This window comes from Lissotriton vulgaris, chromosome 9 (genome assembly GCF_964263255.1).
Source record: "Lissotriton vulgaris chromosome 9, aLisVul1.2, whole genome shotgun sequence".
Taxonomy (NCBI): domain Eukaryota; kingdom Metazoa; phylum Chordata; class Amphibia; order Caudata; family Salamandridae; genus Lissotriton; species Lissotriton vulgaris.
Window position 1 is genome coordinate 977621905 of NC_141697.1, and position 72089 is coordinate 977693993.

The 72089-nt window shown below is 46.8% G+C and overlaps 1 protein-coding gene across 1 annotated transcript; it reads left to right on the forward strand.

Moving 5' to 3' along the window:
- The first annotated feature begins 25287 nt into the window (after nucleotides 1-25287).
- MANF (mesencephalic astrocyte derived neurotrophic factor) lies at nucleotides 25288-50106 on the forward strand. Its single transcript, XM_086938828.1, has 4 exons — nucleotides 25288-25479; nucleotides 33918-34045; nucleotides 41352-41493; nucleotides 46829-50106. The coding sequence occupies exons 1-4, from the start codon at nucleotides 25383-25385 to the stop codon at nucleotides 47011-47013; spliced, it is 552 nt and encodes a 183-aa protein (XP_086794954.1). The 5' UTR covers nucleotides 25288-25382; the 3' UTR covers nucleotides 47014-50106.
- Nucleotides 50107-72089: the final 21983 nt, after the last annotated feature.

The window sequence follows — 72089 nt, forward strand, 5'->3', positions numbered from 1 at the left end:
CAAAATCGATCCAATAAACTATTGTCTCAGCTTTTCTGGCTGTAAATGTAAAAATGTTTGCCCACTTGTTGTTGCAAAAATTGAAAGAAAAACATCCAAATAAATAATTTCTATTAATCCAGCTACACGCTGGTATGTTCTTAGCTTGTCTCCTTTCTGGTGAAGAATTGGCTTGGTAGTTTAGTCTGCCCTGTTCCCATGATGCACTGGGCCAGGGACAGACTGATTTGCATATAGCCAGGTTCTGAGCTGGGATGGGGCAGTGAGATAAATAACGGTGTTGGATCAAGCCCTGATCTTTGGACTGGGTAAGAGTGGTCTGTTTAACTCAGACACTCTGTTCATCACCACCCCCTTTTCTAAATCGTTTTTGGCCACTATAGGTGTGGCAGGGTATACTCAGACATGAGTCCCTTTCTCACTGCTCCATCAGGATTCAAGCAAGCCGGGCCGAAGAAGGCTGAAATGCCAGAAACCGGTCCCCGGTAGCTTGTCTCCTTTCTGGTGAAGAATTGGCTTGGTAGTTTAGTCTGCCCTGTTCCCATGATGCACTGGGCCAGGGACAGACTGATTTGCATATAGCCAGGTTCTGAGCTGGGATGGGGCAGTGAGATAAATAACGGTGATGGATCAAGCCCTGATCTTTGGACTGGGTAAGAGTGGTCTGTTTAACTCAGACACTCTGTTCATCACCACCCCCTTTTCTAAATCGTTTTTGGCCACTATAGGTGTGGCAGGGTATACTCAGACATGAGTCCCTTTCTCACTGCTCCATCAGGATTCAAGCAAGCCGGGCCGAAGAAGGCTGAAATGCCAGAAACCGGTCCCCGGTAGCTTGTCTCCTTTCTGGTGAAGAATTGGCTTGGTAGTTTAGTCTGCCCTGTTCCCATGATGCACTGGGCCAGGGACAGACTGATTTGCATATAGCCAGGTTCTGAGCTGGGATGGGGCAGTGAGATAAATAACGGTGATGGATCAAGCCCTGATCTTTGGACTGGGTAAGAGTGGTCTGTTTAACTCAGACACTCTGTTCATCACCACCCCCTTTTCTAAATCGTTTTTGGCCACTATAGGTGTGGCAGGGTATACTCAGACATGAGTCCCTTTCTCACTGCTCCATCAGGATTCAAGCAAGCCGGGCCGAAGAAGGCTGAAATGCCAGAAACCGGTCCCCGGTAGCTTGTCTCCTTTCTGGTGAAGAATTGGCTTGGTAGTTTAGTCTGCCCTGTTCCCATGATGCACTGGGCCAGGGACAGACTGATTTGCATATAGCCAGGTTCTGAGCTGGGATGGGGCAGTGAGATAAATAACGGTGATGGATCAAGCCCTGATCTTTGGACTGGGTAAGAGTGGTCTGTTTAACTCAGACACTCTGTTCATCACCACCCCCTTTTCTAAATCGGTTTTGGCCACTATAGGTGTGGCAGGGTATACTCAGACATGAGTCCCTTTCTCACTGCTCCATCAGGATTCAAGCAAGCCGGGCCGAAGAAGGCTGAAATGCCAGAAACCGGTCCCCGGTAGCTTGTCTCCTTTCTGGTGAAGAATTGGCTTGGTAGTTTAGTCTGCCCTGTTCCCATGATGCACTGGGCCAGGGACAGACTGATTTGCATATAGCCAGGTTCTGAGCTGGGATGGGGCAGTGAGATAAATAACGGTGATGGATCAAGCCCTGATCTTTGGACTGGGTAAGAGTGGTCTGTTTAACTCAGACACTCTGTTCATCACCACCCCCTTTTCTAAATCGTTTTTGGCCACTATAGGTGTGGCAGGGTATACTCAGACATGAGTCCCTTTCTCACTGCTCCATCAGGATTCAAGCAAGCCGGGCCGAAGAAGGCTGAAATGCCAGAAACCGGTCCCCGGTAGCTTGTCTCCTTTCTGGTGAAGAATTGGCTTGGTAGTTTAGTCTGCCCTGTTCCCATGATGCACTGGGCCAGGGACAGACTGATTTGCATATAGCCAGGTTCTGAGCTGGGATGGGGCAGTGAGATAAATAACGGTGATGGATCAAGCCCTGATCTTTGGACTGGGTAAGAGTGGTCTGTTTAACTCAGACACTCTGTTCATCACCACCCCCTTTTCTAAATCGTTTTTGGCCACTATAGGTGTGGCAGGGTATACTCAGACATGAGTCCCTTTCTCACTGCTCCATCAGGATTCAAGCAAGCCGGGCCGAAGAAGGCTGAAATGCCAGAAACCGGTCCCCGGTAGCTTGTCTCCTTTCTGGTGAAGAATTGGCTTGGTAGTTTAGTCTGCCCTGTTCCCATGATGCACTGGGCCAGGGACAGACTGATTTGCATATAGCCAGGTTCTGAGCTGGGATGGGGCAGTGAGATAAATAACGGTGATGGATCAAGCCCTGATCTTTGGACTGGGTAAGAGTGGTCTGTTTAACTCAGACACTCTGTTCATCACCACCCCCTTTTCTAAATCGTTTTTGGCCACTATAGGTGTGGCAGGGTATACTCAGACATGAGTCCCTTTCTCACTGCTCCATCAGGATTCAAGCAAGCCGGGCCGAAGAAGGCTGAAATGCCAGAAACCGGTCCCCGGTAGCTTGTCTCCTTTCTGGTGAAGAATTGGCTTGGTAGTTTAGTCTGCCCTGTTCCCATGATGCACTGGGCCAGGGACAGACTGATTTGCATATAGCCAGGTTCTGAGCTGGGATGGGGCAGTGAGATAAATAACGGTGATGGATCAAGCCCTGATCTTTGGACTGGGTAAGAGTGGTCTGTTTAACTCAGACACTCTGTTCATCACCACCCCCTTTTCTAAATCGTTTTTGGCCACTATAGGTGTGGCAGGGTATACTCAGACATGAGTCCCTTTCTCACTGCTCCATCAGGATTCAAGCAAGCCGGGCCGAAGAAGGCTGAAATGCCAGAAACCGGTCCCCGGTAGCTTGTCTCCTTTCTGGTGAAGAATTGGCTTGGTAGTTTAGTCTGCCCTGTTCCCATGATGCACTGGGCCAGGGACAGACTGATTTTCATATAGCCAGGTTCTGAGCTGGGATGGGGCAGTGAGATAAATAATGGTGATGGATCAAGCCCTGATCTTTGGACTGGGTAAGAGTGGTCTGTTTAACTCAGACACTCTGTTCATCACCACCCCCTTTTCTAAATCGTTTTTGGCCACTATAGGTGTGGCAGGGTATACTCAGACATGAGTCCCTTTCTCACTGCTCCATCAGGATTCAAGCAAGCCGGGCCGAAGAAGGCTGAAATGCCAGAAACCGGCCCCCGGTAGCTTGTCTCCTTTCTGGTGAAGAATTGGCTTGGTAGTTTAGTCTGCCCTGTTCCCATGATGCACTGGGCCAGGGACAGACTGATTTGCATATAGCCAGGTTCTGAGCTGGGATGGGGCAGTGAGATAAATAACGGTGATGGATCAAGCCCTGATCTTTGGACTGGGTAAGAGTGGTCTGTTTAACTCAGACACTCTGTTCATCACCACCCCCTTTTCTAAATCGTTTTTGGCCACTATAGGTGTGGCAGGGTATACTCAGACATGAGTCCCTTTCTCACTGCTCCATCAGGATTCAAGCAAGCCGGGCCGAAGAAGGCTGAAATGCCAGAAACCGGTCCCCGGTAGCTTGTCTCCTTTCTGGTGAAGAATTGGCTTGGTAGTTTAGTCTGCCCTGTTCCCATGATGCACTGGGCCAGGGACAGACTGATTTGCATATAGCCAGGTTCTGAGCTGGGATGGGGCAGTGAGATAAATAACGGTGATGGATCAAGCCCTGATCTTTGGACTGGGTAAGAGTGGTCTGTTTAACTCAGACACTCTGTTCATCACCACCCCCTTTTCTAAATCGTTTTTGGCCACTATAGGTGTGGCAGGGTATACTCAGACATGAGTCCCATTCTCACTGCTCCATCAGGATTCAAGCAAGCCGGGCCGAAGAAGGCTGAAATGCCAGAAACCGGTCCCCGGTAGCTTGTCTCCTTTCTGGTGAAGAATTGGCTTGGTAGTTTAGTCTGCCCTGTTCCCATGATGCACTGGGCCAGGGACAGACTGATTTGCATATAGCCAGGTTCTGAGCTGGGATGGGGCAGTGAGATAAATAACGGTGATGGATCAAGCCCTGATCTTTGGACTGGGTAAGAGTGGTCTGTTTAACTCAGACACTCTGTTCATCACCACCCCCTTTTCTAAATCGTTCTTGGCCACTATAGGTGTGGCAGGGTATACTCAGACATGAGTCCCTTTCTCACTGCTCCATCAGGATTCAAGCAAGCCGGGCCGAAGAAGGCTGAAATGCCAGAAACCGGTCCCCGGTAGCTTGTCTCCTTTCTGGTGAAGAATTGGCTTGGTAGTTTAGTCTGCCCTGTTCCCATGATGCACTGGGCCAGGGACAGACTGATTTGCATATAGCCAGGTTCTGAGCTGGGATGGGGCAGTGAGATAAATAACGGTGATGGATCAAGCCCTGATCTTTGGACTGGGTAAGAGTGGTCTGTTTAACTCAGACACTCTGTTCATCACCACCCCCTTTTCTAAATCGTTTTTGGCCACTATAGGTGTGGCAGGGTATACTCAGACATGAGTCCCTTTCTCACTGCTCCATCAGGATTCAAGCAAGCCGGGCCGAAGAAGGCTGAAATGCCAGAAACCGGTCCCCGGTAGCTTGTCTCCTTTCTGGTGAAGAATTGGCTTGGTAGTTTAGTCTGCCCTGTTCCCATGAAGCACTGGGCCAGGGACAGACTGATTTGCATATAGCCAGGTTCTGAGCTGGGATGGGGCAGTGAGATAAATAACGGTGATGGATCAAGCCCTGATCTTTGGACTGGGTAAGAGTGATCTGTTTAACTCAGACACTCTGTTCATCACCACCCCCTTTTCTAAATCGTTTTTGGCCACTATAGGTGTGGCAGGGTATACTCAGACATGAGTCCCTTTCTCACTGCTCCATCAGGATTCAAGCAAGCCGGGCCGAAGAAGGCTGAAATGCCAGAAACCGGTCCCCGGTAGCTTGTCTCCTTTCTGGTGAAGAATTGGCTTGGTAGTTTAGTCTGCCCTGTTCCCATGATGCACTGGGCCAGGGACAGACTGATTTGCATATAGCCAGGTTCTGAGCTGGGATGGGGCAGTGAGATAAATAACGGTGATGGATCAAGCCCTGATCTTTGGACTGGGTAAGAGTGGTCTGTTGAACTCAGACACTCTGTTCATCACCACCCCCTTTTCTAAATCGTTTTTGGCCACTATAGGTGTGGCAGGGTATACTCAGACATGAGTCCCTTTCTCACTGCTCCATCAGGATTCAAGCAAGCCGGGCCGAAGAAGGCTGAAATGCCAGAAACCGGTCCCCGGTAGCTTGTCTCCTTTCTGGTGAAGAATTGGCTTGGTAGTTTAGTCTGCCCTGTTCCCATGATGCACTGGGCCAGGGACAGACTGATTTGCATATAGCCAGGTTCTGAGCTGGGATGGGGCAGTGAGATAAATAACGGTGATGGATCAAGCCCTGATCTTTGGACTGGGTAAGAGTGGTCTGTTTAACTCAGACACTCTGTTCATCACCACCCCCTTTTCTAAATCGTTTTTGGCCACTATAGGTGTGGCAGGGTATACTCAGACATGAGTCCCTTTCTCACTGCTCCATCAGGATTCAAGCAAGCCGGGCCGAAGAAGGCTGAAATGCCAGAAACCGGTCCCCGGTAGCTTGTCTCCTTTCTGGTGAAGAATTGGCTTGGTAGGTTAGTCTGCCCTGTTCCCATGATGCACTGGGCCAGGGACAGACTGATTTGCATATAGCCAGGTTCTGAGCTGGGATGGGGCAGTGAGATAAATAACGGTGATGGATCAAGCCCTGATCTTTGGACTGGGTAAGAGTGGTCTGTTTAACTCAGACACTCTGTTCATCACCACCCCCTTTTCTAAATCGTTTTTGGCCACTATAGGTGTGGCAGGGTATACTCAGACATGAGTCCCTTTCTCACTGCTCCATCAGGATTCAAGCAAGCCGGGCCGAAGAAGGCTGAAATGCCAGAAACCGGTCCCCGGTAGCTTGTCTCCTTTCTGGTGAAGAATTGGCTTGGTAGTTTAGTCTGCCCTGTTCCCATGATGCACTGGGCCAGGGACAGACTGATTTGCATATAGCCAGGTTCTGAGCTGGGATGGGGCAGTGAGATAAATAACGGTGATGGATCAAGCCCTGATCTTTGGACTGGGTAAGAGTGGTCTGTTTAACTCAGACACTCTGTTCATCACCACCCCCTTTTCTAAATCGTACAAAACACTCAAGCCAGATGTACGACCCTTTCATTGCACCTCGTAATTTGCAACTCACTGTGAGTCGCACATTGCGAGGCGCTAAATGAAATGTACAACAGTGTTATTACACTGTTTGCGATTCCCAACTTTGCCAGGGCCGGTTGTGGTTTCCAGGACGGGCCTGATATGAGGTCCTCCGGGCTGGCCTAGAATGAAGGACCATGTAACCCAAATAGCACTAGATTAGGATGACTGCACGGGCCCCACAAATCTTAAATCTTAATTTTCATATCTTTTTGCATTAGGCACCAACTAACTTTTTTTTAATGAACTTTTAGTGTACTTAAGGATTTTACATGGCTGAGTTATTCAAAAAGAATGTTGTTAACGGTTTTAATTAACCATATACAATAAAAGCTGCTTAGTTAGTTACCTTTAAATGACTGGATACCTTGTTTTTAATCAAAGTTGAAAATCTTAAAATCACACTCAGTGTGGATTTTCTTGTACAATACGGGGTTGCAATTCAGGGACGGGAGATAAATAAAGGACAAATAGTGGTTTCGGAAGGAGATTGGTTAATCAAGCCTCTTACAACAAATTATCGCCAATATCCTTAACCAAGAATTAACTGTTGAATATAGACATAAAGATAGCTATCAAATCTGCTGGGATTGAAAGGCAACTTATTCTAAGTGGACCCAACTGAAAAAATCTTTTTAAACAAGTGTGACATCATTTGTTTCCAGGAGTCACGAAAGCGTCTACCTTTTCTTTCAACAACTATACCACTTTTAAACTACTTCCTAGAAAAAGCCTCAAGTGCTGCCCAAACGGAGATCTATTAATTCTTGTCAACAATACTTCTACTCTGGATATAAATGAAGTAAGAGTGAAATACTTCCTTGCAACCATATATATAAAAAACAATAACAACACTCAATCAATAATTATCAATGTATATTTCCTCTAAGATTCACAAATGATAACTGTGCAACTAATTCAACCTTTGATGAACTAGAAAATCTCATCGAAACATTCTCCCCAACTAAAATTATAATACCTAGAGATTTAAATGAAATATTTTTATTTAACACAAATACACTTTCTCTAAAAGATTTACTCTACGTTTTACAAAATCCTTGATGCTCAACTACCAAACAAAAGGATAAAATAATTGGGGAAAGAATATATTCATTTTTAAAGATTTACCTTCTGCGACATTAAATGGAAGACATATTCATGACTATCCAGGGCAAACAACCAAAATAACCTTAGTTCGCAATTTATCATACTGATCTTCATTAAGCAAATTCCAGCTTTTGTAAAGATTTTAAAATTATAGCAAGATAGAAAAGTGATCACAGCCCTCAACATATTAGCTTGCCACTACAACAAAAATTATATGTCGACTTTAAAACCTTGTGATCAGAACAAGATGTCATTATCAACAATGTTGAGATAAAGTGGAATAGTGGCTTGTTAGATAAACTGATTCTACCTTAGGAGCAAGATTTTATCATCAATTTAGTGATATTACTTATCAGCAATCTAAGAACATTTACTTTTCATATAGTCAACTGGGAAAACGTTGTTTCAAATGTTTATTTTTTTCTTTCATCACTTTGTGCACACCTATCCATCAATTAACTATGATGTTTTAATTAAAGATGAAAAAGATACTATACGAAAAAGTGAACACATCTGCTAAATCACTTTCACTCGCTAAATTAAGATCTCAAAATTAAATAACTAGAATCCAAATTCAAAAAGCTTGTTGTGGCTACACACAGAGCCAAACATAAAGAAGCATGGCAAACTTACAGAAGACAATCAAGACAAAGGATTCAAGAAATAGCTGGATGCCAGTTGCCCATGAATCCAAGAATCACAAGACAACTTATGACTACTACGTTTCCTATACAAAATGGGAATTATTTATCACCACAGTTTTATGTTGCAAGTCCTATTCCTGATTTCTTTATAAATGCATACATTGAACATATTTAGTCTGTCCCTAAATCGTGTCCTTGATCCTTGACAGTCAATCTTCTTGAGCCCCAGGTCCAAATAGAATTCCTATTGCTGTATTCAATAAAAATGTGACTTCGTGGAGCAAAAAGGGCTCAAAATCGATCCAATAAACTATTGTCTCAGCTTTTCTGGCTGCAAATGTAAAAATGTTTGCCCACTTGTTGTTGCAAAAATTGAAAGAAAAACATCCAAATAAATAATTTCTATCAATGCGGCTGGTATGTTCTTCACTTGATAACATGATGGCTTATTAACTAGGAAAGTAAGGAAGGAAAATAAAATGTTTGCCTGTGTTATCAATTATTCTATGGCATACAATAAAGTCAACAGAATCCTTCTTTGGTATAGTTTGAAATCGTTGGAGATGAATAACACCATTTCCATTTGCTTTTCCTGGTGAAATGACACAACTTGGGAGGAGTTTAAATGATCAAATGGGTATGGCCTTGCCCCACCAATACCAATTTATAATGGATTATAATAAGGTTGTTTTCTTGCCCTGTTATTATTCTCCTGATACATTGCAGACTTACCATTACACATTAACTCTTTGCAGGGACTTGCCTCAACAATGGCCCACTACATAATTAGCTGCCTAGCTTATGCAGATAACCTTTTTTATGTTCATTAGCCAAGCTGGGTGTCCGAGGTTAACTACATCGACTGAATAAGTATAAAAGAAATAATGGTTTATTGGTGAAACTTGCAAAGACGAAAATAATTACTTTTGCTGGGTCAGTTAAACCACTTAAATGGAAGCTGGGGGCCTCAACATTTGAGCAAGTTAAAATCAATCCTTATCTTAGTGTAATCATTGATGCTTAAATTGAAAGCACATGCCACAAAATGTAACAAAAAGTATGGTGTTTTCCAGTCACTACGCGAAGCGCTTCTGATCTCTCTGCCCGAACCTGACAGGGACCTAACCGCTTTGGGTTTTTATGGCCCCTTAGCCCTACTGAACATTGACTACGAGATACTTGCGAAAATTTTAGCTGACCGACTGGCACCACTGGTTCCATCCCTGATCCATGCTGACCAGAACGGTTTTGTGCCATCCCGGCGTAACACTTCCTTAAACCTAAGATGCTTTTTCCGGGTTGCTACTTACTCTGCGATTTGATGGCCCCACTCGGGAAGTCTAATACTTGGCCATGAAAAGACCTTTGGTTCTCTGGAATGAGATTGTATATTTGCCATCCTACCAGGGTATCAGGGGAGATGGACTGGTTGCTGTACAGGGAACCGTCAGTAAGGGTAAGGACCGAGTAGGCGGAGGCACCCGGCAAGGATGCCCCCTATCTCTACTGCTATTTTCTTTGGCCATAAAGACCGTTGTGGCAGCCTTTCGCTTGCAGGGCATGGAATGGGGCATCTCCTTGGGAGATGGCATGCACGTAATCTTATTATATGCAAATTATCTCTTATTATACATTAACAATATAAGATCGACCCCCCTCCCTATTGGCCTAAACTCTAGAAGATTTTGCTGCATTATCAGGCCTACCGGTGAATGGGAGGAAATCATTCCTCTTTGATCACAGGTGCACAAACCCAGCCTACACGCTTAACGGACCTCCCATAACCTGGCAAACAGATGCCGTTCGCTATCTGCGGATAGAAATATATCACCAACAAGCAGGCTTGCTCGATGGAAACCTCGGAAGGGTGATAACAGCGAACTGTTCTCAGATGCAGTTTTGAGGAACCCTTCTGCTGTTGGTTATGGCATCCGTGGCCTTAATTAAAATGGTGGTCACGCCGAGACTCCTTTATTGCTTCACCAACCTGCCCCTTTACATCCCACCTAATTTCGTTTGCATCGTTGAAGGCACCATTAGGGACTTTCTCTGGAGCAACTCTTGCCGCCATGTAGCCCTCATCATGTTCTACCTGCCAACAAACCAGGGAGGATTGGCAGTGCCCAAAATGGAACAACACTATCTCGCCACACAACTCCAGTGGGTGGCCAGATGGATGTCAGACCTTCAATTAACTGACCTGGCAGCAATCTCACCGCCTTGATCACTTTCCTCACTGCCCTCGTCAATCCACCCCTGCGCTAAGGGAAAGCCACCAGAACCTCTGCTGCCAAAGGTTGTATACATTGCTTTAAATGGGCCGGTACTCACCGGTACTGTGTACCGGCACTTCTTAAATTTATAGTTCATAGTACCAGCACTTCTCTAGTTTCGTGGAGAGTACCGTTACTCATGAAAAGTAAGGCTCGTTGTCTGTGCTGGTAAGCAGGAGTAGAACGTGTCTCTGGCAGCCAAGGTGCCGCTTCTGCAGCTGCCCCCCCCCCATGTGAGCCCCAGCTGAGCTATTCAGCAGGGCTCATTTGGATAATGTCTGGGTGTTTACCAGCACGCTGTGCTTGACAGAGCAGGGTCCATTCAGACAATCTGCTGTCAATCACATTCACAATATCCTGTGCGTACATGCAAGCACAGGAATCGTGTCAGTGGCCATCAGGCTACGGCCAGTCCGGCCCTGGTGACAATTGTTGAAGCCCGTTACAGTGAACTCTGATAAAGCATCAGCATTCACCAAGAATTTATCTATCTTTCTAGATTTTGTATTGTATTTTGTAACGTGCATCCGTCAGGGGAGACATGCATTCCACCATTCCACACTTGTAAGGAGCATTTTAAGGGTCCTCCAAACCAAATGTGGTTCGTAGCTGAAATGCGCCTTGTTCAATCAAAAAATCGTTAGAACAACAGATCAGTAACTCTATTCTAGCAATAGGAGCAGCCCCCTGGTTTTATAAGTGATACAAATATATTGTTAGATGTACTGTACTAGAAAGCCAAACAGCTTCACGTAAAACAATGGAACAGTGCCCTTCCATGCACCTTGTGGCATCATTCCCTGGATACCGCCAAAGGAGAGGATCCCCATGACACGCCTTTTATTTACATCTGAGAGTCTGGCTTGGTGCAGAATGGCAGACGTGCAAGTCCTCCAATGGTTGGCTGAACCACAAGCCCCATTAGAACTAAATAGATGCTTGATGTTAACAAGATCTACCCATCATAGCGAGGTACTCACAAGTGCTGCACCAGTGAGTGAAAGGGTATGGCCATGAATAAAAGTAAGAGACCGTTATCTCATGGACATGTTGCCACAATCTGTCAATATCCCAGCCTAGGAGCTTCTCTCATTACAGCAAGCCACTGCCTCGGACGTTGGATCGGACGAGCTAGCGCTACTAGATAGAGCATTCGGGAGAGGAGTTGGCCTAATGGTGGGGCGGCCAACCTTGGAACTGGTGGACCTGGGTTTGAGTCTCGGCCATAACGCTGCATCCTTTGATTGTGGGCAAATCACTTAATCTCCTCGTGCCTAACAAAAATGAATGTGCCCATCTGTAATAAACTGGTGCTATGTAAAGCGCTGCGGTACCCAATTCGGGTCAAGTTTGCGCTATATAAAACTCTGTAAAATAAAAAAAATAAAAAAGCCATGGTAGGTGAAGAGTATTACGTGGCTTTAATCATACCCTAGTATTTTGTATGTCTGCTTATTTTTGTGTGTATGCCTGTTTTTGTAAGAAAAAAGTGAGAGAAAGAGAAAGGGAATCCAGACACTCTCAGGAGGTATTTTAAAGAAAATGGGTGGCACTTTGTACATGTCTGCTCAGCGACAACGATTAATAAATAACGTAAAAGGGAGGGTGGGTGGATGAGTGAGTTAGAGAGTGGATGAGTGAGTGGATGGATGTGTGAGCAAGGGTGGATGTATAGCTGGATGGATGGATGAATAGATGGATGGATGAAAGCATGCATGGGTGAAAGAGGGTGGATGATTGGATAAAAGGGCGGATGATGAGTAGATAAGTGAAAGATTGGATGGATGAATGAAATGTAGGGAGGGTGGATGAAAGAGGGATGGATGAGTGAAAGGTGGGATTGAGTGAATGTGGGAATGGAATAAAGGAGTGAAAGGGTTGATGGATGGATGATCGAAAGGGTTGATGTATGAGGGAAAGGGTGGATAAAGAGATGAATGAGTGAAAGGACGAATGGATAGATTTGGAGATGGATAGGTTTGGATATGAAGGGTGGATAGACAGAATAATGAAAACTGAATGATTGACGAAAGACTGAATAAAGGATAGAATGTAAAGGTTAAATGGTGGACATCAGCAGGTAAATGGGAGGATGAAAGGATGAATGGATAGGTTTGGAGATGGATAGGTTTGGATATGAAGGGTGGATAGACAGAATAGGGAAAAACTGAATGATTGACGAAAGACTGAATAAAGGATAGAATGTAAAGGTTAAATGGTGGACATCAGCAGGTAAATGATAGGATGAAAGGATGAATGGATAGATCGATGGACAAGGGATATCTTCTGGGGAGGGTCATGATGAGTTGCTTCATTTGCTTGGGGCCATAAGAGCTTTGGTTCAATGTGGGGGTATATTCAGTTTCTTCCTACTCGCGTGCTCAAAAATATTTAGTATTGTGCTAAACAGCAATTAACAGTATTACATTAAGGAGGTGCAACTATTGCAAAAAAAGGAAATGTTAACATATCACATTTCTCTTTCATTTTGTGTAATGAGTTAACCTGCTTTGTTTATATAAACACATGTCTCATGTGTTTTGGTATGTGCTGCAACTAATATAGAAGTTGTTAAGTATCATCATGTCTTGCCCTTAGCTCCGCCCCTAGCCCCTCCCCCCATTACACCTCTAGCTCTTGTTAATGAGAACCTGCACTTATTTTTTTCCATTTAAAGCACTGGTTGTATACCAATGTTACCACAGGAGATTGTACATAACGCAGAGAGCAATACCATATTCACCTGTGCTGCCCCTACAAGGCACGCCTAGGGGGGAGGACAACCACCACATCTGCTGAGCTACACCGCTGGCAGAGAGCAGTGATCATACCGTAGGTGACTTATATCTAGAAGGCACTCTGGCATCATATGATGCACTGATTGAGTGGGATGGATTGCACCGGGCCAGTTATTACTACACCCCTCGCTTCTTGCAGCCCTGGGTAGCAAATGGGGAAACATGACAGACGAACCACAAACACACCTACACACCGTTCAATACTTACATGTCATGGGACGGACCAGACACTTCGCCAAATGGTTTGCACCTCGCTCTGACATCACACCGCAGGATCACTATCACCACTGAGACAACAGAAACGGACCTGCCCCATCCCTGCACAGACAAAGAGTAGGTCGCTATACTGGCAGGCCACAACCTTGTCCCCAGGAATGCGCGCTTCTGCCTAATACAATATTATATCATGCAGAGGGTGTATCTCACTCCAGCTAAAATTAATAGATACTTTAACCGCAAGGACGCCTTCTGCCCTAGCAGATGGGGATTTACTGCATATGCTGTAGTACTGCCCCTCCTCACCGCACACAGGCAGTCAGTTATAGACATGCTGTCCCACTGTATGGAGCGCCCAGTGCCCCACACATGGAAGGTAGGTATACTACACCTCTTTCGCAGGCATAAGCGGCAGAAAGTTACCTCTTGCTTCATCGACCTGGTAATGGTGGTAGGTAAAGGACTGAGTACCAAAAGGATGAATTCCCCTGAGCCCCTTCATGCACTTGCCTGGAAGCGCTCCCTGTTAATATGGACCGAGGCTGAGAGCATTGCATTGCACATAGGCAGATGAGGAACTGATCAACTGATGAGGAAGTATTATTGTGTTCGGAGCTGGGAGTGCATCTCTCACCACAGATTTAGCACTTGATAATAGCTGGATCTGGCTCACAATCTACACACACACCTTTTATGCTCGGGGTTGAGGGCCACATTAGTTAGGGTCATTTTTACCTATATGTATTTTTTACTTTGTCCTACTTATTTAGTCCCGCCTCCCAAATTTAACGCACTGGCTTGGAACCAATACAATGCTGGTAACACGTGGGGATGACCATAGATATGGCAACCATCGCTGATCGCGACATACTGTTGGCCAGGACACACGATAAGTCAACCCACAGAAAACACAGTTACGCTGCATATCTTTGTGAATGTGATGGAAACAGATATGTGAAATTGCCGCTGTTCATTATCTTTATATGTATAGTGTACCATTAATTGTTAAACCCATGATGTAACTGCCTAACCCTGTTAATGAAAAATAAAAACTGATTTTAAATAAAAAATAAATATGGGGTTGTCAAAAATGTCCCAAAATGATTTTCAGGACTTTATAGAGGAAGAGCCATTGGATCAACCATTGCAGCTGCCATCACTAAACTGATCCCTAGTCTCATCTCCGGTTCGCCAGGCTCGAGATTCAAAACTAGTCAAGGTTTTGATACAATGTTCATTAAGAAAAAAATTCAACCGCTTCATTTAAAATCATCAACTCTGCACTGCAGAATTAGGCTTGTGCTTGGACTAACATCTTCATGTTGTCAAGATAATATTGCTTTCATCAATTACGTTTATGATTGTGGACAAGGTCCTGGTGGTAGGTTGAGTCAACACTACTCAGGAATTCACAGAGACTTGCTAGATCAAGTTTTCATAGCAAAAGCACACAACACATTAGTAAAAGATCTTTAAAAGTGCGCAAGACTCCAAAGCTCAGACTAAAACTGGTGCTCACAAGGATTGAGTATGGGAATCTCTATACCTAAGCCCAGGCACATGAATCCAGCCAGATTACTGAAAGGGTAGGGATCATTGGTCCAGCAGAGTTTCATTTGTGAAGGTTTCGATAAGTTAGTACCAAACAGTGGAGGAACACCAACTGCATTACAGGACTACAGGGGAATAGAGTGAAATAGTAGGATTAGTAGTCCCCTGCCTAAAAAGAGCTAACTACTGAGAAAACTGTGGTATGGGAAAACACAAAATTACATGTGTGTGTATACAAAACTGGGTGAAAAGCAGATAAAGCCTAACAACGCTGTTGCCAAGAACAGTCCTTCATGGTTCCTAGCCTTTTCACTGCTACTGCCTCACTTAACCCGGAAGAAAAACCAATTGTTGACCCTTCAGGCCTGAGCTTCGCAGCCCCAGTCGTAGAGAGCTTTCCTAGTTTCCATCTCCCCATTCTCCAAAGCCGACAAACCTGTGTATATTTGAGCCAATGCCTTAACTTATAAGGACCCCTGGGAAACGATGTCCTAACTGATTGAGAATGTTTTTCTGTAGGGCTGATCCCTGGAGATCCTTATGTCTGAGAATGATTTCTGACAGTATTTGCCTCAAACCGCTCCCCTCTCATTTTCTGGGGCCCTCGTTTACTGAGGCCCCTTTAAGAAATTATTTCACTAGTTTTGGGGCTCTTTAAAATAAGGTGGGTGTCTAGCAAGTCCTCCACTTCATATTCAGGAAACCCATCAATCATTACTAGGTGTGATGTGGTAGCTGATGTGTGAGCCTTTTTCACCCAGGAAACATATAAAGAGAAGATGCTCCAATGGGATGGATTACTTATCTGATGGTTCTGGAACCAACCAACCCTGTGAACTTGAAGGGGCCCTCAAACTGAGGCCTGAACTTGGGATGGAACCCTGGGATAGACTGATTAATAGACTAGATGCTGGCCAAACGAGGTCCCCTACAATATATTGAGTGTGAGGTTGTCAGTGGTGATCTGCAAATCTTTTCTAGACAGCCTTTGCATTCCATAGCTCTTGTAGTGCACTCTTCTGAGTTCTGTGACTGTGATTCAACAGAGACTGCACTGTGGGATTGTTTGAGGGGGGCAAGGACTTTGGGCCAAATGCGTGGGTCAGTAAAATAGAGTAACCTAATGCTGATTGCAATGCTTTAATATGTGCAATCTTAGTTAACGGTAACCACTGTACCCACTTTGTTTGATGTTGCATGAGATAACACCTCAAGTATTGCTTTAATATTTGATTTCATCTATCGGTATGATTTCTGTGGGTGGTAACTAGTGGATGAAAATGAACAAACTTCCAACCCCTTCAATAATTCCTTCCAAAAATTAGCAATAAACTGGGCCACTCTATCTGAGATGTTGACCTCAGCTAATCCATGTAAATTCAAAATCCTTTTGAGGAAAATCAATGCCAGTACAGGGCTAAGCAGGAAGCTTGCTTAAAGGACTAAAATAAGTGGCTTTTGTAAACTAGTCCAGTTATTATAAACAGTTGGTTCATTCGGGTGAACTATATTTCTTTACTTATCTCATATTTGCACACAATATTATTCATTCATTGTTAACTGAAAAAATCAGAGTGAAATTATTAATGAAAAGGAGAGATGAGAATCCAAACCATCTGCGATTTGACAAGATATTTTATAAATTATGCTAATTTATAAATTCATTCATTTGTAAACGTACACGAAGTAAAAAGGCTGAAAATACTGTACAATGGTGGGCAAGTTGTGAAATTCGTGACAATTGGTGCTCAGTGTAATTGGTGCAAGTACAATATATAATATATACAATGATAGTTTCCAGTAATGGTGAGGAAAAGGAAGGGAGAAAGGGAGGGATGTGACCGATGTTTATATAATTAACTAGTTCAAAGTTCTTTATTCGGTTAATTTGATAATTGGACTGAGCACCAATTGTCACGAATTTCACAACTTGCCCACCATTGTACAGTATTTTCAGCCTTTTTACTTCGTGTACGTTTACAAATGAATGTATTTATAAATGAGCAAAATTTATCAAATATCTTGTAAAATCGCAGATGGTTTGGATCCTCATCTCTCCTTTTCATTAATAATTTCACTCTGATGTTTTCAGTTAACAATGAATGAATAATATTGTGTGCAAATATGAGATAAGTTAAGAAATATAGCTCACCCGAATGAACCAACTGTTTATAATAACTGTATTACTGCCCAGGTTCATAGGGATACTGGGTTACCCAATTTGTTACTTAACTTTGTAAACTAGTCAGCCACCACCAGAATGAATAGTCCTTCTTCAGATTCTGAGAGTTCCACAATAAAGTCCATAGATATTTGTGTCCAAAGTTGGGCAATGGTTGTAGCAGCCCCTGCTGTTTAACTCTATAAATTCTCGGACTGAATGCATGTCCACAAGGTTTTACATAAGTCTTAATGTGTTGATTCATATTGGGTCACCGAATTTATCTCTAGACCAGTTTTTGAGTCTTACAAAATCCGGGACGATCTGATACTGGAATGTTGTGACACCATTGTAAAATGTTCTGTTGGGAAGCAACATCAGGTTCAAAAAGTCTACTGTCATTGATTAAATATCTCCCTGAATATATATTTTCTTTCTGGTTTGTTCTTGAATACATTCTTCCCTGGGGGGCAGATCTCTGTTGATGTTGAATTTCTGATAACAGTGTACCACCTTCCCTCTGAGAGATTCCTATTAACAGAAGAATAGTAGGAGTTTCTGTTGCTTGGATGGCCTGGTCTGAAGTTCTAGGGAGCGTATCTCGTTTCCAGGGCAATTACCAGGGTGATATGAAATATTATACTGCAAATTTGAAAAGAAGAGAGACCAAGGTGCATGTAGAGTGTTCATACACCATTGATTTATAGCCCCCAAAAATCTTATAATCAATAAAGACCATGCCATGTGGGAAAGCTGTTCCTTCTATATAATATCTCCAGTGACAAAATGCTTCTCGAATAGACAACATGGTGCATTTTATTTCTGAGCATTTAATATGCGAATAAGATAAACCACGGGATGAATTTCTTGAGTACCAGGCACTCTCTGTGACAAAATTGCTCTGACCACATACGAGGAAGCATTTGTTTCTACGATAAAGGGTAAGGCGTAATCTGGTGTCTTAATATGCGAGCTGTTGTACAGGTCTCTTTGAGTTGCACAAAGGCTTTTGGAAAAGAAAATTTGTGAAGCCTAAGAACTTCTGCATTTCTTGTGGTAGGCCAGTCTCCGAAAGATTTAATCTTGTCATTATCCATGTAGATACCTTTGTCAGAAATATGAAATCCAAAAGAAGTAGCTTCCTTGCTTTCAAAATTTACACTGTTCAGATTTTTCATACAGAGAATTAGCCCTCAGACTACTGTTCTCACATGAACTTGATATTCCCTGAGAGTGCTAGAAAAGATGAGTATATCATTCAAAGGAGTGTATTAAATCCCGGAAGATATCATTAACAAAATGTTGGAAAGCCGTTGGGGCGTTACACAGGCCAAAGGGCATCGCTAAATATTGAAAATGCCCATAATGATTCTTTAAGGTGGTGTTCTATTAATCTCCCTCTCAGAAGATTATATGGTCATCTCAAAGCAAACTTCGTGAAAATCTTGACCCCCTTGCAGTTAGTCGAGCAAAACAGAAATCATGGACAACAGGTATCTATTTCTTATAGTGATCTGATTTAATTCATAATAGTCTACACAAGGGTGGTATGCTAGGCTATGTAAGGCTTCTCCACTTTTCAGAATGTAAAATATAAGAGATCTTGCAGAAGAGGTGCAATGACAGATAAAACCCCTTTTTAGATTTTCATCAGCATATTCTTTCAGAATCTGATATTCTATGGGATTTAATCAGTAAATCCGACCTGGAAGAATCTTTGACTCAGGATGTAAATTGATGGCACAATTGTAGGGTAGGTGTGGAGGGAATCTACCACTTCTTTCTTGTGGAAAACATCTTAATAATCCTTATAAAGCTTTGAAACTTCTAGAAGATTCCAATCTAGGGTGACTGTCAAGCATGACAAAGGTTTTTCTTTGAGTAGACACTTTCTCGGGCAACAGTGACTTTCAAAAAATAGATCTGTGAAATGAATGCTGACTGTAGGCTAGTTAATCTGAGGATTATGTTTTTTAATCCAGTTTGCACCCATTAATACAGGGAAAGCTCAACTGATTCCCTTGGGCATCTGTGGGGAGCAGACAATAAAAGATACATGTTCCTCTTCTGCAATGGGGTCCTGGCAGTAGCACTGGGGGAAGTTGTTCAGAAATGGGAGAGTCCCACTGCAAGCACACCGCAAGTGTGGCAATTAAGTTAATGTGGTTTGGTGCAGGAGGACAAAGAAGCTAGTGTAAAAAGCCTGGGGGGCTGAAAATAAAAAAAAAATATGGCACCCTTGAAAGATGGCCGAGGATGGGCGCAGATAGTGGTACACGTAGGGGTGGGTGAGCAGGGAGATGCTTGAGGGGTCTAAGTGTAGTGCAGGGGATGACATGGAGCAGCAGCAGGTTGGGTCTCTGGGGGAGGTTGGTGGGACGATACCCGAGGCAGTGCCCTGGGCACATGTGGGACTTAGATTTTGGCGGGGGGTTTGGTGTGTTAGTGAATGACAAGTGACAGTAGCTAGCTGTCTGCTCTTGGATTGGAGTTGGGAGGGAGCGGGGTTTCTGGTTAATTGGGGGCTTTGGGCATGTTGAGGGTTGCTTACAATGTTTGGTATACCATGGTTTTAAGGGGTACTAAACATTTGTGTGCTTTTGTTTGCTGAAACGGCCAATAAAAAGATATATTGGTTTTTAAAAAACTACAGCAAAAGCGGAGACCATAATCAGATCCAAATTATGGTTTTAAGGTGTCCACTTTCAGTGGGCATTGCTTAAGAAGCAGTTCCCCACTCCATCTTGCCTGATGGTAAAGAGGTGGCATCCATAACAACAACAATTTCAGGTACTATTTTCTTGTTACATGGAATCTTCTTAGCTTGTTGAAATGCAATATTCGTGAAGCACCTAGAGGCTCCATAATCAAGTAGGGCCCACATTTTTGAAGGGCCTGATACAGTTGTTAATTCTAGTGCTATATAATAATGAGTCTTCAAAGAAGGAAACCCCTCATCTATGCTAGGTCTCGACCAGGACATGCTATAAAAGGTCGAGCCCAAGAGTTTCCTAGCTTCTTTGGGCAGCCATATAAAAGGTATCCTGCTCCCCCATAACATAGACACAATCATGTGTGTCTTTTTTACTGTCTCTCATCAGAAATCAGAGGTTTCCTCATATTATAAGTTTGCATGGGTTCCTCCCCAGACGTCTCTTTTTTGGGGTGATTTTGGCATCGCGGCGAAGTGGGAGCACACCTTTGATGCCTTCTTTGGGATCGCTACATCCTTGCTGGACATTGGATTCGTTCTGGTTCCAGCAGGTATCCAGACTTGTTTTGGAGCTAATTGTGGAATCTGTACTACTTCGGGGACATTGAAAGCAGATGCTGTTGAGGGATCGCATCATTTAAATTCCCCTCAATGTTCCGAAGCTCATCGGCTTCCCTGTCTTCCATTATGGATTCCTGCCATCGCGATTAGCGTGTGACGTCCATCCGCCTTGACGACCTTAGTAACGTCATTAGCGGTGTAACGTCATCACGCGGGTCACGCTGCGTGACCTCATCGGCCTTTTTGGATTTCCTCGTAAGCATACAACCGCTGTCTAGCAACCAAGCTCGGTGCTGTTTTAGTGCCGATTCCTGCTGTTTGTCTCAAAATATTGCCAGCGGTTGAGAGATTATGCATTTCGCTATGCACTCTGCTCTGCATCACCTATTTTAGGTATGTGAAACTTATAGTTTGGGTTTAACACTGTACTAATGGAACTGTATCGCATTATTTAAATATTTTGCATTGACCATCATGACTTCAGAGGGCACAAGTACAACATCAACCAACACTCCGAATTTCAGTATTTCTTTTCCTCAACCTTTTTGGTCCACTGGTGTCGAGCCTCCTCTTAAGTGGTATGAATGGAAAGCTTATTTTTGGAACTATATTGAAGCAGTTGATGAGGCCAAGAAAATGGTTCCTGAACAAAAGAAAAGATTACTTCTGCATGCCCTTGGTCCAATTGGTCTCATAGCTTTTCATCAACTTACTAATACTATAACGTCTGGAGACTTTAATGTTTTTGAGGTCGCTTTGTTGCAATTGGATAACTATTTTAGGCCTAAAGTGTGCATTGGTGTCACTAGATATATATTTTTTCAGAGGAAACAAGCTAAATCTGAAACTATTGATAATTATGTTTCTGAATAGAAAATATTAGCTCTTGATTGTAAATGTAGGGTCTTACATGACGATCTTATCAGAGATCAGGTCGGTATGCATACCTCCAATCCTGCAATTCCAGACAGTTTGTGGGTAAATGGTGATGCCTCTTTGGATGACATACTTGCCATTGTAAGAAAAGCAGAAATTTCTGGTCGCTGTGCTACAGCTTTAAAAAAGGATAGTCAAGATACAGCATTGGTAGGTAAAATTAACATACACAATGACCACGGTAAAGGTTCTTTCAGATTTAAGGATAAAACCTCTGTTACTAAAGAACGTGCCAAATGTTATAGACGTGAAAGTTTGGATCATCTCGCTCATAGTAAGATATGACCTGCTATTAAGCAAAAATGCCCTAATTGCGGATTCATTGGTCATTTTTCAAAGGTTTGTAAGGGAAGAAATCCGAAAGTCAAGTATGTTACCGATATGAATGATCCTACGGATAGTATGGACAACTCTGTTTCTGATGCCACTGATATGATTTCTAATGAGGATTTATCCACAAATTTTAGAAGTAACATGATGTCGAATATTGATTGTGTAGACTGTACCAACAAACCTGTTTGTAACATGATTATTGGTGGTGTAAATGTGGGCATTATTGCCGAATCACGTTCCGCTAACAAAAAGACTCCTATTTGACTTAAAGATTATGTAATAAATAATAGATAATTTTCCTTTGTTTTTTTCCATCTCTTTTTAGTATGTTTACTTTTTTTATGAATTGTTATGTTATTTCCTTTTTGTTATTATACAGAGGGGGAAGTGTTGTGTTGTGTAGTAACTATGTTGCACGAGAATGTATGAGGCAACCTAGTAGAGAGAATGTTTCCACTCAATTGTACGTTCTTGTTCTAATGCATGTTGATGCAAGTTCGTTACTGGGTGGACAAGAATATAGTAGCGTCCACTTACGCTCCTCAGGAATAAATATACTATTGTATCAAGGCTGATTTCTGATCCTTTTCTTCACATTGTTTAACCAAACTCATATATGAAACCATATCTTGTGAGCCCTGTTTGATAATTAATAACCCCACATGGACATCCTGCATTGGTTGTTCCTTCTTGTTTCTTGCTCAAGATAACTTTGAAGTCTTTTAGGAGCAAGCTGTAGTTCGGTAAACAGGAATTTGATGGACCGTCAGAGGAGCAGCCCAGGCCAATGCGTCTCATTATAAATTCAATAGAATAAAGAAGACTTTGACTTCATCAGTTGTAAATGCTTGTGGAGGAGCTAGAATATGAAAGTTACACCTGGCCAAGAATGACGGAAAGATATGAAGATCATCCAAGTCGTATGTACCAATGCCACTGGGGAAACAGTGACAAGGTAAGAGAGAGGGAGGGAGGGTGGGAGAGAGAAAGAGAGACAGAGACAAAGACAGGAGAGGTCCTGAGGGTAATTCCTTTTGGGAATTCATAAAGTCGCTGCACGTTCTGGTTTCTATAGCGAAAGCACACAACACAAGAGAAAAAGATCTTAACAAGCATGCCATCAGCCCAGGCTCAGATTTGAGGCTACCTTATGTACCAATTCAGCAAATCGAGGGCACCTGGAGGAATTCAACAAACGTTTAGAGACTATGTGGCCTATGTAACAGGAAGGACGAGACTTTATTTGTCTATGTCCTACACTTTTAGATCATTATAAATCTATGCAACCCTCATTTAGACCTGCCAACATCAGAAAACTAAAACATTCAACTAATGTTTAAAAAAAAATCTTAACTTTTAATTTAACTATTTATCTATTGTGAAACATTAATATATATTGATTTTATTCTTGGTATATTTAATACTTTATTACTGTTCTCTCACCAGGAATGTAACTGTTATTTGAATTGTGATTGCTTTTATTAAAAATCTATACAATAAAGTACTGGTACTGCACTGCTTTCCATGTGCCCTCAGCACCACATCATGCCTTTTGAAAGACTTACAGTTGCTCTGATAGAATTTATAATTGGTTCCTGCAGCTTTTGGCTCTTCATGAAAATTATTAAATACACAAGTTTCATGTGAACCCTGTTGTAGCATCTAAGTCCATGTGGCCTAGATAGTACACAATTCTCTGCAGAGATGGTAACAAACGAGCACGTCAAAGTGAACATAACAAAGAAGGAAATAGAGCAAGGAGACCACTAACCTACCAGAATGACTATGTTATGAATTTTAATTTTGCACTGAAAGTTAGAGTGTAATTAATCACCAAACTTATATTTTCAGCACTGCTTCCTTGCATTTATATTTCCAACGTACATATGATTCATACAAAAAGGTCATAAACAGTGTCCCATTTCCCATAGACAGAATGGAAGCAAGGGACTCACGTCTGAGCATACCCTCCAACTTATGGCGAACAAAGTGGTACAAAAGGGGGTGGTGATGTCCCTTGCTCACTTTGCCACTGGATTCAAGCAAGCCTGGCTGAAGACGGCTGTAATGCCAGAAACCGGTCCTAGGAAGCTTGTTTCTGGTCCAGGGAAGGAATGGCTTGGCAGTTCGGGCTGGATTGTTCCCATGAGGCACAGGCTCAGACTGATTTGCATATGGCCATGTCTGAACTGGGGTGACAGAGTGGGCTAAAGAACGGTGATGGATTAAACCCAGATCTGTTGACTGGGTGTGAGTGTTTGATTGATTCAGATGCTCCGTCCATCACCACCCCCTTTTGTACCACTTTGTTTGCCATAAGTTGGCAGAGTATGCTCAGACGTGAGTCCCTTGCTCACTTTGCCACTGGATTCAAGCAAGCCTGGCTGAAGACGGCTGTAATCCCAGAAACCGGTCCTAGGAAGCTTGTTTCCGGTCCAGGGAAGGAATGGCTTGGCAGTTCGGGCTGGACTGTTCCCATGAGGCACAGGGTCAGACTGATTTGCATATGGCCATGTCTGAACTGGGGTGGCAGAGTGGGCTAAAGAACGGTGATGGATTAAACCCAGATCTGTTGACTGGGAGTGAGTGTTTAATTTGGTTCAGATGCTCCGTCCATCACCACCCTCTTTTGTACCGCTTTGTTCGCCATAAGTTGGCAGGGTATGCTCAGACGTGAGTCCCTTGCTCACTTTGCTACTGGATTCAAACAAGCTTGGCTGAAGACGGCTGTAATGCCAGAAACCGGTCCTAGGAAGCTTGTTTCCGGTCAAGGGAAGGCGTGGCTTGGCAGTTCGGGCTGGACTGTTCCAATGAGGCACAGGGTCAGACTGATTTGCATATGGCCATGTCTGAACTGGGGTGGCAGAGTGGGCTAAAGAACGGTGATGGATTAAACCCAGATCTGTTGACTGGGTGTGAGTGTTTGATTGGTTCAGATGCTCCGTCCATCACCACCCCCTTTTATACAGTAGGAGAGGTGGCTGGATACTTAATGCATATCTTACTCAGGGCCACTGGTATTATGAGGCAGAGGAGCACCAAATTAAGCAGCCGGGTTGACTAAAGTATGCGACAAGAAAAGGCAAGTCATGAAGGCATTATGCTGCACGTTTTTTGATAGTATCACTTCATTCTTTTATAAGTTTTACACATGACAATATTGCACACAGATTTCACCTGATTAGTACCAGTTTGACAACCATATGCAGAAATAAACAATTGAAACAAGACCAGATAACCTTTGAAAAGGGGCCTCTACTGCGCAGGAACACGACTAGCCATTTTTTAAGTAACTTTTGATCCATCTGAGCTAGAACTTTTTTTTAAATTTGCAGATTATGCAGAAGATGATGATTTATGTGGTAAAACAATAATTGTGTGAAAAAAGTCGCAACCCCAGAATCGCATAATTCAGTGGCCCTGGCCTCACTTTACTGTCTTACTATATGACGCTGAATAAACGACTGCCTTTTCGCCTGACCCGAAAACGTATGCTTCCTGGAACGTGTCGGTCTAGTCTTTCAATTGTCTTTAATCTCGTCCAATCACCGTGCGCCAACAAAGCCCGGAGACTGCACCCTGTATCCACAACTTTCCAATCGAAGAGCGTGTCGTGGAGCATCAGGCAAACCACGACCAATGGGCGAGTGCAGCGTTTTGACGTCTGTCTACCATAACCAATGAGAGAAAGCATTGTGGGCGGCCGGAGTTGGGTGAGTGGAGGTTTAGGATCCAGAAGCCGGTGCGGAGTTTCACTTCGAAACTAGAGCAACGACATTCAGCGGCGTGATGAGCGCGCTAAGGATCGGGGTCCTCCTGCCGGCTCTGGTATTGCTAGCTCATGTGCCAAGAGCAAGTCTGACGCTGCGTCAGGGAGACTGTGAAGGTGAGAAGGCTAAATTACTATGGGAAGTTTTATGTGGTTGATCTTCGCCACCTGAAGAGACTCCTCCTTCCTTGTAGTCCGTGTACAGGTCAGAACTCTCACCTCTCTTTGAGTTTAGCTTCCAACGTCACTTTCGAGAAAATTCTGTAAAATCCAGTCGTCCCGTACCTTGTTGGTACGCCAAGCATCCACCCGCAGTGATAACTAGGCCCACCCGGTGTACACTTCTGTAAGAGACCCCTTCCGCGCTGCTAGAGATCAATACGCATTCCAGAGCCCACCCGTTTACGCGACATCCTACCTACGTCCAGACACCCTCATTTGCATCTAGCGACCTCCACAACATGTACTTACTTCTGGCTAGCTCCACCATGTGCCTGCTGCTGGCTAGCTCCCCCACATATACCGACTTTGTCACCTCTTCCACAGCCTACCTGACTTTAAGAAACCCCACTCAGCCCAGCGTCTCCCAGGTATCCCATTTATTTGAATGCTGACAGAATCCTTGTATTTCTTAGGTTATTGGAGGATGACGTGGGCACTATCAGAAACTTCTAGCTTGTTTATTTGTGGGGTTGTGATTGAATGGGAAACCACTTGCTGAAACTGAACAATGATGTGATGGATAAGATGCAATACTTGAGGAGATTCCGAGTGTAAGCAAAGCTAATAGTCTGCACCATTGGAATAATTCGATTGTGCAGTTTAGGCGTTTTTCGCATATGTGTGGGTTTACCACATAATCCATCATATGCTATGTAAACTGCAGATTGTAACAACAACGTGTTTTGCTAGCTCAAACGGTTCAAAAGTTACTAAAAATACAGCAACACTTGTTGCAGCGCCGTGGAAGGCCCTTTGCAAAGGTTGACTGGTCACCTTTCTGTTGCTTATTGCTATATTAGGTGTTGAACAGGTGGTGCCAGTGAGGTGCAATTTATGCCAGACAGCTTTTAGTGTAAAAAGGACATTATAATGAAATAGTATTATCACAAAATGTGCTGCGCTACGCCTCATAACTTGCCTTTTCTTGCTGCATAATTTAGTCAACCCTGCTGTATAATAGGCCCAACCCCGCCACATAATTCTAGTGGCCCTACTAATAGTTGAGCTTGTGAAGGGGACCTGTAAACTAGTTGGAATGGGTGAACAATGAATGATCTAGCAGTTATTTTAGTTGTGAGATGGGGTGCTTGGAGTTAAAAGGCAAATACAACTTTGGGGAAGAACAATGAATGCACCTAAGATTAACCCTTTAAAACTGAGTTAAGAGCCCACATGGGAATGGTGATCAATATAAACTTTTAGAAGAGCATTGGTTGATTTGATTCGCTTTGAAATTTTATAAAGCGCCCAAATGTCCTGGGGCGTCTTGGCGCTATCATGATCCCAGATCTAGCCTAATACCATTAGCAGTAGGACAATAAGAGCTATAAGGAAAGTGAGAACAACCAGGTTTTTAACGTGCTTACGAAAACAGAGAAAGTTGACCTGACTTTAAAGTTAACAGGTGGAATAAACAAAACTGCAACTGCCCCATGAAGAATTCTTGGGCCTAGGAATGATCACTGAGCTTGACAGCCGATCGTAGTAATCTTTTTCGGTAATACCACTTGAATTTACTTTTGAGATGCTCTGGTCCGGTTCTATGCAGTACTTTATGTGCCAGACATATTGCCTTAAAGGCAATTTATTTCCTGACTGGGAGCCAATGAACCTACGTCAGTGCACCCGTTGCAGACTTAAACATGGGTATTTTCTTGAGTAAGCGTCATACTGTGTTCTGCAACTGAGACTGTGAGTGGTTGTGGTGACACTTGCTGAAGAGATCATTGGTTTAGCGTTCAGCAGGGGACTGATTAATTTGGTGCACCTGTATAGTGTGTTTTACATCTCTGCATTTATTTAATCGTCACCTACGCCTCAGGTAGCCCCTTCTGTCTGTACTCTAAGTAAAGACAGTAAAAGGCTGGGCCGGATTCCACTGGACTGAGCATAGTAACTTTGTCTTGGAACTAAGAACACTCTTTCAGAAATTGTTTCCAGTTGTATTTTGGCATCCCCAGTAGATGTCATCAGAGCATAGCACTGAAAGGATTGTAGAAAATGGCATTGCCCTTGAACAGGTAAACATTTGACATCTGAGGTACATTGATTGCATAGTCAGTTAACAAACTTGCCATCCCTTGTCAATTCAGAGAGCGAAAGTCATGCTGTTATATGTGCAAATAAGTTGCGTTTTTTTTTTTTTTTTTTTTTTAGTCGTCTGGAAGCCAGATCCTCTTTGATTTTACTAAAATTATACATGTAATGTACTTGCATATGGAGGCTTTTAGACAACCCCTTTCAGCTATTGGTCTGTTGTCAGTCACATTTCTCCTGCTCACTACAGCATATATTTTGTTATATAGCTACAATGGGTTTTGTGGGGGAATACAACAATAATTTCTTTAAGCAGCAAATACCTAGCCCTGTGAATCAGATCTGGAAGGCTATTTTGTCAATTGATAATGACACATCAGTAAATGATTAAATGCGCACACACAGGTTTCAATATTAACATCATATACTTAAAATAATATAGCAAAGTATACACACAGGTTACAATATTACACTTGTTACTACACAGCTGCCCAATTTGGTAACATTTAGGCGACTGTGAACAAGTGAAAGAAACATACAATGAACAAAATCAAACAAGCTCATAGACAAAAAATATATATAGTGTCTGTAGTAGTTGCTCTGTGTAGACTTCGCCTATAGTATTAGTCATATACTTTATTAGACGTGTTCAGAGCAGTTGAGGAGCACATATTGAAAATATTGTCGCTGTTTTAACCCGTCAAAGACGTTTCCTCCTTATCTCATTGAGGCGGCTTTCCTTAAGGACGTAAAACTATGACATTTTTGTGAGAAAAGGCCCGTGTGTGTGTGCAATGTACAATAACTCGGGGAGAGGTAAAGCAAGCATTTGCAATGCAATAGATCTCACATGTACAGAGTTAAAGCTATTGGCAATGCAATGCTATACTTGTACTGCACAAGACTTATACTTGTCTCAAAAAAACGACATGTAAAGCGCTCTGATACCAGCAAGGGTCTTGCTCGCGCTATATAAAACCTTCAAATAAGTAATAATAAATGGAGGAAAGAATGGAAACAACGCAATGCGGTCTAACGTAAAATTAAGTGCAGTCTGGTTTAATAATAGAGCGACATTGTTCACCAAGGTTCAGAGGGACGCAGGGTTACCCCATTGTATTTCATGGCACTACAGCATATAGGTTGGTGCAGTGGGTCAGGCCACTTCAGCCATTGGCTAAATTCAATGTGTTTCTCCATACATCCGTGTAGACTCCAACAATAGTTTTACAAAAAAGTGGAAAACAAGCATTGGCAAAGCCAAAAGATTGGAAGCCAATGCCAGACCCAGCATCTTTGCCAGTGCTTGTAGGTCTGGCAATAGCCATACATATACATACATTTAGCCAACCTTTTCATTCATTGAGCTGTTGTGCCATTCATATTTTGCTATTGGCCACTACAGCATACTTGTGGTATAATGGGTCCTTCCACTTTAGCCATTAGATAATTTAAGTGTGGCAGCATTCTGTTCTTTCACCACAAGGTCCACTCGCAGCATTGCACGTATCGTTCAGTGCCATGAAGTGATATGACCACATGAGCATTTTACGACAAAATATTTTTGTATCTAGCCAATTAAAAAAAATGTTTTAAATAAATATACGAACGCTTTTTAGGTCGAGCCTAATCCGCGCGCAAGCGCTGCTAAGGAGGACCTCTTGGAATCGCTCAGGACTTTTTGGGAAACTCGTACATGTACTGCACTGTTTCCTGTGAGCGCTGGTGCATGTGTGGAGTTTACCATGCGGGAGCGAGCAGCTGCGCCATATGTTTGGTTTCCTATTTCAAGGGCTTTTGTTCACGTTGTGGCCGCGCGTCAGGGCACTGTTTTCTGTACAGGAGAGGGTCTCTTGGGATTCCAGAGGCTAGCTGTGGCGCCATGCAGACATTAAGCAGTCAGCAGACTTTCTCCTGACCCCTAGATGGCAGCAGTACATTGCCTGTCACTATTTGTTTTTTTAAACCATTCTTTAACATGTGCCTTGCGTTCCCGCTAATCAGTCTGCAAACATTTTTATGCAAAGCCCCCATAAATAATAAAATGTGACCGAGTCCATTACGATGCCATAGCGTTCAATACTGTTAGCATATATTTTACAATTTAGGATTCGCCTGGCCTCCTCCCTGCTGACAGAAAGCGTCTACCGTTACCCACTAATTCACCCCGAACCACAGCAACAGGCACGGCTGTGAAAGGAGGAAACTTGCATAAAAAACTAAATCTGAATGTCACCTTTAAGTGCAAGTAAGTGGTGGAGTGTTGATGCTCAGCTGCATTCCAGTCGCCAGCTACATTACTTCCAGGCCTACCACAGAGAGTCTGTGAGAAATTCACCTCACTGAGACTCTTCCCGGAAGTAGCGCCATTAATAAGTGTTCTTTCAGAGAACTGTGGCAAGGCCGGAGCACCCCAATGCCTGAATAAGAGTGTCATGGGACTATAACAAGCAAGACCTCGCTAATATGGCAAGTGTTTTTATCATCATGATATCCTGCTGGTTCAATCGTTTAAATGTGACGTCCTCCAATATTCCCAGATAGATGACTGGTCTCTGTGCGCTCATTCCCGACTGATACAAGGCCGAGTTATTTCGCAGGCAGTACACTTAATTTTTTTATTCCTTAATAAAGATGAAGCTTATTATGCAGTGACGCACATTCACACTCGTATACAACAAGCTTCAGGGTATATTGTTTTCTGCCGCTGCCCATATTTTTTTTATGTGTGCATGTGGCTTAACGGCTAGATCGACCGATTTTTGAAGCTGGGGAACCAGGTTCGAGTCTGGTGGTGGGCCCAAACATCCTGTGATTCTGTCCAAATTACTTTATCTCCCCTTGCCGGAAAAAAATAATACGTGTATGTGTCAGGCTGTAATACAACTAGTGCTCGTGTAAAGCACTTTAATACCTTCTGGTCGAGTTCGTGCTATATAAAACTGCAAAAAAAATAGCTCAATGGCCATCTTTTCATCTTTCACAATTGGGGAATGATCGAAATTAGCACACATCCTCCACCAAAATGACATGCTACTATGGACCCGTATTCTTGTGCGTAAGAGGCAGCACTCCTCTTAGAAAAGGACACTAACGCAGAATGAAGATAGGAAAGGTTAGAACCTGCAGAAATTCACTGGGGATAATTTTACAGTTTTTGAGGTAGTATAAGCATTTTTGTCATGCACTCACTATCCACCAAGTAGTGTTATTTTCCACCTTTACATTTTTCTTTACGAGACCTAGTGTTTTAATAAGCACGTCATTATCTTTCATTTACATCTTATTGCTAAACGATATCCTAGTTCTCACCAGAAGAGCACACTGAAATGTGCAAAAAGCTAAAACCCAACTTCGAGTGCAAAACCCTATTCAGTCAGGCTATGCTGCAATTTAAATATGATGTGCAACATTGCTCATTTATTTGTGCTGCATATGCTTCTTACAGTTTCAGGCGCTAAAGTATATTTTAATATTCTCTCAGTAGGGGTGTTTGATGTTGGGTTACGAGAGGCCCAGGGATGCCAAATTTCTAGGATTTCCACTATGTGAATCATTCGGTTTTAGGATTCACTGTAAATGTATCTAATGTGAATAGCCTGAAACTCCAGCGTGGCTCCACCTTCTGCGGACCAACGGTGGCCAGTCCCTGGTGAGGGCGTGCACCTTCTCTTCAGCATGTTTTTATAACTTCCAAGAGTTAGGCTTTTTGATCATGAAAACCTTGGAAAAGTGACTGCAGATTTGTTTAGAACCCATCCTAGGCAGTTTAAATTGAAACTGTTGAAGCGGACGCTTCTTAATGTTTGTGAAGTATGTCCTACATTTGATTATACCTCCCCTGACTGCACACTCTGAGATTATGACTGCTCGCTGCGCTCAGCACAGAGGGGCACTTGGGAACACTGAAATTACAATCTTGGCATTATTCATCATGCTTAATCTATCTGAAATCAGGATTAGGAAAAATACATGAGACATCAGAATAATATAAATGCTTCAATCAGGAGAGCTGGCAGTCTCTATCACTATAAAGGTTAACAAGCATTGGCATAGCCAATAGGTCTTGCTTTTGTGACCTTTAAAGTATTTAGTTATGCAGCACAATTTCCTTGCTGCAACAACAACGGCTGCATGGAAAAATACTTATAGGTCCCAAAGGGTAGACCTATTGGCTATGCCAATGCTTGTTTTGGCATTAGCCTGGCAGCTTTGCCCTGCAAAAAATATATATTTGGTGTGTGTGTGTGTGTGTATATCTGTATATCTATATATCTATATACTAATATAATAAAGAGAGAGCCCCAACCTTTGAGGCGGGTAATCTCAGGAACCACAACACCAATCACAACACCCAATACAGCGTTGGAAAGGGCAGTTGCAGCAGAAGGACACAGGCTATGCAGACGACCACCGTATACATTTAAAAGGTAAAAGAACCGTGCCAGCAAAGTAGTCCCTTGTGGGCGTGTCTACGTTGTCCTGTGGGCGTGTGCTGGGGGCGTGACAAACGCTGGGGGTGTGTGGTACGTTCCGCCCTTCAAGCCATGTCTCAGATCATGTGCTAATCCCACCCTGCTCCCTTTAAATACCCATGCACCCCATAATCATAACCCACCCGTACTCCTTAAAATACCCCATCACCCTTAAACACTAACCCATCTTAACCCTATAAAACTATCCCTAAACACTAATATTACCCCTGTAACCCAAACCTAGCCCTGAACCCTATAAAGACCCCTGTACCTCAAAACCCAAACCTACCCCTGAACCCTAAAAGTAAACCTAACCCTGAACCCTAAAAATACCACTGTACCCCAAAACCCAAACCTACCCCTGAACCCTAAAAATACCCCAAAACCCAAACCTAACCCTGAACCCTAAAATACCCGGTACCCCAAAACCCAAACCTAGCCCTGAATCCTAAAAATACCCCTGTACCCCAAAACCCAAACCTAGCCCTGAACCCTAAAACTACCCCTGTACCCCATAACCTAAAACTATATCTGAACCCTTAAAATACCCAAACACCCCATAACCTATACCTCAGTACCCCAAAACATATACTCCTATACCCATACTTACCTTATCCAAACATTTAAAAAAACACATGCTTTTACCATACATGCATTTACAACGAATTTCATTGTAAATGTATGCATGTTAAAACCATATAAAATGTAAGGCCATGCGTTATAATGGTATTGAGGAGTCATGGTACTTTTGTAAAATATGCGGAGTGTTGGTATGCGGAAAGAAAGTTGTGGAATAATGGGTGTTTACCCTCCCCCGGTAAGTACATTGGTGGCACGGCGGCCCACATCTCCAGCAACATACTCATATTTTTTCACCACCGATTTGAAAAATGCACAGGTCTCTCTCATTGATGGCCAGCACCGACATACACTTTTCGACACACCTCCCGCCACAAGTTCTAGAATTGCAAACTTTAGAGCTGGGGAGCTACGCTCGAATGTCGGCATCAGCTCAACATCCTGTGATTCCAGGCAAATCGCTTTGTCTCCCCGTGCCTACCACAAATGAATGTGTTCTTCTGTAATGTAAATTGTGCTCCTGCCATGTTGTCGAGTTTGCGCTATATAATATTGCAAGGAAAAGTAGGGAAACTCGAGTTCACACACTACTGAACACGCACTCTTAAGTGCAACAGCAGTGCACTGTGGATTGGAGCGTTTCACAGGCCTGTCACAGATAAGAAATGCTATCAAAACGAAATCCTACAAAACAATATACTACTGGCCGGCAGCAATTCATACCCAGACAACGTCGGGACGGGCTGCTAGTGCGTGTGTGTGTGTATGTGTGTGTGTATGTATATGTATATGTATATGTATATGTATATATATATATATATATATATATATATATATATACACACACACACTCCAACACTTGGAAAGCCTCACGCAGCGTTACAACTTCCTGCCTCCCTGTTTCCACATCGCCCAGCCAGTGAACAAGGGACTGTTCGTCCATAAACGCGTATGGCAAGAGAGGCATAAATCGCGTTTGAACTGCAAAGTTTTCAATCTGCAGCTGCCTATAAAGAAGTTGTAACGCTGCGTGAGGCTTTCCAAGTGTTGGATTGTCGTTTTTTGGTGTGTGTGTGTTTTTAAAATGGCAAATAAGCATTGAAAAAGCCAAAATGCTGATAACCAACACAGACCTACTAACTCTGCCAATGCCTGTTTTAAATGTTTTTTATTTGTGCTTTAACGTGCACTTTGCTGCAGAGAGGAGATACATTTTGGATTTTCTGTTTCTTTTCTCGACAGTATGCATCTCCTTCCTATCGAGATTTTATCAGTCACTGCAAGACAAAAATGTAGAGTTCACTTCAGCCGCTGTCGAAAAAGAGCTGCTGAAAACCTGCAATGAAGCCAAGGGGAAAGAAAACAGATTTGTAAGTATGATTCAGCTGTGAACTCCTTTTGTTTCTTGTAAGATAGGCACTTTCCCCTTCACACTCCCTCAAAAGTGGGTGTGAAGTCGACTAGATACGTTTTCGTGGCCCATGCAAGAAAATCTCAGCATTACCTCCGTGCTGATTTCACGTGTTTTGGGAGCGTCCATGCATTTTTCCTTGGCTGTGCTAAAACCAAGCAGATTAGTAGGTGTGGAAGTGCAAGGTTGCATTGAATGCCCCGCATCAATAGAACTAGTCTACGTGGTACCAAAGTCTGGATTTCGAAGATGCAATCAGTCTGTAACTAACTCCTTCATTACATATAGTGATGGTTCTGAACACCTCTCTAAAGCACCAGCTCTTTTCAGTTGTTTTTCAACATTCAATGAACTGGCAGTGTTGTGGTTTTTTTTGGGTTTTTTTTGTTCGTCTCTCTCCTCTATCTGTCTATCTATCTATTGCACTCACTCCTATCTATCCTATCTATCTATCTATCTATCTCCAAAAAGAACGACTCGCACTCACAGGGGGGGGGGGGGTTCAAATCCAAGTCGGATTTATTCGCACAGAGATCAAAAGAACAGACGCATTTCGGCGGTACGTCTTCGTCAGAATCAGCAGGCGGCCGCCATGACGCGACAGTTTATAAACAATGACAGTTGCTGCAAAAGTCTCGTGGGATCTGTCCCAAACAAGCACCATTTTGAAATCCGGCAAAACACAAATAACAAAGTGATGATAGAAAGTTACACACTAAATAAAGTATGTACATTTTCAATAGATTGAGCCCTCGAATGGGCTTAAGTTAAAGTTAAAGTGGTGCTGCGGTGGAAAATTTCATTCAAAATCACATAAGCCGCACAGATGTTAAATTCACAAGTAAAACTGTCCTCAATCAATAGGAAAATACTAACCATGATTAATTGAAGCAAAAGCACCCTGCTGAAAATAGTACATATAACACTGATTCACGCCTGAAGTGTCATAGTGCAGCAAAAGAAATTGTGAATAAGGACAAATTATTTACAGTATTTACAGGTGTACTTTCAGTTCCTCCCCCCATATTGAGTCCCAAAGGTGTTTTAGTTGATAAATCATTAATATATCGGGACTCTGGTCTCCTTAAGCATTTAGCTCTATCTCCCCCTCTGGGATCTCGAGGCACATGGTCAAGGCAGAAGTAACTCAAGAATTTACGGTCACTGTTATGGTGAATGTGAAAATGTCTGGCTACTGGATAATTGCTGTCGTTGTTTTGAATTGCCCTCTGATGTTCTAAAATGCGGATTTTGGCAAGGTGTATAGTGCTCCCTATATATTTAAGTCCGCGCGGGCAAGTAAGTTAGTAGACCACAAAGGGTGTCAGACAATTCATACATTTCTTGATGGCAACTGGATCGTGTTCCCCTGGTATGGAATAGCTAACAACTTTCCTGCTACCCGCACAGGCCTTGCACTTATTGCAAGGATAGAACCCACCTATACCTTGTATGCCTCTGGCAGCAGGGGGCAAATGGCTCTGTACCAAGTGATCTTTAAGTGACTTGGTTTTACGAAATGTTATAGAAGGTTGGGCAGGGATGTCACGTCCAATGACCGGATCAGATTTCAAAATACTCCAATTGGAGTACATAATCTTTTTAAGGCTCTTGGCTGCGTTGGAAAAATTTGTAATGAGCCTCAGATTATTGGTACCTTTTTTGTTTTTATCTATTTTTGGAGTCTCTTTAACCCCTTCCGTGCGGCCGCGATTTTCCCCGTGTGCGGTTGCCGGACGAACACGGGCGGGCCATGACGAACCCCAGCCGTCATCAGCACACGAGCACCGTAGTGCATGACGGCTGGGGTTCGTCACCAGCATGGAAGGGGTTAATCAAGTCAGTTCTACTTTTGACCTCAGCTTTCTTCCAAGCTTCGCTCAGCACCCTATCTTTATAGCCTCGTGCCCTGAATCTATCTAGGCTGGCCAGCCCTGCTTCATTATAGTCTTCAGGATGGGAGCTGTTGCGTTTGATGCGCAAAAGGTCCCCATACGGGATACTGTTCTTAAGGCTTGTGGGGTGACTGCTGCGTATATGGAGCACAGAGTTGCCCGCTGTGGGTTTCCTGAAAAGAGCCGTCTGTAACTTGCCATCGGTTATGAATACCCTTACATCTAGGTAATTCACCTCATTGTTACTGATTTCACCTGAGCATTTCAAATTAAGGTGGTTGCTGTTGAGATATTTGATATAATCTTCAACTGACTGTCTAGTCACTTTCCAGACCAGAAAGAGGTCATCAATGTAACGCCTCCAAATTATGGTCTTGTTGACCCAATGGTCACAGGAGTCCGACCAGGCCGCCCGCTTCTCCCACCAGCCAACGAAAAGATTTGCGTAGCTGGGGGCGATTCAGGCTCCCATCGCCGTCCCCTGTTTTTGTCAGGCCAGGCAGGCCGTCTGCACCTGGACTGCTCCCAGCTCCTGAACCCCTGGCCCCCGCAGAAGCCAGGGCTCAAGACTGAGATACGACACCGCCACCCTCAACGCACTTGACACCAGACGCTCGCCTGCCTGCTACCGAGCCACCCCGAAACGAACTCACGGACCCTTCGCCTGCAAATTCACATGCCTCCGAACCTGCACCCCGTTCACCGAACAAAACAACATCTCAAGTGCATCCTCCTCCACGCCTGCTCCGTCCACAAACACGCCATCAAACTCTGGGACCTTCTCGATACTACAGCACCTGACTTCGCCTTCCTTGCGGAAACCTGGATGAACGCCTCCTCGGGCCCCGACATTGCCATAGCCGTCCCGGACTGCTACAAAATCACCCGGAAGGAGCACGTCAACCAAAACTGAGGAGGAATCGCCATCATCTACAGGAACACCATCAGCGTCACAACCAACGCCGAAGACGCAATCTCTGCCGCCGAACACCTACACTTCCAGATCCACACCAACCCCAAGATCACACTCTGAGGAACCCTCATCTTCAGACCCCCGGGCCCGCTCACACAATTCAGCGAAACCTTCTCCGACTTCATCAGCCCGCACACCCTAGCATCACCCGAATACATCCTCCTAGGAGACCTGAACTTCTAACTGGAGACCAACAACGACCGCAACACCACCACCCTGCTCGCCAACCTTGGACTCAAGCAACTGGTGAACACCCCCACCCACTACGCTGGCCATACGCTCGACCCCATTTTCTCCGCAAGCAACCACGTCTCCTTCAGCCACACCACCGGACTACACTGGACAGACCACAGCTGCATCCACTTCACTTTCAAGAAGACTACATCCCACCACCACACGTAACAGATCCCCCCGCAGATGCGGGAGCAAAGTCACCACAGACCAGCTAACCACATCGCTGAGACTTAACCCACCAGTCGACAACCCTGACACCAAAAACGCAGCCCAGAACCTCGCACAATTGATCACCAACTGCGCAGACGACCTCGCTCCTCTCAAGAACCCCCCCCCCCCCAGGCAAGACCAGCAACCGGAAATCCACATGGTTCACCGACTCACTCAAAGAAATCCTGCCGAACCCTCGAAAAAACCTGGCACCACGAACGGACTACAGAAAACATGACAGCCCTCAAGAATGCCACCAGCTGATCCGCACCACCAAAAAGGCCATTGTTCAAAGACCGGCTCTACAACAACATTCATAACAACAAGGAACTCTTCAACATCGTAAAAGAACTCTCCAACCCCAGGGCCAGCAATGACGACATCATACTGTCGCAAGACCTCTGCAACTCCCTCGCCACGTTCTTCTACCGCAAGATCGCAGACATACACGACCGCTTCAGCACCCAAACCCCGCCTCAGCCACCGAACCAACAATCACACCCACCACCCTCAGCGCCTGGACCCTCGTCGGCACTGAAGACACCACCCACGTCATGAACACCATCCACTCCGGCTCGCCCTCTGACCCATGCCCTCACATCTTCAACTAAGCCGACGCCATCATCGCACCCCACCTCCAGAACATCATAAACAACTCCTTCGCGTCATCCACCTTCCCAGAAAGCTGGAAGCACGCAGAGATCAACGCCCTACTGAAGAAACCCTCAGCCGACCCTAAAGACCTCAAGAACTTTCGCCCCATTTCTCTCCTTCCCCGCTAAAGTCATCGAAGACCGCCAACAAACAACTGACTGCATTCCTCGAAGCAAACAACTTGCTTGACCCATCCCAGTCCGGATTCCGAGCCAACCATAGCACCGAGACCGCCCTCATCGCAGCAACCAACTACATCCGGACCCTGATGGACAACAGGGATACAACTGCTCTCATCCTCCTAGACCTCTCGGCCGCCTTCGATGCCGTCTGCCACTGCACCCTAATAACCCGCCTCCACAACACTGGGATCCAAGGAAAAGCCCTGGACTGGATCATCTCGTTCCTCTCCGACAGAACCCAGAGAGTCCGCCTCCCCCCTTCCGCTCCAAGGCCACCAAGATCATCTGCGGCGTACCCCAAGGCTCCTCGCTCAGCCCAACCCTCTTCAATATCTACATGAGCCCCCTCACCGCCATGGCTTGCAATCATAACCTCCACATCATCTCCTACGCCGACGACACCCAGCTGATACTCTCCCTCACCAAAGACTCAGCCACCGCCAAAAACCAACCTCCAGGAAGGAATGAAAGACGTTGCGGAATGGATGAAGCTCAGCCGTCTGAAACTCAACTCAGACAAGACTGAGGTCCTCCTCCTCGGACAATCCCAATCCGCCTGGGATGACTCCTGGTGGCCCACAGCGCTGGACACCGCACCGACACCCACGGACCACGCTCGCAACCTGGGATTCATCCTGGACTCCTCCCTCACGATGACCAAACAAGTCAACGCCATCTCATCGTCATGCTTCAACACCCTGCGCATGCTCCGAAAGATCTTCCGGTGGATCCCCACCGAAACCAGAAAGACAGTCACACAGGCCCACGTCACCAGCCCACTGGACTAAGGGAATGCCCTGTTCGCAGGAACCACAGCCAAACTTCAGAAATGACTTCAGCACATACAGAACGCCTCCGCACGACTCCTCCTCGACATCCCTCGCCGCAGCCACATAACACCCCACCTGAGAAACCTGCACTGGCTCCCCGTCAGCAAGAGGATCACGTTCAGGCTCCTCACCCACGCACACAAAGCGCTCCACGACATGGGCCCCGAATACCTCAACAACCGCCTCTTGTTCTACACTCCCAGCCTCGCCCTCGCCATCGTCCCACGGATCCTCAGATCCACAAGTGGAGGAAGATCGTTCTCCTACCCGGCCGCCAAGACATGGAACTCCCTCCCCGCACTCCTACGATTGACCCAGGACCACCTCACCTTCAGGAAGCACCTCAAGGCCTGGCTATTCGAGCAGTAACAGCACCCCCTCCCTATAGCGGTTTGAGTAGCGCGCTCTGTAAATGTATGTATTGATGGATTGATTTAAAGAAGCAAAAACAAATCAATCAATGTGTTAAACCTTGATACGTTTCATATTGAAATACTAATCAACTTACAGCCATCTAGAAACATCAAACGGCAGACGGGCTAACTAAAATCAGTTAATCAAACAATATGCAAATACAACTTGACTAAAAGGATGGTGGAAAAAAATATCTTTAAAATGTATTTAGCCAGCTTAGGAAGCCAGTGTAAGGTGGGCTAAAAGTGCTCTTCACTAGTTGGTTTCCTGCCCCATTCTGAAATGATTGAAGGCTGGCTATCAGGATGACTGTAAATGGCTTGACTATGTCATCCCTGTATTGTAGGCATGACAATTCTTGCATTGCACCACTGAAATAAAAATAGGTGTTGTGAAACGATCATTATTTGTAGTATAAACGGAAGGGAGAAAAAAGGGTAATTTAATAGCGGCTCTCATATGATGGCTGTTAGCTCAGATCACGTGAGGATTTCACCGGGCTTCCATTGGGACCATGCTCGGTCAACCTAAACCTAATGTGCTCTCCGGAAGTCCTGGACCTTTATTTTGGTACAGAAAACCTAAATCAACTCCATCTTTTAAGAATTCCCTTCAAGTGTTATCCCTTTCAGACCCTAGTGTCACTGCGCAGGGCTGAGTTAATATTCTTCAGTCTACCCCCTCTATAGATGTTGTTGTGTTATATCAGCATACTGATTGAAGGAGCCCATGCTCATGTATAAGATTTCCCAGCTGCTCCATGTACAGCGTTACTAATATAGGAGAGATGATAAATGATTTTTATGTGTTGTAGTGATCAGGTTCATGACGGATATTAAAAAATTTAAACATGTGCCAAAAAACCTATACTCTGTCAAACACCCCTCAAAACAATATGCTAGTGCAAGATGTTAACAATGTTTTCCTTGGCCACCACACTCATTGAGCAATCCCCCAAAAATAAACACGATCAGCCCCCATTATTGGTAATACTGAAAAAGTGATAACATTGTATTATTGTAACAGTAATATAAAGGCTATGTTTAAATATGCAATGATGTGGCTTGTTTGATTGGAAGAGTGTTGCGCTGCAAAATGTTTTGGTGTCGGATGGGCCTGAGTGGTGCTCTTACCCCGACTTGGGTGGCCACTCCTACACATATGGCAGGTGAAAGACAAGTGCTTGAAAGTATGTGGGTTATGAGTTTGTCCTGTGGGTGACGTATTTGGTGCTTTGAGTTATCAGCAGTGGAAACTACCCCTCGAGCTGCTGCATTTAGATGTCTAGCGGAACTAAGAAGATGAGGGATGGCTGCGCATAAGTCTCTCGGGAGGTATTAGCCAGTACTTGGTGGAGGTGCTTGCTGTAAGCTGTGCCTGTACTGCATCCTTGTTTATTATCAAACGATGGTGTGCAGCGTTCAATTGTGGGTCTGCCATTTCATTGTGCTTTTGCATCTGCAGTTTGGTTACTACTTATTTCTAACAGTTCCTGGAAAGTGAAGCTCAGCAGATTTGTGAGTGAAGCAGTGATTTTTTTTTCCCTTAATATTTGTCTCACATGAATGTAGCAAATCTTGTTTATAATTTTGACTTTGTATAATGCTTTGCAATGTTCGTTTCACAAGGTAACCCCAATATAATATTCCAGCACTCTGTCTGTTGTTGCAGTTATTTTAGCAGCAGGCATGAGTTACTAATGCAGACTGAAGTAAAACTATGAGTATAACAAATTCACCAAGGGCTGCTTTCCTAATCATCCTTGAGTAGGAGGATGTCCACTATTACTTCAACTTAGCTTTGCAGGTCTGGAGTTCCTTATTTTTTCCCCCTCCTTTTTCTGCAGTAATCTGATTTAGATTATTTCTTCCAGTGCTATTATATTGGTGCCACCAGCGATGCAGCCACTAAAATCACCAACGAGGTGTCTAAGCCCCTGAGTCATCACATCCCAGCTGAAAAAATCTGTGAGAAGCTAAAGAAACAGGACGGCCAGATCTGTGAATTAAAATATGGTAAGTTCTGCATTGGAGAAAGAAAGCAATTGAGTTTGATGGTCCCAGGCGTCGTATGGAAATTGGTGTAGGAAGAGAGGCTACTGAGTTGGTAGGAGTTCATGGCTAGGTGTTGGCGTCTTTGTTGGCAACCTCTGGGGAGGGGGGGGTAGTTCTGTAGTGCCATTTACAAAGGCAGTGGCCATCACAAAATGTAATAGTTGTTAATCTCCTAAAGACAATGTTTACCTGATGGTTGATATCATCTTAAGAGAATTTTCTTGTATGTTGCTTAAGCAGATGCTCAAGGCCAAGAATTGGACTTTGAAAACTGCTCATTTATGTATCGAATGTTGCATTTTTTCGGTGGTGGTGTTCACTTAAAAAGAAAAAGAATGAAATAAAAAATTATATCAATCCAAGCATTCCAACATTCAACTCCAATTTTACTTCTTTGTTGCTCCGTCTGCAGTAATTAGTTTAATGTTTCCTACCACTTAATGTAGTCCTGCCCAGGAGACAGATACTCATTCTTGCTTCTTTAAATAAAGAACATATGAAATTCTCCTCTGCTTCAGACATCCAGTGCCTTCAACGCTTTTTGCACATCACCCAGGCCTGGATGTTCAGCCTCTACCTGAAGCTCAATCCAACCAATATAGAATTCCTGTTATTTACCAATCTTATCTTGACAATATCTTGTATCGGGTAGTCGAGGACAATGAATGCATGCTAAGCCAGAATACCTCCGGCTGATCAGGGGATTTGAGCGTCAAAGGATGCTTAACACATAGAATTCATTTGTAATCTCTTAGAAACTGGCCCTGTCTTCACCCAAGTTTTGAAAGGCCAGGCAAAGTAGTAGCCGTACTGTGCTACACAAGAAAATATTTATCAAAATGATCATGCTATTAAAGAAACTAGATTTACTCCATGATCTTCCTGGACCACACAATTTTACATGAATTATGGGCTAAATTCAAGGCTGCCAACAACTTTGTGGTACTCTACTAATTTGAAGTGGCTTCTTTCCTGCAAAGTCGCCTCCTAGCCATCCAAATGATTTTCAGAATGCTAATTTCCCTGCTCGTATTTAGTTAATACCAGCAGCTTCTTCAGTTTGAAATCTGAAACTAACATGATCCGTTTTTGTCCCTTACTTTTGGTTGTCTTCTCTGAGAGTGAAAATATGATCTTTATTGCTTTTAGGTAAAGATCTATTGTAGTGTACAAACATCACATAAAGACTAAATCAACAGCAAGATTTAACATTCTAACCGCTTCAGTGTAACCTTTGAGCCATTCTGATATTTCAACTGCTTTTGCTTTCATTCTTTCTCGAAGTAGAGTAAGACTTGCATTTGGCTTGCTAAAGTCAAGAAGATTGTAGCTGCCGTCTGAATTTTGCCTGAAGATACTTTATTACATTAGATAAAATGTCTGCCTTTCTCATGGGATTGAGATTTTTGGTTTCTTAAGGGCTCAAACTATAATGAAGAGGTTTAAGCAATCCGTCTACTGCTTTGCTTTGTTTGTCTACTTTTAAGCACCAATCAAATTGTTTATAAATCAATTTGGTGGATGTATGATGCTACATCGCCAACCGTTACATGGCATACTGTAACCACGCTGATTTTACATCGCAAAGACTTACTTCGCAAGTTTTCACATTGCGTGCAGTTGCAACGTCAATGTACGTTCCCTTATGCAACATGGCATGACAAAGCATACAAAAACATTGCGTACCAATAACACGTTTTTTTTAATCGTGCGGTGTTACAGAACTGCCAGTTTCGCAAATTACTGCACAAGAACACATCATGTAGGTGTTTAATTACAAACTCGAGCACAAATCTGCAAGTCCTACGATTTCACCTTCTGTTGACTTGGCTAATTTTCATTGTTTCCGGTCCAGGGAAGACCTGGCTTGGCAGTTCGGGCTGGACTGTTCCCATGAGGCACAGGGTCAGACTGATTTGCATATAGCCATGTCTGAACTTGGGTGGCAGAGTGGGCTAAAGAACGGTGATGGATTAAACCCAGATCTTTTGACTGGGTGTGAGTGTTTGATTGATTCTGATGCTCCGTCCATCACCACCCCCTTTTGTACCGCATAATTTTCATTGCAGGCCAGGTCGCAGTTCAAATAATTGTGTATCGCGCTCCTAAATCTATCAGAAATGTTCACATCACAATTTTATAATGTGTTCCTATCTTACTTGTTTGTATTATCCATGATGTAAAGTTACCTGCCACCTCCTGGTTCATGAATATCTATTGGTTGAACTCTGAAATGTGCTTAGTTAAAAAAAGGAAACCTGATGCTTTCTTCATTGTAAAAGCAAAACAAAGCTTTCTGATCATGAAGTATTAATCTCAAAGTGCAGAGCACACTTAAACATGGACGCTGTATTTCTTTTGAGGTGAGACATTCCTCACTGGTGACTGAGCAGGTGCCTGATTCCAGGGACATTTAGGGGAGTGCAAGCCTAAACATCAGCATGCTAGTCCCTGCTGCACCCCCCGTGGAAATCAAGCAATCATGGGTGAAATGGGCCTTTTGTAGGGTTTCGGGGCCTCGTTCATGGCACATGAACGAAAGTGCGAGCACTTGCAGACAAATCTTTGTGCACTTTCCAATGCTTCAACAACCACGGATTCCGTGTAACCGTGCGAGAGCATGACAAGAAGCAGAAACCATTTGCGAGGTGCCATGTCACCTGCTGTGTAACCGTGTGTGAGCATGCGTTGTAATTGCATGCAATAGAAATTTCATTGCGCAGTAATAGCATACGGTGTAAATGCATGTGATGCAAAGTATCCTGCGATGTAAAAGTTGCGTTGTGATGGCACCGCGACCAATTGCCATCGTTGTAGTGGGTGTTTGCCCAATTTGGTATTTGTATGGTACGTTGAGATTTGCCGTTGCAGCTTTTGTGCAATTAGCTTGTTGAATTATGTTGTCTCTAAACCTTAAGGGCACATAAGTCATTTCAGCGCGTACTGATTCAACAAGTTGTTTATTCATTACAGCAGTCGCATTGCTGTCTTACTTATTGATTCTGCTTTTTACATTCACTTTTCTTTTCATGGCGTTGCTGCTCATAGATTAAAATATACCATGGCTTGATATCTGCAATCTTTTATGGGGGGTATTCTCCGTTTGATCTCCTGAGTTTCTCTCTCATTGGCCCCGTCACTCTCCTGTGCTTCTCATTTCCATCTTCTCTAGTTCGTCTATGTGCCTAATGACTTTGTATTCCTCCCACTCCCTTTCAAATCGCCTGTAGTTCTCTTGTCAAGCTTCTCTTACTGTCACTCAGTTTTTTGTCACATTGTTTTTCTTCCTCTTTGTTTGCTCCCATCCTACACCCAATGCTTTTCATGCATGGCCTACTTCACTTAGAAAAAGACTTCAACACAGACTCCACGGTTGTAGCTCAGGTAAATCTCTGTTGTAATCTTTTTGAAAGGGTTAGCCTGATTTATTTATGTGCTGGCTTCATGAGTAACATTCTGAGTTTGCTCTGTGATGGGTTGAACTTGAAGAGCCTGCCATTCTTTAAGTCGGTACTCCAGGGAAACAGTGTATTCATTAATGCCTGTTCTGACTGGCAGTAAGACCCTGTTGGGCTTCCTTGCAGACATATTGTGTTGGTAATGGGTGTAGTGCCCTTTTCGGACCTTCGATGCGGACAATGTCAATCCAGGTCTAGTATTTCAACTGCATGTTAGCTGTTCAGCTATAGGTGTTAATGTATTCGAGTGATCTAGGTATCGCATTTTGTGTAAAATAGTTAAGATATTTTAAGTGATGTGTGGGACGAAGGAAGGAGCTGTGTGGATGAATGTGGTCCACTCAGGTACTCCTCCTTATTCTTTTGTCTACCACCCCCACACCAAAAGTCTCACTTAGTGGCGTAATCTTTCGAAGTTTGGCAATTGTGAATAAGCAGGCAGGCAAACTAGAATTAAAAGCTACTAATAACTCATCCACCCTGGCAAGACAGCCTGGGTAATGGCACCTATGCTGTAGTTTTTGTTTTGCATTTGCCGGCCTGAAATGGGGTGCTGACCATGAACAGGAGAAATTAACTTTGTATTAGGTTGATCTTGAATTAAGCTCTTGACATCAAATTCTGGTTTAACTTGAGTGAGGTTTTGAGTCGCAGGATACCACGAAAAGAGGAGACTTTGAAGAAGAGCTGTGTGTCATTATGCTAATGAATACTAGAGAGTATAGTGCAAGTACTGACTGCCAAGGCGAACGGGATTGGATTACAGGTTAGAAAGGTCGGAGAAGTTCTACAGCGCTGCATATGAAAGGTTTGTTTGTTTTCCTCGTATAAAGTGTGACTCTCTTTGCAGTTGCTCAAAAGTTTTTCAGTCGATACGTGAGCCCTACTCGGTATTGAAAATCAATAGAAAATGTCCATGACCTGTGAGGCTCCCTGAACATATGGAAAGTTACATGGGGTTGGGAGGGAGCAGGTTGCAGAAATGGTCATGTTAAAAACAAGGTTGTGCTGAGAATTGCGATGGCAAAAGAGGATACACTAGGGAGAAATGCATCCACTTGTTTCCAAGCCGGAGTACTAAGATTCAGATGAAAAGAAGGGTTTTTTGGATGTTGGAAAGAATCTGAAAGGAAACCAGTGTCTGCGACTGGCTCGGAATCCAGCACGAATGAGCGATGCATGAAGCTAAAATGTTTGTTTTCAAAAAGGCACAGGCTGCCATTGTGTTCTTTGATTAAATGAAAGGTAGAACTGGATATGAATAAGCACTTTGTCCATATAGTTAATACTTACAACAGGTTTTAAGTATGCTTGGACTAATTGGGTACTTAATAAACCTGGTTTTGTGGTTGAAGTCCCTGTGAAAAGTGGCTGGAAGTTTCAGTTTGGATTTCATTTACCATAGTAATTGATGAATCTCAAAACTGTCTCTGTTCTCTTTCCTTTTTAATTGCCTCCTTGCAAAAAAAACACATACACACAATTTACCCGTGGTTTCTTTCTGTAGTGTAACTCATTGCTGCTAACTTACCGATTTTGAAATTAAGGAAAAATTAAAAGATTATGTACTTTTTTCACTTGTTAATAGAAGGGCACTGATGTTCTGAGAATTTAGTTGATTTGAATTTGCATTCTTGGCTCAGCCTTTTGGAATTCTTTATATTCGTGGATCCTTAACGGCTAATAAAATTGCTTTGAAATGGGTTTAGACATTAAATTGTGACCAAATGTCATACATTTGGTAACAAAACTATCCGTGTTGAGTGGAAACAATTTCTCTAAATTTGTGAGTTTACATATGCTCTGTCTTCTGATGGAATCTTTTGTTTATTCCTTAGATAAGCAGATCGACCTGAGCACTGTAGATCTGAAGAAGCTAAAAGTGAAAGATCTGAAGAAGATCCTGGATGACTGGGGTGAAACGTGTAAAGGTTGCGCCGAGAAATCTGACTACATACGCAAAATCAATGAACTGATGCCAAAATATGCTCCAAATGCTGCCAACGCACGGACTGACCTGTAACACGTGGGGCTGCCTCCACCCTGGGGGGGAGGGGGGGGGCATCAGGCGCATTGCATCGGACCTTTGCAGTGTTGTCACCATCTCACACGAGTCAATGCGAGGCAAAATATGGACATGGTTTGTTCTGTATTTTAGTTGGCGTTCTCAGCCTGCGTCTGTTTGTTTTTCGTTGTAACTTATTTTTAAGATGACCGTGGACCACATCCAAACGTATTCCTGAGAGCTGCACTTTTCTTCTGCCATTACTGCAATGGTTAACAACAGTTTTTTATGCCTCTCATGTCTTTACAGTTTGTGTGTACAGTAAGGGATTTTTTTTTCTATTAAAAAGATTAAAGACCAAACTTGTCGTATGTTGAGAATCTTCATACATAGATGTCTTTCATTAGAGGGAAGTTCTTCTGCTCTCTTGTGAAGTATGACACTGCATTGCTGATTGTCCTGACGCCAAGAGCAAAATGAGTCTAGGGATAAGACTGTTTATCAATTCCAAAGACTCCCATAGCCCTCTTATTAGAGACAGTAAACTGTATTTACTCAGTCTTTCTGCACAAATGCTGTCAGAAGTGCTTGCAAGCCCCCATAACAGTGGCTGCTACCATTTGTATAATTGTAATTGCATGTATATAGCACTTACTACCACTGCTGAGGTGTTGAATCGCTTTACTGTGAGTAGCACGCTACTCTGGAACCCAGTGTCACTGGTTAATTTGGTAGTATTGTTTATTGGAATTAGTCATATGCCAGTTAGGCGTGATCATTAGTGTGGGTTATATAGTTTCATGAAATGTTTGAGCCATATAAATAGGCTATCAGAGGTTTGGTATGGTTAGGTTGTGGGGAAAGAGTTTAAAGTTTTGATCTATGAAAGGAGGCTACACTACAAATTAAAGGCATGCTGAGCCTGGAAGGTAAGAAGAGTCACTCTGAAAAAAGAACAAACTGGAATCAATCCGAAATAAATGTAGGTCATTTTTTTATTTTATGCAAGGCTTTGTGAGTATAGTGGGTAAAGTCTTTATGCAATAGTAGGCAATCTGAGGATTTAAGATGTGGAAAGAAACATTATATAAAGCTCCAGGGAAGACAGCTCAAACATTCAGTTCGAAGTGTATAGATCATTTGAGCATGACCCTGCTATGTGGCTAACCTTGGACACCCCTTCAAAACATAGCCTTGAATATGCATAGCTTGGTAAAGGGTGTGTATACTACTAAAGGGAAATTGGCACAGATGCCTTCCCTAGGAATAGTCTCATTTAATGATCTTCCCTCACTATTATGCATCAAAGATTATTTCACTCCAAGCAAATTAGCTAATTTGTGCTTGCTAAGGGTATCTTGCCAATGCACAGTCAGACTTGACTTGCTGTTTTACCTAATCCCATGCTGGGTTATTTCTGTGGCACAGCAGAACAGCCGTAGATACAAAAGGTATCTAGAGCTAACTTACCAAGTGCATGTTGTGGGTGTATTTGTGTGTGACCCAGTATGATACACGCATTGCATATATAAGTGAAGCACAGTTTGGAAGCCCCTGGAGCAAAGTTTGGAAGCCCCTGACCTGTTCCTGTGCACAAGATGGGGGTTAGGTTGTTTTCCCCCAGACAATAACAATTGTGTTGCTGACATTCCTGAAGCAGGAGAGAGGGGGGGCCTAGACACTAGAGTTGGGACACAGAAGCCCTGGCTCCTATCGAAATCCAACAGGGTCCTTTTGCTGAGTGGAGTGGGGCTGCTGATGAGCATTCCTGTAGCACTGCCACTTGGTAGATGGCGGGGCATTGAGGCCAACTCTGTCTCTTTCCTGATTACTGCTTGCTGGTGATTTCCAAGTGCTCAAAGCTCAAACTTCTTTGTACCTCTGTTGTGGTACTCCATCTTCGACACTACCCTGCAGTGAGCACAAAAGACATCTGCAGAACCGTAGAGAGGCACATAAAAAAGGAAGCCTACCCAAACCAGTTCTGTGTTTGTAAAGTATAATAAGGAGCTGTTTACCTCATGCACCCAGATCAGTGCTTTTCAAACGTTTTAGAACCACAACCTAATTTTTATAAAAAACAAACATTCGCAAGCCATCTAGCTTTTATGGACATGATGTGGGCCTTTAAAAAATATATATTTTTCATTTGATTAAATATAATAGTATACGTGCTTTCAAATTGCTGTGAATTACAAAAAGAATGTACTCTTCAATGTTTTTTTGTGTTCCTCTCGAACAGGAATTGTTTGTGAATGTTATGACCTTGACCATACTCTTCGATATTGCTTTATTGATCTGTCCCTAAAGTGTCATTTGTCGACCTGCACTCTAATCTGGGAATGGAATACTTTTCTGAGTGGGGGTGGCCTGTGGGTATCCTTTCACAAAAAATCACACAAGTCGTGTGAACAATGATGGTGTTTAATACCAGTAATTTTAGCATATTTGCAGGATCGGAGGATTTGTGCCAATGCCAAGACTCGAAGCTAGTTCACCAGATTCAAAGTCTGCAGCTCTGGCCATTGGGCCACATCTATATTTCTTCATTTATGCGTGAAAGTCCTACACAAGTGGGATGATTTTATAAGATCATGTATAGTGAGCACATTCTTTTGAAGTGACTTTGTGACATAAAAAAACACAACAGCAACAAATACTGGCAGGCTTGCTTGTGAATACTTCTAAGGATTTGTTTTAAAACTTGGCTTGGGGGACATATATTAGCACCTTTGATGCTGGAACACTTTTCAATATCACTAAAGTCATATGGATTATGAAAAATCCTAGCTTCACACAAGGAGCAAGTGTACCAAATGTATTTAACATGGGGATGGTATGGATGTAGTATGTAGAAAATCGTGCATTTTGGAGCGAAATGTCGCAAGTGTATTACTAAAGGATCCTGTGATAGCGCACTGTCATTTACAGACCGCTCACTTCCCTTTGAAAGACCACTGAACTTGCACAAACATACAGTTTTACTGATAAAACTATATAGCACACAAATGATATGTGGAAATCCGGTTTCAGTGAATATTCAGGATTTGCGCGTCACTAAGTAAAGTGTCTTGATTTGTTTTGATCCTATTAAAATCTGTTTCCATCACACTTCAGAATTCCGAAAAAAGTGCTTAATTTTTGCATTCATAACTGCTGAGATATTCTGAAATCTGTGTACAGTTAATTGATCGGTATTTAAATGTTGTTGGGTGTTAAAAAAAAAAAGACATCATGGGGGCGTGGCCAAGATAGCGGCAGAGTAGGACGTGCCTGCTTGCTTCTCTACTCCGCCGTCTAGATACTGCTAAGCACCGGGAGCGCCCTGCCCCCCTGCATCTACTAATACCGGTGAGCGGATCGGACCTGGAGGCGTCGTCGGACCCGCATGTGAAGGGGCCCGGTGTCCGTGCTTCATCCCCCTGCTGAAGCTATACCGGGAGAGCGGGGCAGGCGGGAGGCCAACCTGGGGAGAGTGTGCCTGCAGCGACTGGGCCTGTGATGACTGGGCCCTTAGATCGGCTCCCTCCTGCCGAATCCGCAGCGCCGGAAGCCCTCCACGTAGAGATGCCCAGCTGTGCGCCTTTTCATCAGGAGGCAGAGAACACATGGCGCTGGCCCCAGAGGCGGTGAGGCGTGCTGCGGAGACCTGCCTAGCGGGGGCCCGGTCGGGACTGCAAGCATGAAGTACGGCGAAGATTGCCCCAGCCCACTCCCTGGCTTTAAGATGGAGTGGTGCTAGGCTGGGGGTGGCTGGGACTGGGAAATACTGGTAATGAGAGCGCTGCACGCCCAGCCCCCTCTTCTCATTGCAATAGAAGACTTGTTTGGACAATACCCAAGAGTGGGGTGAATCTGGATAATCGAGGGGCCTGCGACTGCCAGAACTGGTCCGACCTCCCCCCCCCCCCCCGGCCAGCTGACACCAGACCTCTTGAGGCAGTGCAATGCTCCCCACCCCTATGCGCCAGGACATTCGAGTCTGCTTGTTGCGCCACTACTCGCAATGCCCGTGTTGTAATCCTTGGCTGGCAGTGAAAAGAGCCAGACTTAAGTGGCAGCAAACCCCGGCGCCGAGTATTAGTAGTGGAGAGGTCATACAATTCCTAGTGCCAGAGGCTGTGGAGCACTAGTGGCAGTAGAGCAGAAGGTGTGGAGCGATGGACATTTGTCATACCCAGCGGGGCCTTACAGTGTACCCACCTAGGACAGAGAGTAGTGCTAATTTAGATGGCTTCCTCAAAAACCAAGAAAGACAGGTCGGTTAAGGACCTTCTCCTCGGGTCTGGTACTGGAGGTGATGAGACTCACCCTTCAGCGGCTGGAGCCCCGGCAGACAACGAAACTGGGGAAGCGGAGAACCCAATCACACGTGCCTTCTTTGAGTCTCTATTTGCTTCCCTGAAAGAGGATGTTAACACTATGAAAAAAGAGATGACCCAGGAGCTGCGGGAGACGCGGAGGGACCTTTATTCGCTAGGCGAGAGGGTCGACACATTGGAGACCTGAGGCTACAACGCGGGACGAGGAGATAGAGCAGTTCCAACAGGAGGTGATTCACCTACAAGAGCAACAATTGGATCTCCAGGCCATGCTTAAGATCTCAAACCGTTCCCGGAGGAACAACATGTGGATCTGAGCTGTTCCACGGGGGTCTGAAGGGCAGGACATTGGAGCTTTTATACAGGAACCCTACCACTCCATCCTAGGTACCCCCACCCCCCGTGCAACGGATCAAGCTGTACAGAACCCAGGGGGTGGGCCCAAAGAGAGCGGCAACGGCTCCCCCTCCTGACATACTTGCGTGTGTGCATGACTTTCAACTTAAGGAAAGGATCCTCCAAGAGTCCCGAGCCAAACACCCCATAGAATTTAGATCTATGAAACCCCTACTCTTCTTCCTTGAAGCACTGTTTAGCCTTGAAGTTATTTCTGCCATATCACGATTAAAACCAGTTAAGTCTCTGGGCCCAGATGGATTCTCCTCCCTCTTCTACAAGGCATTTTGTTCTTCCCTGATACCGCTGCTAATGAAGGTATTCAACTCTATTGGTTCGTCCTCTCCTATTCCACCCTCTAAGCTAGAGGCATTAGTCACGGTCATACCTAAACCGGGTAAGGATAAGCGGCACTGTGTCCTATCTCCTTAATGTTGACCTCCAAATATTTGCAGGGATTCTGGCACAGAGGCTCTCTTCTTGCCTTCCTGGGCTACTTGACCCAGACCAGTTGGGCTTTGTACCTGGACGCCAGTGCTCGGACAACAAAACGTCTCCTCCATAAAACTGAGCGTTTCCAAGAAGAATGCGTGGTTCATTCAGTAGATGCCGAGAAAGCTTTTGTTAGGGTACACTGGCCCTATCTCAAAGCCACTTTACATCACTTTGGTCTGCCAGATCGCTTCGTCAACTGGGTCTTCGCTAGTTATACCATCCCTACTGCTTCAGTCCGGGTAAATGGAGCATTCTCTGCCCCTTTCCTACAAGGGACGAGACTGGGGTGCCCTATCTCACTGCTCTTATTCGCTCTCTACATGGAGCCTATAGCGCAAAGAGTGTGTGATGACCCCTCAATCTCCGGAGTAAAGTTTGGAGGAGAGGATCACAAAATCTGCCTATATGCTGACTATGTGGTAGCCACCCTGGAGCAACGAGGACAGTCCCTACCTGCCCTGCTGGCAGAGCATGAATGTTCTTCGCACGCATCTGGATTCAAGATGAATGCTAGGAAGTCCCTGGCTCTGACTATCAGACCGGCTACGTCTAACTCCCTTAAACGCTCTCACGCCTTCAGTGGGCTCTGGATTCTATCCCATTCCCGGTTCTGCAACTGGCAAGCAACATTCGAAGAACTGTCTCCTTGAACTACACAGCACTGCTGCGACAGATTCGCGACTGCCTTCGTCGAAGGCGACCATATTCGCGGTCCGTGCTGGGCCGTGTTGCAGCCATTCAAATGACAGTACTACCTAAAATCATATAAATATTTCAGACCCTTCCTGTGGCCCCTTCTCCTGGGGGCTGCGGGCACTGCAGACCGACATAAAATGCTTAATCTGGCGATAAGCGGCCCAGGATGCGCAGAGACTTAAGTTAGAGTACCAATAGAGTGAGTATTGGCGATCCCAAATCTGCAGTAGTATTACTCGGCAGTGCAATTGCGGGCTCTGGTCGAATGGTCTCGGCCGTAGTCTGAGAAACTTTGGCTGTTCATGGACAGGGAGCTGGCTAAGCAATCACTGTGGGGAGTTCCCATCCTTTCTATATCAGCAAGGCCACGTAATCTGTACCTATCTAAGGTAACACATTCCTCCATGGCGGCTTGGGACAGTGTGGCTGTCTCACAAGGACTTGCGTCAGTCCCATCCCCAATCACACCGATAGTCAATAATCCCGACTTTTCTCTGGGAATGGATGAAACTAACTTTGCGCAGTGGTCAAAAACAGGCTGTCACTCAGTGGGCCACTTCTTTGACGTAGAAGGGCCATTGTCTTTTAACAACCTAAGGGAGCAGCATAATCTTTTAGAAAACGAGCGCGACTGTTACCAATAGATCAGACACTGGGCATTGCAGCCAGCGGTACGAAAGGGGGCAGAAAGACCACTTGCGTCTTTTGAAAAATGGCTACTCACTAGACACAAGGACGCTTGATTGACCACGCATCTTTACAAACTAATCCGTGAGAAAACACTTAGTCAGCAGAGATGGGAGGGGGAACTGGGCAGGACGTTAAAGCGGAAGGAATGGCAGGACATCTATTTTAGGGCACGTCACTCTTCACATAATGTTGCTAATATAGAGACTGCAACGAAGGTAGTAATTTATTGGTACTTGACACCTCCACAACTTGAGGCAATCCAGCACGTAGTCCCTTATGCTGGAGGGCTTGTAGTTCGGTGAGTACATTGACCCATCTACTATGGGAGTGCCCCCAACTTTCATACTACTGGCAACTGGTTTTGGATGACATTGATTCCCATTTCCAGACTCTAATACTTTGCTTCCTATCTTACACTCTCCTAGGCCTGTTCAACCCCATTACCTTCCCGCTTAAATCAAGAAGGGGAAACGGATGGCATTAGCACTGTGGGCAGCTGTACAAAACATCCTATCTCGCTGGGGGAAAACAACAACGCCTACTTAGGAGGGGGGGGGGGTTACTGGGAATGGAGAAAATCTCCCTCTCACTGTCTAATCCAGGGGCCTCCTTTCATGCCCTGTGGGGGCCTATTCTGTCGATATTGACTTCTGAATTCAAGTCAAGAAATTTATAAAGCGCGCTACATACCCATAGGGTCTCTAAGCGCTTGAGGAAGGGTGGGGAATTACTTGTCGAATATCCAAGTTTTAAGTTGCTTTCTGAATGCTAGGTGGTTCTGAGTAAGGCGAAGGTGAGTGGGAAGTGAGTTCCAGGTTTTAGCTGCGAGGTATTTTAGACAAGGAACTCACTTGCCTAAAATACTTCAGCCTCCTACGTTTAGCGTACATGACTCAGAGTGAATTTTCGACCGTGAGGTGCACACATGGTTAGACGATCTTGATTGGGGGGGAGAAGCTTGGTAACACCACTGCTACGCACCTTAAGTGTTCAAGGGGCGAGGGATAGAGGAATTGGGGGAGGGGGTGAGTTCTGTTTATTATGTTCTTGTCCTTTGTCTTAGCTTTCTGATTCGCAGATCCTGTTGAAGGTTTTATGGAATGTATGGCGTTCTTATATCTGGTATGTCTATCTTATGTATTAAATATTTTATTGAGCATAAGCAAAAAATGCACCTCATCGATTTCTGCAAGGGCCGCCACCAGTCTAGGGAGGCCGAGATCAGCGACCCCGCGGACGCCCCGCATAGGGCCAGCGGATATGTCATCTTATTAACACAGCAAGCCGCCTACAACCCAAAGGGCCGGCCGCGTCTTAAGAGGTGCTACAACGGTGCAAGCTGGTCAGTGCTAGTGCATTGTAAGAAAAACGAGAATCAAAGAACTGTAAACAACCCCGCCACCCACCCCACCCCAGCCCACCCTTCTCCTTGTCCATTTCCGGGATCTAGCAATAGGCCGTGAACCACCCTCAACAGTCAGTGGATGCCACGCGCGTGGGGCCTGTGCGCTTACGGGTATGTGATTTGGGGTCCGGGAGAGGTGTTTCCGCCAAGCGGAGCAGACGCAGGTAGCGTGGACAGCTCACCTCCCGAAACTCCCCAGTAAGCAAGGCGAGGAATGGCCGCCAAAGCTCCGCAAAGTCTGCCCCCCTCCCCGCTGCTGCCAGCGATAGTTTCTCCATTCCCAGGATTGCCCACAGACGGTGAAGCCACCCCAGCTGTTGCGGAGCCTGGGTCGCCCTCCAGTGCGCCACAATGTTCTGGACTGCAGCCCCAAGCGCGATCAGGCGCCCGCGCCAGGATTTCAGAGGATACATGAGTGCGTTTGGGAGGCCTAGCAGAATGTACGCTGGGAAGCGCGGCAGTTGTGTGTCTAGATGTGCATCTATAAGATCCAGGATAGGGTCCCAGTAGGGGCGCAGTGCCTTACAGCTCCAAAGCAGATGTTCCAGTGTCCCTAGTTCCCCACATCCCCTCCAGCATCTGTCACTGATTCGGGCATCCCAGTGGTGTAGTCTCTCAGGGGTGTGGTACCAGTATGTTGCTACCTTCGTCAAGGTCTCGGTAAGGCCAGTGTGGTGCGCCGAGTGTCTGGCTCTATGGTATACCCCCTCCCATTCCTTCCTAGTGAGCTGCCTCCCCAAATCCCTCTCCCACCGGACCTGGCCCGCATTGTATGTGTGTGCCTGCGTGAGCAGCAGCTGCTGATAGAGGTCCGATATCAGCTTCTTGTCGGAGGTGCGTGTCAGCAGCCATCGTTCATAAGGCGTGAGGTGCCGTTGGGCTCCGGGCTGGACCGAGGGATGGAGCACCCAGTGGCGCACCTGCAGGTACTGCAAGCGTTCTGATTCGGCCACGCCGTAATCTGCCTTGACCTGCTGGAACGACAGTACGCCCTTGAGATCGAACATGTGTCCTGCCGCGCGGCAGGGCGTCGTCCGCCACGTCGTGAACGAGCCGGCGTCCAAGCCCGGTGTGAAGTCGGGGTTCTCAAAGATAGGAGTCATGGGTGAGGGGAAGGTGGTCAGCCCCTTGGCCACGGCCACTCTATCCCACACCCGCAGGGCTGTGCTGGTGATTGCAGAGGCGTACAGGTTAGGAGGACGGTGTCGGCGCGGGAGGAAGGGCACGCCCTGGAGGGTACGGCCGGCCACTGCCTGATCGAGGAAGAGCCAGTGCTTGCCGGACTCCAGCTGGAACCACTCCACAAAGGTGCGCAACTGAGCCGCCTGGAAATACAGTGTGAGGTCTGGCACCCCGACCCCTCCGTTCGCGGGGGGTAGGGTGGCGAGGGTGTGCTTGAACCTGGGTCGCCGGCCGTTCCAGATGAACCGTGACAGTTCCGATTGCGTTTGTTGGAGCCAACCCGTCGGGGGGTCCAGGGGGAGCGTCTGGAACAGGTACAGAATCTGCGGCAGCAGTGTCATTTTGACTGCGGCAATTCTTCCTAACCACGACAGCGTGAGTGGTTTCCAGCGTCGGAGCTGCTCCCGGAGCTTGCGGGTGAGGGCCTCGTAATTGGCCCGCGCAGTGTCTCGGACAGTAGGAGCCAGGCGAACGCCCAGGTACGGGACGGATGCGCCCGACCATTGGATCTGGAATTCCGATTTAATCTCGGCCACCACGTCCGGGCTCAGCGAGACATTCAAAGCCTCAGATTTGGCTTCGTTGATCTTGAAGCCCGAGGCCAGGGCGAAGGTGTGCAGCTCCACGAAGAGAGCACGCAGGGATCGCATCGGGTCAGTGAGGGACAGCAGGACGTCGTCGGCGTACAGGCTGATCTTATGCGTGTCGGCCCCGAATTTGATACCTGAGATGTGAGCATGTTGCCGCACCCTCTGGGCCAGCGGCTCCATGTATAATGCGAATAGGAGCGGCGACAGCGGGCAGCCCTGGCGTGTACCCCTGCCAATGTCGAACCTCGGGGAGGTGTGACCGTTCACCCGTACCGCGGCGTTGGGCCGGCGGTAGCAGTTGAAGATGCGGTGGCGGAGTTTCTCTCCAAAGCCGAAGTGACGGAGGGCCTGGTCGAGGTATGGCCAGTGTACTCTGTCGAAGGCCTTCTCCGCATCAATGGTGAGCAGCATGCAGCCGGGTTTAGTGCGCGATCCGGCCTCAATGAGGTGCAGCACCCGCTTGGTGTTGTCGCTGGTCTGCCGTTGGGGGATAAAGCCCGCTTGATCGGGGTCTATCAGTTGTTGCATATATGGGGCGATGCGGCTCGCTAGTATGCCAGTGTAGAGCTTGAGGTCTACGTTCAGTAGCGATATGGGTCTGTAGGAGCCGCAGACTGCCGGATCGCGACCGGGTTTGGGAATAACAGAGATCGACGCCTCCAGCAGGTCCGGGTGTATGGCGCCAGGCGTGTCAAACGTGTTGAACAGGTCGCGCAAGAGGGGGGCAAGCTGCTGGCAAAAGGTCTTGTAAAACGCCGCGGTATAGCCGTCGGGTCCCGGGGATTTCCCGACCTTGAGGCGGGCAATGGCCGAGATGACCTCTTCTAGGCCTATGGGCCGCTCCAGAAAGTCCGCCTGGGCTTGGGTAAGGGCGGGGAGGTCCGCACCCCGCACATAGGCTAGGCCGGCGTCCGGATCTAAGTGATCCGCGTCGTAGAGCGCCGCATAGAAATTGCCAAAAGCCGTCGCAATCGCAGCGTTTTCTGTGACCAGGTCGCCACTGGGCAACCGGGGCGAGCGCACCTGTTGCCTCTGGGTTTGCGCCCGAAGTCTACTCGCCAGCAGTCTCCCACAGCGGTCGCCACCGGTATAGTAGACGTGTTTGAGGCGCATCGCGGCGTATTCCGCCACATCTTGGTCTAAGGCTGCTAGCATTTTCCGCTCGGCGCATAGTTGACGCCACGCTCTGGCTGCCCCTGTGCGTTGGTGCATCTGTTCCAATTCCGCCACGCGCTGGGAGAGCTCGGCACGTTTCAGCTCCCTCTCCTTGTTGTTGGCCGTGGCGATGGAGATGATTTCCCCGCGTAGGACCGCTTTGAGGGCTGCCCACTGGGTCGCTTTGGTAGTGTCATCATTGGCGTTGTGCTCCAGGAAACGGTTAATCGCCGTCGTGAGCCGGGCCTGGGTGTCAGGCAGGTGTAAGAGACCGTCCCGCAGCCTCCAGTGCCGTTGTGGAGTCGGCATTGCTCCTACCCGAAGCGTCGCTGCCACCGGGGAGTGGTCCGAGAGCGAGGCTGGCAGTATCTCCACGTTCTCCACTTGTAGCGCCAGCTGCGAGGAGCCCAGAAAATAGTCCAGCCTCGCGTATGTCTTGTGCGCCGCCGAGTAGTACGTGTAGGCGGTAGTTTGGGGGTGTGCGTGCCGCCAGAGGTCGATGAGGCCCAGGTCCGTCAGGTGTGCGTGACCCGCCGCCGTGAGCGCCCCTACCTGACCGGATCTCTGACCCGAGCGATCCGCTGTGTTATGAAAGACTATGTTGAGGTCCCCCCCCAGCAGCAAGTGAGTGTGTGTGGTGGCTGTAACGGTCTCTAGAGCTGTATGCAGGAACCTTTCCTGACCCTCGTTCGGGCCATAAACAGAACCCACCAACAAGGTGTGGCCCGCGATTAGGAAGCTATAGAGTAGGAGCCGCCCTTTAACTTCGGCCTCTTTTTGGAGGACTTTCCCCTCAAAGGACTTAGCCACTAGGATCGCCACCCCTGCAGATTTCTTCGGGGAAGAGGAAAAGAACTGCCATGGGAACGCGCGGGATTTAAGTCTATGCTGGTCGCTGCGCACAAGGTGTGTTTCCTGAAGAAGGCAGATATCCGCCTTGGAGCGCTCGAGGTAGGATAATATCGCCCTGCGTTTATTCGGGCTGTTGAGTCCCCGCACATTAAGCGTAAGCACTATGAGGTGTCGTGGCATAACAGGAGTCGTACAAGGAAAGCCAAGCCTGCCCTGCGGCCGGGATCGTGGGCCCGCGGGTCGCGAAAGTCACTGCGCCAGGGATCGCGGCAGAGCACCATTTGGCGACCAAAGCCTCTGGACAAAGAGAACCCCCCCGCCCCTCCCCCCTCTCTCTCCCCAGGAACCCCCCAACTCAACCTGCCCCCCCAATCGGAGCAATCGTCCCGCCTGAACCCCCCCCCCTCTGTAGTGCAAACTCCCCCCGCTCAACGCCCCCCACCCGTAACCCCCCCCAACCCCTTTCCCCAACAAGCAAAGAAACATGGTCTATCATTGTCCCAGGTCCAGCCCCATGGCCACTGGACCCGTGGTAAGGTAAGTTCGTAAAATGGGAGCAGTGGCGACGTCGCAAGCAGGTCCGCTCACTCAGAGTGCACCAACGCCGGTGAAACGTCAGTGTCATCAGTAGGGAAGGCCAAGGAGCGCGTTGCCCGCGCCCCCGCCGCCGGGCTAGCGGAGCCCGGACCGACTAACTCCTGCACCACCAGTGCGTTGCTCCCCCATCGGTCAGCCATTGTTCGCAGGCGCCAGGCCCTGTGCTACCGTCTCCACCGCCGACCTCCGCCCCTCCTCTATCTCCGTGTCCGCCGGGCGTCGCGGCCTGCGTCTGCGCCGCTGTTGCTGCCAGCGGCCTGGGCCCGCTTCATTAGACGATCTGTCCCCTGACGACTCGACATCAGCTCTCGGTTCATCCAGTCCCAGCACCTGGCAGGCGTCTCGAAGAGTGCGTGGTTGGTGTAGGACATTGCCCAGCCGAAACACCAGTCGGAAGGGGTGCCCCCAGCTGTAGGAAATGTTGCGCTGTCTCAGCTCCGCCGTGACCGGCCGGAAGGTGCGCCTCTTCTCCAGAGTGAGTGCAGCCAGGTCTTGGTAAAGCACCGGGGAGTGCCCGCCGAAGGAGATCTTCTCCATGTGGCGAGCCTTGTTCAGGATTTCCTCTTCTGTCTTGTAGTCTTGCACGCACACCAGGATGTCCGGCGGGTTCGTCGCGTTGGCCCTCGGCGGGCCCGTCCGGTGGGCTCTGTCCAGGTGGAGGGGGGCATCCGCTTGACGGCCCAAGACGTGGTTGAAGAGACCCTGTGTGAACCGGAAGAGGTCCTCTGTGTCTGGGGACAATTTCACTCCTCTGATCCGAATATTATGCCGCCGAGAGCGGTTTTCTAAGTCCTCAGCGTGTGTCTGGAGGTCCACTTGCTGGTCGTGGATGCGAGCCAATTCCTGTCGTAGGGCCTCTATTTCGGCGTCTCGTGTGTCGCTCTTGGTTTCCAGGTCTGCTACTCTCTCCCCTATGGCATCGGTGTCACGGCGGACCTCCCTGATCTCATCCTGAAGTTCCTTCTTTAGGGCATGGATGTCCTCACGCAGGCTAGAGAACAGGGACTCCAAGAAGGACCGCGTGACTGGAGCTTCGGGGTCTGCTTCCTCGGGGGGCGATGAGGCCCCCACCTTCCTGTCAGTGTCCACTCGGGGGGTAGAGCCCGCGGGGCCGTTCCGCTTCCCCGTGGTGGGGGGGGTGAAGAGGTCCTTGATGGAACGGTCTTTTCTGGGCCTCCCGCCGGACATCTCGCTTCAGTGCCCTCAGGCTCGCCCCTCCGTCGGCTGCGAAGCAAGTCCCAGGCCCTCTGGGCGCCAACCCGGGTCCGGGTGGCTAACGTTGTGGAGGCGGGTCCCCCGCGTACCCCAAAATCCAGGCGGGCAGCGTAGCGTCGCAGGGCGCGGCAGGGGTGCAGGAAAGGCGTAGGGACTCCGGGTCCAACGGCGAGGCGGGAAATGCCAGCTAGGGAGCCGCCAAGATGGCGTCTGCCGCGTTCCGCCCTGCCTCCTCCAGGGCCAAGAGCGCAGCAAGGCAGCTGGGCCTCCCCACGTCCAGTAGGCCACCTTCACCTCCGCGGGGGCTGCTGCGGGCGTGCGTGGCTGCTGGTTTTGGTGTCCCTGGGGTACACTCCGCTACAACAGGCAGGGCGCCACGCCAGGGGACGAGGCCTGTAGGTGCAGTCTATATGGGGGCAATCCCGCAGGGGCAGGCCCGCTGGGGGGGGGGGACGCCTGACCTCCCCCACTCCGCACTCCCCCACTCCGCACTCTTCTCCCCTGGGCTCCCCTGGGCTCTTCGGGCCGACTCCGGGCCAAGCTCCGCGGTCTCCTGGTGCCCCACAGAGCCTCCGCGGCGTGGCGTGTGGCGCTCGGTGTCAGTGGCAGCAGTGTGCAGCGGGCAGGCCACTCAAGCCTGTGGTCCCTTGGTGCGGGTCGCTCCACCCCAACCGGGTCAGGCGGGAAGCGGGAGCTCCGCGGAGAGGGGGGGGGGGGGGGCCCGCTGCCACTGTCCTACCCCCCCTGGTACCTCCGCTCCGCTGCTACGGGTCCGCCTCGAGCCGGGGACACGCGTCTGCTCCGGGGCCTCACCTCCGCGCGCCAGGCGCCGCTGCTGGGTCTTCAGGCGGAGGCCGGTGGCAATCTGGGCAAAGGTCACTCAGCTGTCCCGGGTGCGCTGCAGGTCCGCAGAAGCCCCCACAGACCGCTGTGAGAGGCCTCGCGCAGCTCCGCGCGGGCCGGACCTGCAACTGCCGATCCTGGGCGACTCCGGGCGGCACCGTGGCTCCGCCCACCTCGGCCTCGCTCTCGTCTCCGACCAGGGCTCGGGAGCGCGCTAGGCCTCAGGCGCCGTCGCTCTCGCGGTCAGCCGCAAAGGGGATCAGGCTGTCGCTGGACACCAGGCCGGCCCAAAAGTCGTCGCTGCCGCTTCACTGGCGTCGGGTGGTCATCGAGGGTCAGTTGCGGCCGGGTAAGTGCTGGAAATGTGCTTAATTCAGCGGCCGGCGGCGGGAGCTCGGCAAGGCACGTCTGCTCACGCCGCCATCTTGGCCACGCCCCCTGGTATGTCTATCTTAAAATCAATAAAGACATCTTTTAAAAAATCACTTCATACAGCCTTTCCTTTCACAAGTATTGTACCCAGCAAGATTGTCAGATCGTTCACTTTGCTGTCAGAGAAACAAAATAAATGCCAATCCCCTTGTTAAAAGAGTAAGCAGAATTTTGTCAGAAGACATAGCCTGACCTTTGTCCTCTGCCTTAGAAGCTTGTCCGAACCCCATTCAGAGGGCATGGGGTGCACAGGGGCTACTGGGCCCAATCGTGATGGTTGAGGCCATTTATTCCTGATGTCCCAGGGCCCAGCCTACTACTGATCCCACTTAACTGGGCCAAGTACCCATTCTGCACTTGACTCTCAGTGGTAGCTGTGGTTAACCCCTTCGAAGCTAATGACGAGCTGGGCTCGTCATGGCGCTTACCTGCTGTGCGCGGATGACAAGGCCAGCTCGTCATCAGCCCCACCCTTGGGGGAAGCGCTGGCGCTACCCCCGAGGTTCTCTGATCTTCGTTGTTTTGCTGGGGGCGGCAGCGGAAGACCTTCCGCTGCCGCCCCCCCCCCCCCCCCCCCCCCCCCCCCCCCCCCCATGGAAATCCCTGATGACGTCAGCGCGCGCTGACATCATCAGGGATTCCCAGCGCTCGGGAAGCCATCTGCTTCCTGCGCGTCTGGGGAAAAGGTAGGATTACAGTGTCTGGCGGGGGTTTGGGGCAGCGAAGAGGCATCCGGGGAGAGGAAAGAGTTTTTCCTCTCCCCTGATGTCTCTTTGCAGGGCCTTTCTGCCTCACGATTGCGCACAGCGTCGCGATTGTGCGGCGGAAATGCCCCCACTAGCACCAGGGATGTAATTTTAGATTATAGGAAGCGACCCCTTGGGCAAGGGTCGCTTCCAGGCGGGCTGTGATAATGTTTTCGTTTTTCTGCCCCCCCCTGGGGGCAAATCGGCCCGCTTTTTCGGCCGTTTTGCCCCCAGGGGGGGGCAGAAATTCCCCACTAGCACCAGGGTTGTTTTTTGGAGCCAAGATGGCGGCCATATTTTTTGTTTACGTTTTTCTGTCCCCCTGGGGGCAAATCGGCCCGTTTTTTTGGGCGTTTTGGCCCCAGGGGGGACAGAAAATGCCCACTAGCACCAGGGATTTTGTTTTTAGCTTTTAGGAAGCGACCCCTTGGGCAAGGGTTGCTTCCAGGTGGCCTCACACTTAACTTTTTGTTTTTCTGCCCCCCCCTGGGGGCAAATCGGCCTGTTTTTCGGCCGTTTTGCCCCCAGGGGGGGGGGGGCAGAAATTTCCCACTAGCACCAGGGATATTTGTTGGGGCACTGTGTTTGTTTTGGGAAGCGACCCCTTGGGTAAGGGTCGCTTCCAGGTGGCCATGATTGTGTTTTTTGTTTTTCTGTCCACCCTGGGTGCAAATCGGCCCGTTTTATTTGCCTTTTTGCCCCCGGGGGGGGGGGCAGAAAATACCCACTTGCACCAGGGAATTTAAATTTAGTTTTTAGGAAGCGACCCCTTGGGCAAGAAGTAGTGCTTGGCTGGCGGTGTGTGTGGAGTGGCACTTGGCTTGCAGTGTGCGTGAAGTGGTGTTTGGCTGGTGGTGTGCGTGGAGTGGTACTTGGCTGTCTGTGCACGGAGTGCTGCTTGGCTGGCAGTGTGTGTGGAGGTGCGCATGGCTGGATGGTGTGCGTGGAGTGGTACTTGGCTGTCTGTGCACGGAGTGGTGCTTGGCTGGCGGTGTGCACGGAGTGGTGCTTGGCTGGCGGTGTGCGTGGAGTGGCGCTTGGCTTGCAGTGTGCGTGGAGTGGCGCTTGGCTTGCAGTGTGCGTGGAGTGGCGCTTGGCTTGCAGTATGCGTGGAGTGGTGCTTGGCTGGCGGTGTGTGTGGAGTGGCCCTTGGCTGGTGGTGTGCGTTGAGTGGTACTTGGCTGTCTGTGCATGGAGTGGTGCTTGGCTGGCGGTGTGTGTGGAGTGGCGTTTGGCTGGATGGTGTGCGTGGAGTGGTACTTTGCTGTCTGTGCATGGAGTGGTGCTTGGCTGGCGGTGTGTGTGGAGTGGTACTTGGCTGTCGGTGTGCGCTGAGTGGTGTTTGGCTGGCAGTGTGCGTGGAGGGGTACTTGGCTATCTACGCATGGAGTGGTGCTTGGCTGGCGGTGTGTGTGGAGTGGCGCTTGGCTGGTGGTGTGTGTGGAGTGGCGCTTGGCTGGTGGTGTGTGTGGAGTGGCGCTTGGCTGGTGGTGTGTGTGGAGTGGCGCTTGGCTGGTGGTGTGTGTGGAGTGGCGCTTGGCTTGCAGTGTGCGTGGAGTGGTGTTTGGCTGGCGGTGTGTGTGGAGTGGCGTTTGGCTGGCGGTGTGCGTTGAGTGGTACTTGGCTGTCTGTGCACGGAGTGGCGCTTGGCTGGATGGTGTGCGTGGAGTGGTACTTTGCTGTCTGTGCACGGAGTGGTGCTTGGCTGGCGGTGTGCGTGGAGCGGTGCTTGGCTGGCGGTGTGTGTGGAGCGGCACTTGGCTGGTGGTGTGCGTTGAGTGGTACTTGGCTGTCTGTGCACGGAGTGGTGCTTGGCTGGCGGTGTGCGTGGAGCGGTGCTTGGCTGGCGGTGTGTGTGGAGTGGCCCTTGGCTGGTGGTGTGCGTTGAGTGGTACTTGGCTGTCTGTGCATGGAGTGGTGCTTGGCTGGCGGTGTGTGTGGAGTGGCGTTTGGCTGGATGGTGTGCGTGGAGTGGTACTTGGCTGTCTGTGCACGGAGTGGTGCTTGGCTGGCGGTGTGTGTGGAGTGGCGTTTGGCTGGATGGTGTGCGTGGAGTGGTACTTTGCTGTCTGTGCATGGAGTGGTGCTTGGCTGGCGGTGTGTGTGGAGTGGTACTTGGCTGTCGGTGTGCGCTGAGTGGTGTTTGGCTGGCAGTGTGCGTGGAGGGGTACTTGGCTATCTACGCATGGAGTGGTGCTTGGCTGGCGGTGTGTGTGGAGTGGCGCTTGGCTGGTGGTGTGTGTGGAGTGGCGCTTGGCTGGTGGTGTGTGTGGAGTGGCGCTTGGCTGGTGGTGTGTGTGGAGTGGCGCTTGGCTGGTGGTGTGTGTGGAGTGGCGCTTGGCTGGTGGTGTGTGTGGAGTGGCGCTTGGCTTGCAGTGTGCGTGGAGTGGTGTTTGGCTGGCGGTGTGTGTGGAGTGGCGTTTGGCTGATGGTGGGCGTTGAGTGGTACTTGGCTGTCTGTGCACGGAGTGGTGCTTGGCTGGCGGTGTGCGTGGAGCGGTGCTTAGCTGGCGGTGTGTGTGGAGCGGCACTTGGCTGGTGGTGTGTGTGGAGTGGCGCTTGGCTGGTGGTGTGTGTGGAGTGGCGCTTGGCTGGTGGTGTGTGTGGAGTGGTGCTTGGCAGGCGGTGTGCGTGGAGTGGTGCTTGGCTGGCGGTGTGCGTGGAGTGGTGCTTGGCTTGCAGTGTGCGTGGAGTGGTGCTTGGCTGGCGGTGTGTGTGGAGTGGTACTTGGCTGGCGGTGTGTGCGCTGAGTGGTGTTTGGCTGGTGGTGTGCGTGGAGGGGTACTTGGCTATCTATGCACGGAGTGGTGCTTGGCTGGCTGGTGTGTGTGTGTGGAGTGGTGCATGGCTGGATGGTGTGCGTGGAGTGGTACTTGGCTGTTTGTGCACGGAGTGGTGCTTGGCTGGCGGTGTGCGTGGAGTGGCGCTTGGCTGGCGGTGTGCGTGGAGTGGCGCTTGGCTGGCGGTGTGCGTGGAGTGGCGCTTGGCTGGCGGTGTGCGTGGAGTGGCGCTTGGCTGGCGGTGTGCGTGGAGTGGCGCTTGGCTGGCGGTGTGCGTGGAGTGGCGCTTGGCTGGCGGTGTGCGTGGAGTGGCGCTTGGCTGGCGGTGTGCGTGGAGTGGCACTTGGCTGGCGGTGTGCGTGGAGTGGTACTTGGCTGGCGGTGTGCGCTGAGTGGTGTTTGGCTGGCGGTGTGCATGGTCTGGTGTTTGGATGGTGGTGTGGGTGGACTGGCGCTCGGCTGGCAGTGTGCGAGTACTAACTTTCTGTTGGTCACTACACACACTGCTAGTTGAGTGACACTCTACACAGTCCATCATTTTGTGTAGTTGCTGTGGCAGATACGTAAGTGATGGGCCCTTGAATGGCGCTGTCTGCTGGTGTGAGTGTTGTAATGTGATGGGTCCGTGGCTGGCGGTGGGTGGGCCAAAGGCCTGTGACTAAGGCAGGGGGGCTTAACTTGTAAAACTTACATACTACTTTTTTCAAAATTCATTTTTGGCCTGTTCTGCTTTGGGGCTCCCACACAAGTGAGGTATCCTTTTACTCGGGAGAACAAGGGGAACGCTGGGTGGTAGGACATTTTTGCCGGCACAGAGATCCCACGCAAAAAAGTTTGGAAAAGTGATATTTTTACCTAATTTTAAGGTTTGCAAGGAGTTCTGGGTAGGAAAACATTGGGGGACCACGCATGCCATACCTCCTTGGAAGCCCCCGGGTGTCTAGTTTTCAGAAATGTGTGGGTTTGGTAGTTTCCAAAGATGCCCGCCGAGCCCCGGTCCAAAAACTCAGTCCCACCCCCTCCAAAAAAGAAGGTAATGTTGCTATTGGTTATTGTAATTTCTCCACCCTACGATTTGGACCTTTTCCTGTTGCAGCCACTATGCCTACCCACGCAAGTGAGGTACCATTTTTATCGGGAGACCTGGGGGAACGCTGGGTGGGAGGAAATTTGTGGGAGCCCAGTGATGCCACGCTTTCCCACACAAAAAAAGTGTCAAAAAACTGATTTTTTCAGCAAAAATTAATGTTTGCAAGGGATTCTGGGTAAAGAAACTTTGGAGGATCCACGCAAGCCATACCTCCTTGGAAGCCCCCGGGTGTCTACTTTTCAGAAATGTGTGGGTGTGGTCGGTTTCCCTAGATGGCCGTCTCGCACGGGGCCAAAAACCCAGGTAACCCCGCTTGCAAAAGATGGTGGTATTGACATTCAATTCAATCCCTAAGGGAAGGGCTGGAACAACTCAAGGCTCCCTCCCAGAGGAGGGGCTGGACAGAGGGGAGGATACTCTCATGTCCTTTGTCCAGCTTCGTGCCAGAGCGGGATCCAAGGGCTCCCTGAACAGGCTCAAACTGGAGTATGGAAAGAGGGTTACCAAATGTGCCCTTCCAAGCAATATGGTGGCACTGGCAAGTGACCCCACCCCAGTACACTAAGGGCCGTCTGGGAGGTGGTCCCACTTTCCTGCAACAGGAAAGCTATTGTTGTACTGTCCCCTGCTCGAGCTTGGTTCAGCAGTAGGAGGGCAGAAACGTGTTTGTGGTTGGCGGCAGCACTTGCTTGCTTTCAGACCCTGGAAGGCTGCTATCAGGAGTGCAGGAGGGGGTACCGCAAGGGAGCCCCCTAGTACATGGGATCATACTTCCAACACTGGAATCCGTGTTTGGGTAAAATCCCAATGTTTGATATCAAACATGGCCAGGTTCGGTGCACCCACTATATAATTAGACACCTCCTAATGACTGATGTCCACTATGTGTGAAGAAAGGGCTGACCACACTTACAAAGCCTGGAGAATTTACTCTGGGGTTTGTAGGGGTGCCCTGCATGCAGGGCACCCTCACATTTATAATCCAGCACCCTGCCCTCGGGACTGAAGAGCCTGCCATAGGGGTGACTTATAGGTTTTAAGAGAGGTGACCTCAGATATAAGGAAACTTATCTGTCGTCTGAGGTGCGAGCATCAACTAATACAGGCTGAAATGGCAGGCCTGTAGTCACAGTTTGAGTGGACTCCCATGGGTGACATAACACATGCTGCATTCCATGGGTGGCCCCCTGTTGTACCTGTGCCCTGGGTACCTTAGTACCATACACTAGGAGCTTACAAGGGTACACCAGTAGCCTATTGTCGATGTACAAGAGTACTTACCATTGTCAATTTAGGGAGAAAGCACAGTGAATGGGGTCCTGAGTAGTAGGATCAGTCACACTAGGTCAAAAACACTGACATCAAGCAAAAAGTGTGGGTAACCATGCTAGAAGGATCCTACCTTCCTAAATGAATCCTTTGTCAATCTTGGTACCGGCTGCCCCTCCTGGCATATGAGGTTGCAGTTGTACATGGTGATACGGTCACAGGCCCAGACAATCAAGTCTTGGCCCGCCTGGAAATGATACTTTAGCGCTGGTCCACTCTGGCATACAGTGTCACTTCGGCGCGTCGATGAGGGTGTAGCAAGATCTGTACTAGACTCAAAACACAGGTCAGTCTACGGTGGCCCTTTCCTGGCATACAAGGATCGCTAAAAACAATCCTTCACACGGGAGATGGCCCGATTGCTGCTCAGCAGGTTCCTCACACAGGGAGTCCTCATAGAAGGGCTCCCCACTGGACCTTGCGCCTCTTCCTCACAGGGCACACTGGTCTTGGCAAGCAGGTAGACCTGTTCACCACTACCTATCACTACATGGTATGCTGCCCCATCTTGCTTGTGCTGTCTAACTCTTGGTGAAGGTGGTAGGCTTCCACCTCCATAAGGATAGTGCTTTGGGTGCCTCTGTCAGTCCAACAAGACTGCAATCCATGAGACCTATATAATGGTGCACATGCATGATCCGTGTTCACCTATGACCATAAGTCCGCATTTGGAATTTGGACAACAGTACAGTTGGGTACTTAGGGAATGGGTACAAGTCTCTTACCATGCAGAGGACTTTTCTGTCCCACCAAAACACAGCAAGGGCGACAAGATAAATAAAAAATGTAAAGGCCTCTTTATTGCTCGTTCTCCTTCTGAAAGACGAGGACTTTAGTGACCCACTAAAAATCAGCTTGCGACTGATGGGTAATGTTCCAAATGCTAACCTGTCTGGGTTGCAGCTACACCAGCCTTATTAGCAGTATCCCTTGCACTGCACACACTCGCCTCTCCAGAAGGTAGAAACGAGGGATAAGTGCACCAAGGAATTTTCACACACATTAGCTGGTACCTCGTCCCACTGGTGGCTTCACTGCTCACATTCACCTCTCCCATGGTGCACTTGATTCCCTCTTCTTTCGCATTCATGGCCCCATAAGTCGGGTCTCTTTCTCTGCCACCTATTTCTGACTTTTAAGTTCATATTGTGTATCTTTCAGTCTCTTTTTAGCCTCCTGACTTGGCAGAATGGACTGTTTAATTGAATAAAGTCTAGGCAAGTGTTGTTGTATTGATTGTTCTTTGTTCCGCAAGATTTTCTGAAATGGATGTTGAAAGTTAATTTTCGAAGTCACTGATTTGGGTGAATCAAGATGTAATCCAACATTTCAGTTCCTGCATATAAGGATGATGAATCTTATTATTATTTTTGGGGATGTTGATCTCGCATCTTTGGAAAGCCTATTCCCTACGTATGGTAACCGTTCTTTAGTCTACCTTTTTTAAGTTCCCACTCCTTGTAACTGTTACTTTTAAGGGGCCTCACAGGGGACCTTTAAAAGTATACTTCTCTTACAGGGCCTCATTTTTTTCCAGTACAGCTCTTTCTCCCCTGTCATATACAATTATAATTCAGCACTCTGGTTTTATAGGATTCTTTTTCCCATTTGTCTGTGGTCGTCCATATTTATTTTTTGTTAATTTTATCTGTATATATATACTTTGTGTTTTATGATAAAATATTCTGCAAATTGTATATTTCCACATTTATTTAACAGATAAATATGGATTCACATGTAAATTCCTGGTGAATGGTGCATTGTAAGCAGTAATACTAATTACACCAATACATTCATCTGGAAACATTAACATCTTCGCACAAAGACATGCCCTTCTGCATATATTTCTGCTGTATTGAGAAACTCTTTTTTAGGTCTGACGTTAGCCTAGACCGTTTGATTTAACTACAATTCTATGTATTACATACATAACTGTAGGAGTTTTCATCCAGCCCTCTTCATGCATTGAGCTGTTGAAATGCATTCACATTTTACACTCACCCATCACAGTATGCGCAATGGTTCAGCCATTGGCTCTCTGCGCAGGGCGGTGACAGCATTTTGCTCCTGCTCATGTGCATAGCCACTTAAAAAGTAATCTAACTTACTCAGTCCTGGTAGGCAGAGTTATGCTTTTATTTAATTTTCGTGTACATTTGATGGTTCATTAGGTCTCGACTGAGACAGCACATGCGCTGCTCTGGCGAGACTTTTAGTAAGTGGGTTTCAAACAGCTCACCACACGCTTTTTGTGTGGCCTAGAGCGTGCGGTTACACACACAGGTGCCATCTGGCTTTCCTCTCTCATCATGGCTCATTAAGCACATTGCTCGCGGGCATCCTTACAGCGTGCGATCACTTTCACGGCCACGCGGCCAATGCTTGTTCATTTGGGAGCCGAGTACTCCAGGGCGGAGCTTTATCTGTAAATGTCTGGTTAGTTTTGCTTTTATTACTGTTTTGTCTGTGCCTTAATTGCTCATCACCCTATTTAGTAGTTGATTCATCTTTGAAACATATTAAACCTTCTGTCAGCGTTGTAGCTTATGTGTAATGCTGGCAACTATAACCGGAGGTGAACACAACTGTGCGTAGAGCTGTGAGTCTGGTCTTGCAGGCGAGTTCTCCTCTTCCTGTGGGATTAATCACTGGTGCTCATTTCCTCCCTCACTTATGTTTATTACATCATTTTCTAACCCCTCTGCTGTGCAACCGCCTCCGTCGTGTGCTTGTGTGCAATTATATTGTACCATGGAGAGGAGCACACGGTTAACACTTAGCCAGTCTGTTATTACGGAAGTACACCTACACATGTAGAAAACCTCCTAGTTGCATCATCTAGTGTTAAATTCCTTGCTACGTCTTGCTGAGTGCCAGACAAACTCTCTATTTTAGATGTGTGATGTGCTAAAAAGAAGAGTGCGTGTGAAAGACTATGTTATCCACCTTTCATAATTTTACTGAAATTATTTACATAAAATACATTAGTCTAGCAGCTATTACACATGTACATTTTACTCCTTTTTCCACTGCGAGAGAAGCTGCCCACATGTTTCTGCTCTGGCTGCTCACCCAATTGATGCAACTCAAAGGCAGCTATGAGTACGAAAAAGACTATTTTTAGTTGTAAAACAGACGAGAAATAGACCTATCATAAATCCTGCTTAATGACCTGTCTTGAACCATGGTAAATACATCTCACATTTCTTCAATCATACCCAGTAGAGAGCGGGAGCTCTGGGGGGGGGGACAGAGTGGGCTGGCATGGCTAGTCCTCGAACATAGGTGAGGCAGTAGGGGCTTTGGGCTGGAATGGAAAGCGAGAGGGGGGCGATTAACCATTCAACCCACCCCAAGTGCTAAGCAATGCCATTGGTATTATGTGATTCTGCGGCTATGGCGATTTTCACATAATTCTGGATTTGCCACATAAGCCATCATCTGCCACATAATCTGCTGATTTTAACAATAAAATGTTTCTAGCTCAAACAGATCAAAAGTTACAAAACATAATGCGACTTGCGTTCCTTTTTGCAATGGTTAAATGGTCATCTTTCATTTGCTTATTGCTTTATTTGGGTGTTATATTGGTGCTAATTAAGATGAACACTTTGCTCAGATACTGTTACCAGGTGTACCAAGCATTGGCATAGCCAATAGGACTTGCTTTTGGGACATTATAAGTGTTTAGCCAAGCAAAAGTTGATGTTGCACCAAGGATATTGTGCTGCACAATTAAATACGTATGAGGTTCCAAAGGCGAGACCTATTGGCTATGCCAATGCTTGTTTTTTTTTATTTACTCTCCTTTTGCAAACCACCTTCATACAGCAGTTTTGTTTTTGGTTTACCTCTCATTACTTTAAATGTCAATTCAATGTTCTTGCAAATGTATTCGCTGTCCGTCGGACTGCAGAGCTACTTTCTGGCACGCGTGATTCTCTACAACCTGAATCACACAAAAGACTTCTTTTCTATTTTTTTTCTTTATATAAAAATACATGTAGTGTATCATGGTTTTATGCCTGTATTTTTGTAACTATTAGCAAAAAACTTACAAATTGTATCTTCAATTTGAAATTAATAATTTAGGGGCATATTAGCAAGAACCTCGTTAAAATTATTGCAGTTTTAGCGGCTGGGTACTGCCTCTAAATTGGTGGTAATGGGCTTGATAATATGAGTTATAGAATTCCAATAGAAGCCCAGGTTAGATGTGCAGGACATCTAACCTGGGCTTCCATTGGAATTCTATAACTCATATTATCAAGCCCATTAT

Excerpts from the sequence above, each read along its gene's own strand:
- MANF (XM_086938828.1), top strand. The coding sequence starts at position 25,383 with ATGAGCGCGCTAAGGATCGGGGTCCTCCTGCCGGCTCTGGTATTGCTA. Across the intron at positions 25,480-33,917 it reads GCGTCAGGGAGACTGTGAAG|TATGCATCTCCTTCCTATCG; the intron begins GTGAGAAGGCTA and ends TTTTCTCGACAG. Across the intron at positions 41,494-46,828 it reads GATCTGTGAATTAAAATATG|ATAAGCAGATCGACCTGAGC; the intron begins GTAAGTTCTGCA and ends TTTATTCCTTAG.